We start from the raw sequence: 72,089 nt of genomic DNA, 5'->3' as shown, positions 1-72,089 counted from the left end.
TTGGACTCCGGAACCTATATCCTAACCAGGATGGCCCTGCCCTCAAAACAATTTCACCATAGAGGGGGAATCGATTAGCATCAAACTTAAAATTTTCATACTTAAATGGCTCTCGGAGCTGAATGTTTGGATTAGATACCTGATATCGAAATTTAGCTGCTTCAATGGCAGGGTCTTTAATAGAAGAAAAGAATTCAAGCCCTTGCCGAATGATTGCTTCATGCATGGGTCCTAATGCTTCAATCACGCTTGGAGCCCTCATGAGATTTCTATGACTTCTCCATAACTGTTCCGGGTCTCTAGGCTCAGCTTTTACCCATAGGTCTAATCCATTTTCTTGTCCCTGAAATGTATTGTAGGCTTTGAGCCATTTAATCTGATTAACTGTAAATGAAATGAATGCTTGTAATTGAATATCTCTGACAAAAAGGCCAAGGTTCAGCTCGGTCTCTTGTTCTAGTACAAGGTTATGCAGGTAAAATTCACACAATAACCTTTGTACTTTTACCCCATAATGCTTACAGCAGTTTATAAAATCGTCTATAGTGTTAATTTCTATGGGAGCACCTGCCCTAACGGCTTTAATTTTCAATTGTAAGTATCTTTCCATTAGAAACAGGGCATAATTTTTGGCAGGAGCTCTGCATGCTAGGGCATCATTGTACAGAGCACACAAGGTATCCATTTGTTTAATAACTACATCTAATCTACGGGTTGCCTTGGCAACTTTCTCTTGCTCCTTTCGCCATCCTACGAAGGCTTGGCTTTCTGACAGGTTGACGTTCCTTAACTGCTGCTGTAATTCCTCATATTTTTCACGGGGGACCGTTTGTTCCCTGAGCTTTTTTGCTTCTTGCTGAGCCTGCTTCAAATGATGGTGGAGGGTTCTTGTTTTTGGGTCCTTTTTCCATGCATCTGTGGAGGCTGGGAGCTTTACTTGGAGTTTCTTATTATGCTGCTTTGAATTCATAACCCTTATTACTCTCGAAGGTGGTGCCTCCGTCTGAACCTCCTTCTTATCTTTTTCAATTTTAACACGAACTCCAGCCCACTGCTGTTCCTTTTCAAATGGAACAGTAGTCTGTCCTTTTGTTTCAATTGGAACAACAATTTGTCTTTCTGCTTCATTAGGGACAGCAGTTTGGCTTCTGTCAGGATTTTGAGTAGTGGAACGGCTCCCGGTTCTTCGCCTTTTATTCTTACGGGGTCTTATTGGCATGGCCGAATTTTTTCTTGTTGAGGTCCCTACCCCCCTTTGTCTTGCTTTCAGAAGCCTAATCTGCTGGTGAAGCCTGACTATCCCATTTAACAGTGTCCCTTTTTCCTTTTGCAATTCCCTTATTTTCATCAACTTCTCAGAAAGAATAGCTGACTGTTTGCCGTGGGTTGGAGTGTGACTAATTTCCAGATTTTCTTCTTGAGGTGGCTGATCCGGGGTAAGAACCTCTCTTGGCTCTGTTGTTTCTTGGGCCAATTCTTCCTCTGCCCTTATTTCCTCCAGATTCTCCTCTGGTGCCTTTTGACTAGGAACGGGTCGTTCCTACCTAATATTTTCTATTTCCTTCTCATCATGGACGGGTGAAATTTCTACTTTTGCTTCTTCCGTATGCACTTCCTTGGGTGCATCTTTTTCCTGGGTTTCTTCTTCGGCCTGGAGGTTGGATGGACTTAGGGGCTGGCCATACTCGCCCATATTGGCCAGAATATTGGCCAATTCATCTTCCCCCATCGGGTTTTGTACTGGGCTTCTTCCCTGCTGTTCCATTTCTTCCTCCTGCTCGGGCCGCTCAACTTCTTCTTTCTCGTCTCCTTCTTCTTCTTCATCATGTTCTTCTTCTCCTCCTGTTTCTGTTTCCACTGACTGTTTTTCATCTTCCTCTTCTGTTTCTGCCTCGGCGGACTGCTCTGTTTCTCTGCTATTTTCTTCTTCCACCTCTGTCCCTGTGGACTGTTCTACATCCTCATTACTTTCTTCTTCTGTATCTGTCTCTGCCGATTGCTCATCTATAATTTCTATTGCTTGGCTCGTGCGAGCCCAAAGTTTCTTCAGCTCTGCTTGTAACCTTGCAAGCCGTGCCGACTTTCTACGTTTTGCTGGTTGCTCAGATGTACCAGAGTCGGGTTGTTTCTCAAGTTGCTTTTCTGCTTGTTTCTCGGCTTGTCTTTCAGCTTGCACTTCTGTGCAAGCGTCCTTCTTTCGCTTCTCTGGGCGTTGGGGTGTGCTATCAATTTGTTTTCGTTTTTCTGGGCGTCCAGACGTGGCCATCCCTTTATTAATAATATCAATTAATTCTTTCCAGCTGCTCTGCTGCTGGGTAAGACTATGGTTTACTATCAAACGAATTAATCCGTGGTGGCTAACCACAGATTCTTTGTGCTGTGCTTTTTTCATGCTTCATGCCACATCATGCAATAGCGAATTAAGCAATGCAGGTAAATTCACAGAACATTTTTGTTTTAAGACAGCTAGGAGTTTTAGATGTCATGGTCTTACCATGTCTTTTCTGCCCTCGCAAGTAATGTAGCTCTGGACAATTTTCGCCAATTCCGCCCATGGCTCTCCTAGCGTTGCTGGTAGCACCCCTTTTCCTCGAACTGTTAAGCTCTGGCCCTCGTCCAGAAAGATTTCCACAATCTTCTGCAGCCTTTCCTTCTTTATTGTCCACACAGGCCCTGTGGGCGGTAGTCCTGTGACTTTTGCTATTATATCATCCGTGACCTCTATTCGTTTTCCTCTAATTGTGGAATGTTCTTCCTGCAGGTTTTGTAAAAATTCCTTCGCCACAGTTTCATTAGACTCCTTCAGGCAGTTGAGGTAGGTCAACCATCCTGCTTTCTTCAGAATTCTTCGGGCTGCAGCTGAAGCAGTCAATGTCTGTGGTTCTCTGCGGACTGACCTTCCACCCATGGCTTCACTTGCAAATTCTCAAAGGAACAGTAGCTGTTCGTTAAGACGCAGAGAAGCTGGTGGCGAGTTTCCCGTTCAAATTTAAATACGAAGGCGTATGCAATGGAAATAACTTCGAACAACGATTCATGCAGAAGAAACAAAAATGGCAAATGATCATACCGTTGAGCCATGTTGTGCTCAAGTACAAGATCTTCTCGAATAACGGGCTGAGACGTATTCTGGGGAATAATGAGGTTACACCCCCCCCCACAATATGATAGGTTGTCCCAGCCGTCAAATAAAGAAGCAGCGTCTGCTTCGTCCGCAAGGCCTTTATGGAGCAGCTTATGAAAATATGCCATGTTCGCAAAAACAACGTAGTACTGGGATCAAGGTGAAAAGTTAAATCGATTTTAATACGTAAGCGACTACGGTGAGTTGATGGAAGTTCAGGAATAGACATTTGCCATAATTAGCGAGCCCCATGCGGTCACTGTCACTAGCTCTGTAATGATTGGCGGTAATAAATAGTCATGCGGTATATGGCTGGGTAATTAAATTATCACGTTATAAGATACAAAGGTTATAATTTCCTTACCCATTGGTATAAAGGTTACGACTTCAATACCATTAACAGAGCTCTGCTGCCAACAAGTGTCCATAACCTTGGCAGAGTTGTTTATTTCACCCCGGGAACCATAGTCCTTTGTGTATGCGAGGAAGTGTTATGTGATGTCAAAACTGTAGGCCACTATGCAGGCTTGGTAACCAGTTAGTCATAGTGCCATTCACGAGGAAGGAGCGAATAGTGGGCAGGACGGCTCGTGGTGAGACCTCCTGTTCCAAGGGTTATTTATTTATTTTGATAAACCTTTTGGACCATTTCCCGAGTGTGGTGGCCCTAATGGGAATGCCACTTCGCTTCCATCCTGATGATCATGGTAGGCCAGCTCGTAATGAGAATCCCTATCCTGCAATTTGACAAAACTGCTTTGCTTGCTTCTTTTTTCTTTGGTTTTAATAGAGAACCTTTCCTGTTTATACACAAAGGGTGGTTCCGCAATCCTTAAGAGTAGGAATGGTGGAAGAAGTCTTAAAATCCCAATAGGAAGATATAAACTCTTTGATCTTATTGGCGAATAATAATTAAAATAGATAAAAAATCAGCATGATAGAGATTACCAATCAGAACAGAGTTAGTAGAACAATGGCAAGAAAAGGTGATAAGTAAGCATGTCTTTTCCCTACATCCTTTCATCAATTCAGGGCAGTTGCTTATAAGGATAGCGATTTATGATTTATCGATTTTCGTATAATGTGCTTTTGTTTCCATCACATAAGTAGATAGCTGTATTCTAAAGACCATTAGCACTCTGCATCCTTGAGAAGGAACAAGCTGTAGTGCAGTTTCAAGGAAAGATACAACAACGGTTGTTTGTTTAGAGAAAGGAGCAGTGGAAATCAATGGTGCAGTTCAATAAAATCAAACAAATGCTGTTCCTTTGGAAAAAGACCGGCAGAAATCAAACCGTGCTGTTTCTTTCAGAGACAGCAAAAACACACAAATGTTGTTCTTTTTGAGAAAGGAACAGCAAAAACACTCAAGTGCTGTTCATTTTTAGAAAAGGAACAACAAAAATCAGAAATGCTGTCCCTTTTGAAAAAGGAACAGCAAAAATCACAAGTGTTGTTCCTTTTGAAAAAGGAACAGCAAAAATCGCAAGTGTTGTTCCTTTTGGAAAAGGAACAACAAAAATCACAAGTGCTGTTCCTTTTGGAAAAGGAACGGAAAAAATCACAAGTGTTGTTCCTTTTGAAAAAGGAACAGCAAAAAAAATCACAAGTGCTGTTCCTTTTGAAAAAGGAACAGCAAAAATCACAAATGTTGTTCCTTTTGAAAAAGGAACAGCAAAAATCACAACTGCTGTTCCTTTTGAAAAAGGAACAGCAAAAAAATCATAAGTGTTGTTCCTTTTGAAAAGGAATAACAAAAATCGCAAGTGTTGTTCCTTTTGAAAAAGGAACAGCAAAAATCACAACATGCTGTAAAAAATATGTACAAAAATAATTCAAAGAATTATATACAAATTGTAAAGAAAAATAAACTTCTTAGCGAGTTACAGGTGGAGGAGACTTGTCTTCCTCCCGTAAGATCTCCATATCTGAATCTTGGCGTAATTGCTGGCAAAAGGACTCTCGAGTAAGTGGTTTGCGATAGAGACGGACTCGATGGCTGTTTGCCTTAAAGGTATACCCAGAACCATCAATAGTAATTAGTGTGAGGGTACCATTGTCATGTACTTTCTGAATTTCATATGGTCCCAACCAACGAGTCTGGAGTTTCCCGGGGAAGTCCTGGGCTATATTCCTGATCGATGGTAAAAAATGTAGGACAATTAAAATATGCATTTAGCCCCCAATTCCGAAAATCATGGTCATGTAGCGCCATGCGACCAGATCAGGTGCCGAAAATGAGGGGATAATATCCATTCCTCCACCGAGGCCTTTAATTTTAGCACATGGTCATTTGTGGTTTTCGTGGGACCATTGGCCAGGCTAAGTCCTAGCCCTCGGCCCCCACCTGTGGTTCTATGGCACTAGAGGGCCAGGGGCTAGGGCTTAGCCCAACCCCCTCCACCAAATGGCATGTCTGGTCAATTTAAATATAAGTCGGAATGGTTTAGTTAACAAGAAACATGGTTAGCTGAGTTGGTAAAACGATTTGTTGGTAGGTTGGAGGTCGCGTTTCGATTCCCATGGAGGGTGTTTTGACCCTAATTTTTTTTCCCATTATGAGGAAGGCACGTGGCAACCAATGGTTGGTCCATGTGGAAACTAATGGTTGGTCCACGTGGCAACCAATGGTTGGTCCACATGGCACTCGCTGGTTGGCCCTCCACAACAAACTATTAAAAACAACCATGTGTTAGCCAATCAACGAGTGACGTGTTTCAAATACATATTGGCTGATGAGGACTAGTAAAAATGTGCCAAGTCATGGTCTAGTGAGCATACAGATTGTTGACTGGGCATTCCTGCAAACTCAAAATTATTTTTATCACTCTTTCTTAAAACGAATAGAACACGATTCCGAGAGCATCTGAACTCAGATTTCAGTGTAACAAATTGCGTTGGATTTAGGTTGACAAGATATATGCTTTGGCGTTAGTTTTAAGCTAATCCAATAATTTTGAATTTTGAGCATTTTCTTAATCCATGGGATCATGGACAAGGGTGGAGTGCTAGAGAAAAGGAAGAAACATAGATTTTTTTTTTACAAAAACGGGTAGTGGATATATTAGAAACTTGGCCTTAATGCCAAAGAGCGGATTACAAAAGGTGAGTATAAATCCAAAAGTGCCGAACAGCCTTGCAAGACTATGCCAATTATGTTTAGCTCACATCTCTTCTTAGCTGCTACTATGCGGTCAATTTCAGAGATTTTCCCAAGATTTTGGATACAAACAAACTGATTTAATAGAAGGCAATAAAACATGACAATTTTCTAAGTTAAGGAATTGGTTCCCATATTTCCTATCCGCCTCTAAGCAGGGCACCAACCGTAAGAAGGGCTGCTTTGTTAGCTTCAGTGTCCGCTTCCTTATTATTGGCTCTTAACACATGATAGAAATTCAAATTCTGGAAAGAGTCTCCAAGGTCTGAAATTCTGTGAATCAACCATGCTAGCCTTAGATCCATTGTCTTAGAATGCGTCACCATAGTATTAATAATATCCTGAGAGTCTCCAATAACATTAGCCTCCCTCATGTTCAACACTTTCATAATCTTAAGTCCTTGAAAAAGAGCCAAAGCCTCAGCTTGAATGCTGGAAGCGATGCCCAATCCCTAGGCGAAACTGTGAATCCTAAAACCAACTAGATTCAATATAACTCCTCCAGCACCAGCTCTTCCAGGATTTCCCTTTGTAGCCCCATCAAAAAATAGAGAGTGCCTCTGTTGGTTTGCAATCCATCCTTGGAACTCTTCTATTGTGGCCCTTATTTGCCAGACTTTTGGGAGGGAGATACTCTTTGCCAATTTTTGGAACTGAAGATTGAGAGAAGATCCCCAATTTTTATCTTGCTGGGTGAGATTTAAATCATCTTTGTGGTCTCTCAGGCACTCTTTTAATTGGAATTTAATTTTAACTACCACTAGCTTGACATCCTACTCGCAGTTTCTGAAAATCCTTTTGTTTCGCTCAAGCCAGATCTGCTAGTAGGTAATTTTAGGGAGAATAAACCAAGCAACTCTAATAATTTTGTTTTTTGGAGGAGGACCAGGGTACCTTTGTAGCCATTTGACAAAAAAATCAGCAGTGGAGGAAGGCAACTCAAAGCTGGAACTCAAAGTTTCCAGCAGCACGGTCAAAATCTGCAATGTAAAGGAACATTCAAGCATCAAATGAGAAACAATTTCCTGATTTACCTTGCAAAGTCTACACCTTGAAGGGCCGTGGAAGCCACGCTTCTGAAGATTATCGTCTATCAAGATTTTGGAGTGGCATAACAGCAAATTGAAAAAATAGATTTTTGGCAGTGAGGGATAATGCCATATCCCATTCCATGGCTCTGGATTCATGGCCACATGGGGGCGCTCACATAGCTTGGCATATCCCTAAGCAATGGAATAACCACCAGCCTGCACACCCAAACCTCTTGAATCCCTGCTTCACTTCCGCATTAGAGCCAATCCGTGAAGCTTGGAGAGCAGTTCCTTGTGTTCCATAGACAAATTTTGGGGTGTTTCAAGTTTCTAGCCAACCCAACGTGAATCGAATCCTGCCAGACTGAGATATCCCACAGGGAACGCATTCCAGCATCATTTGTCCAACTGCACAACGCTTGAAGAGAGCGAAAGTCTCCCAGCGGCTCATTGTTCAGGATTCTGTCTGTCCAAAGGTTGATCCTTTTTCCATTGCCGGGGACCCAGTAGGCATGAGTATTTATAAGCGGACAGGCTTTGGAACAGAGCTTCTGGAAGGGCATATTTAGGAGGGGCAGAGGATGGTCTAGACATCAAGAGTGCTTGCCCATAAAATATTTTTTCCAAAGAGCTAGATGAGCTCAGCCAGGGTTAGGAGCAATAATTCTCCAGATGAGCTTAGCTCCCATAGCGATATTTTGATATCCAATATTTTTGAAGTTCAAGCCTCCTTCCAAGAGCGGTTTGGAGATGGAATCCCAGCTGACTAACGAAATATTTTTCTCATTTTTCTTGCCCCCCTTCCAAAAAAATTTCTGAATGATCTCCTCCATTTTTTTGAGAATGCCAGAGGGAGCAAGAAGAACAGAAAACTGAAATAAGGGAAGACTGTTAAGAACTGATTTAATAAGGACAGACTTACCAGCAATGTTGAGCCAGGAAAAGCCCCAGGCAAGCAACTTGTTCTTGAATTTCTCTAGTTGGGGGAGCCAATCTTTGCTGAAGGCTCTTTTAAGAAATACAGGAAGGCCTAGATACTTGAAGGAAGTCCAGTTTGAGGAGGCTACGAAACCAAAGGTTCTGGAAATGGAATTGAGTATGCTGGAAGTGGTGTTCCAGCAATAGATATGGCATTTGCCATTGTTTAGACTGCTTCCCAAAATCATACAAAACCCATCCAGGACTCCTTTAAATATGGAGGATATAAGCATAGAGGCAGCTCCCAATAATAAGGTGTCATCCACAAAGAGGGCATGATTAATGTTTTTAACACCTCTTGCTATACAAAGCCTAGCAATTTCCTGGTCCATCACTTTTTTGTCTAAATAGAAGCTGAGGACAGAAGCTTGAAGAACGAATAGAAGGGGTGAGAGAGGGCACCCCTGCCTGAGCCCTCTCGTGGCTTTGAAAAAGTCGACAGCTCTGCCATTTACTAATGGAGCAATCAAAGGCTCTGAAATGCAGGCTCGAATCCAATTTATAATTTTCTCCCCAAATCCAAATTTGTGTAAGACTTTCAGTAGAAAACTATGCTTGACTCTATCAAAAGCATTTGCTAAATCGAGATTGACAACCATACCTTTTTCCTTGCGACTCAGACTTGAGTGGATTGCCTCTTTGACCAAAATGAAATTGTCGACTATCTATCTCCCTTGAATGAATCCTCCTTGGCTTTCTGGAATGACTTTGGGGAGGATGAACTTAAGTCTATTAGCGATGACTTCAGTAATCAGTTTGTAACCAATATTACATAGTGAAATTGGTCGAAACCTGTTGAAGGTGTTGGCTCCTTTCTCTTTGCGGATGAGAGCAAGAAAAGTAGAGTTCGTGCTGCCTCCAATTTTCTGGTAAGCTTGGGACTTAATATCCATTTTGTATAGATCTTTTTCCACAATTGGCCATCAAGATTGGAGGAATTTGGCTCTAAATCCATTCGGCCCAGGGGCTTTGTCTGGGTCCAGGGCGAAGATGGCATCCTTGAATTCATTCTTGGAGACTTTAGCTTCAAGAAGGTGATTCATTTCAGCATTAATCAAGGAGGGAACCACGTCAATCATATCAGAAATTTGGTCCATATTTATATCTTCACTATATAGGCTTTTAAAGTGTAGGGAGGCAACTTTTTTGATGCTTGCATTGTCGTTGTGAGTAATAGTCCCATCTTTGATTTTGGAAATGGAATTGGTACATTTCCTTACCTAAGCTTGTTTATGGAAGAAGGAAGAGTTCTTGTCGCCTGCTTTAACCCAAAGGCTGCGTGACTTAAGTCTCCAGTACTCTTATTCTACTAGACAAGCCTTGTGGTAGTTTTGCTGGAGCTCAGCTTCTTTGTCTAGAATCTATTTAGTTATATCAGTTGTTTTAGCTTGGAGATGATGATTTTCCAGAATGCGTTGGAGATTTTTTCTTTCATTTGCTAGATTGGGCAGAGTTTTGGCCTAGCTTTTTAAAGCCCTTTTCACTCTTCTGAGCTTCTCCTCCCAAACCAAAAAGGGGGAGCCTTTGACCGGTTGCATCCGATGTCTTTAACTAATTGCATGAAGTCTGATTCCTTAGCCCAGAGTGGGCTAAATATGAAGGGAATTGGACCTAGGTCAAGCTGAAACACCAGTTCAAGCTTAATGGGTTTATGATCTGAAGTGCTGCATGGGAGGATATGAAATCTAGCCTCTAATCCAAGCAGAAGAAAAGAACTTTGAAGTAAGAATCTATCCAATCTGGCAGCAATGTGGCCAGGGACAATTCTTTTATTAGTCCAAGTGTACTTACCAGAGATTGGCTTGATGTCCAACAGGTCCCAGTCCTGCATAAGGGACCCTTGGTCGATCGACATACATAGACGACGAAATCTATAAGAAAGCCAAATCTCAGCCTTCAGTAGGACCCAGGAAAGTTACTTCCAAACAACCTACTAGTTCCCTTCAGGCCTCAAGCTCACCATCTGAAGCCTTTGTTGAGGTGCATAGTCAGACTGACGAACAGGACTTTCAAGAAATTGAAAATTCTATTCTAGAACGACTGCAGGAAGGGAATCTAAGCAATCTTTGTGAAGGAGAAGGAGAAACAGGGGAAATTGGGGAGCCAAGATCTCCTCCTAGGATAATTCAGCCATTGAATAGCCCAGACAAGGGGAGCGCGATAAAAATTATTATTATAGACACCCTATTTCCTCAGACAAAAATTCCAGATAGAGGAAGTGCTATTAAAACTGTTCCTGTTGAAAATATTCCTCCTCAACCTAGGAATACCCTCCTAGATCTTTCGGAAGGTTATTGGCATATATTTGACCCAATGGCTCAAAATCCGCCAAACACCCAAACCTCTACATTACAATACCCCATAGTGGATTCCGCAGCAAATGCTCCTATGAAAGCAATCCCCCTTCAACACATTCCTACATTTCACGGACTTACATCAAAGGACCCCAATGCATTCTATTTGAATTTGATGTGCTATGCAGGAGATATGATTACACCACTGACCCCCAGAAATTAAAATTGTTCCCCTCCACTTTGAAAGGGGCAGCTTTAAGATGGTTTATGGGTTTAGGTGGTGGAGTTATAAATAACTGGGAACAAATGAAAGAATCTTTCCTAAAGAAATATCAAGATTACTGTAGGTCTAGAGAACTGAAAGATGAAATATTTTAGATGATAGCTAGACCAAATGAAACATTAGAAGAATACGTGGAACGTTTCCAGTATAATCTACAAAGATCCCCTTATGCATCGTTGCCCTTGCCTGATAACGTGTTGAAAACATCATTAATAAGGGGCATGAAAGAACAATGGATTGAAACATTAAACATTATGGGGAAAGGGGATATATATCAGGAAAGTTTTGCTGACATAATTGATTTATGTATCAGGAGTTCGAGAGGCGGTACATGAATCAAACCAGCAGAACATGATCGATTTGCACGGGAAAATAAAATTTCATCAGAAGGAGTAACACGTGTGGAAATTGGGAATTTACTTGAAAATTTTAAAACTGATATACTAGGAACACTGACTACACAATTGGACGTTTTGTAGGCTAAGCAGAAACAAATGGAGGCAGAACATAGCAATTTTCTGCCCCAGATGCAGGAAGAAGCATAGCCATAAGGAATGCCCACTAGATACAGTTCAGACATGCGCCATTTGCACAAGGGATCACTCTACAGAAAATTGTCCCTCATTACCTGGACTGAAAGCGGTATATAAGGAAGCGGAAGAAGAACCAGAAGCAGTGTATCTACTTAACCAGCATCGTCAGTGGCAGCCACGACAAACTGGTATGTTTTCAGACCCAGCTTCTTCTTTTCAGTATCCGCAATACAATACTCAACAGTATAATACATGGCAAAGTCAGTTTCAACCCCCATCTCCAAATTGGTCATCACAGTCATACCCTTCTGCAAACCCGTGGCTAAATCAGACAAGCCAATCTGGCTGGTCGAATCCTCCTTATCTCCCACCATACTGGCAAAACAACCCTTATCCACCGCAATGGACTCCCCCCACTTCACAAAGTTCAAGCTGGCAGAATAACTGGCAAAGACCAACACAGCAGCCAGTAGGAAACATTCCTTTCCCTCAACCTACACTACCAGCTTTATAGCAAAACCCCCAATCTAATCTCAGACCCCAACTCCCAGCCTAGCCCAATCCCAATCCAAATAACAGACCAGTCCAAGCACTCCAAATTTTAGAAACACCAGAAGAAGGACCCGATCTGAGGGAGTGCAATGATCTGTAGTTAAGATCTGGGCGTATCATTCAAACAGAGGGAAACAAAACAGTTTAGATTGAAGATCAGTTACCTAGAGAACAGTTGTCACAAGAAGAGGATGAAAACAGGCAACAAACTCAGAATCAAGCAACTACATCCTCTCCCCCGTTCCCAAAACGTTTAGTCATACCTCGACCCATACAGCAACCTAATTTTGACATTCTCGGAGAATTACAAAATTTGTACATAAAAATCCTGTTCCTTCAGGCCATTCAGGACATCCCAATATACGCTAAAACTATTAAGGAACTATGCATAAAAAGACCAAAAAGGAATGTAATAGATAATCCAAGAGTTCAAGTAGTCGGCACTTTATCTGACCTATTATCAGGAAAGGAAACACCTATTAAGTATGAAGACCCAGGAAACCCAATAGTAACTATTCAAATTTATGGCCAAACCTTAACCAATGCCTTAGTTGATCTTGGAGCTGCAATCAATATATTGACCACCTCCACTTGCCAAAAGTTAGGAATTACATCTGCAGAACCTACTTCAACTTTGCTGGAATTGGCTGATCGATCTGTGGTCAGGCCAGAAGGCATATTGCATGATGTTATGGTCTCAATTGATTCCTGGGAATACCCAACTAATTTTCTGATAATAAATCCTAAAACCTGACTAGATGGACATCCATTGATCTTAGGAAGGCCTTGGCTCGCTACCGCTGATGCCTAAATCAGCTGTCGACAAGGAAACATGATCATAACTAAGGGGGCAGATATTAAGAACTTAGTACTATATCCCCCAGCGCAGCCAAGCATCACAATAGTCAAAACTAATAGGCACCCTGTATCATATCTTACTGACAACATTAGATCTCCATTAACTATACAAGAAGCGCTAGAGTTCAAAAATCAAACAGAAGATGATGCCATCAGTAATTTTATTAGTCAAACTGAACTCACATCTCGTACCCAGTGTCATATGATAAAAGCAACATTTGATAACGAAGTAGAGGAGGAACCTCTGAAAGATGTGCATGACCATACAATCCCTGTCACGTCAATTGCACATAGTAAAATAGTGGAAATCGAACCTAGGAAGACCTTAAACATTAACGCCAACCTTACACCGGAACAAGAAACAAAACTCATCCATGTTTTAACAAAATATAAAAATGCATTTGCATGGGATTACCCCGATATGAAAGGAATTGATCCTCAATTGTGTACACACCACATCTACATAGAGAATGATGCAAAACCTGTTAGACAACCTCAGAGAAGATTAAATCCTCATCTAAAAGAAGTAGTAAAAGCTGAGCTTCAAAAACTTTTAGATGTTAACTTTATCTACCCTATCTCTGATAGTAAGTGGGTCTCCCCGCTTGTGGTGGTACCGAAAAAGAATGGGAAGTGGAGAATCTGCGTGGACTATAGAGAACTAAATAAGGCAACGTAGAAAGATCATTTTCCTCTCCCATTCATCGATCAAGTATTGGACACTTTGGCAGGCAAGAAATTCTTTTCTTTTCTTGATGGCTTCAGTGGGTATAACCAAATACAGATTGCCCCTGAAGATCAGGATAAAAGTACTTTTACTTGTCCTTGGGGAACATTTGCCTACCGAGTTTTACCTTTTGGTTTATGTAATGCCCCTGCCACATTCCAAAGGGTTATTCTTAGCATTTTTACAGATCTAATAAATGAAGGATTGGAAGTATATATGGATGATTTCACTCCATACGGAGAAGAGTTTGATCCAGCATTAGAAACACTAGAAAAAGTCCTACAACGTTGTATAGCTACCAGGCTTTGTCTAAGCCATGAAAAGTGCTACATGATGATGACAGAAGGACTTATTCTAGGGCACTATATTTCAGCAGCCAGCATACAGGTAGACCCAGCCAAAATCCAAATACTTTTGCTTATTCCTACTCCTACTACTCAAACAGAGGTACGTAGCTTTCTTGGATTCTCTGGTTATTACAGAAGATTTATAGAACATTATTCACTTATTGCTGCACCATTGTATGCACTAACTGGTAATATTGATTTCCTTTAGACAGAGAAATGTGAACGTGCTTTCAATGACCTGAAAAAGCTTGTATCTACGGCCCCAGTCCTTCGCGGACCAAACTGGGATTTGCCATTTCAGATATCATCCGATGCCTCAGATACAGCCATTGGAGCGGTCCTTGATCAGGAGGAGGATAGAAAACCATACGCCATTTATTACATTAGCAAAAATCTATCCCCTGCTGAATTAAATTATACTGTAACTGTAAAGGAATTTCTAGCTGTTATACATGCTATCAATAAATTCAGACATTACATCACTGGATATCCCGTTATCTTATACACAGATCATTCTGCTATAAAGTATCTAGCAAATAAACCTGTCACAAATGGCAGGATAACCAGATGGCTGATTTTATTGCAGGAATTTGACATTACAATCAAGGATCGACCTGGCAAAGAAAACCCGGTAGCTGATTTCCTCTCAAGAATGCCAAAACCAGTCGATGCAGCAGCAGTTGAAGATCAGTTTCCAGATGAGCATCTCTTTGTTGTTGCTGTTCAAACACCCTGGTATGTTGATGTCGCCAATTACCTAGCAGTAGGTAAGTTACCAAAACATCTAACCCCTAATGAGTGAAAACAGATTGTCCAGCGAAGTACCAGATTTTCCTGGATTGGAGGCTATTTGTTTCACACAGGGGCAGACATGCAAATCAGGAGGTGCGTTCGACAAGATGAAATCTTTGATATATTGAAAGCATGCCATGACCAACCATGTGGTGGACATTTTGCTGATCGCAGGACTGCACATAAAGTATTACATACAGGGTATTATTGGCCCACAATTTTTAAAGATGCAAAGAAATTTGTCCAAGCATGTGATAGTTGCCAGAGGGTGGGACGCCCTAGTCACTCAGATGAGATGCCCTTGAAACCACAGCTAATGCAGGCTGCAATACCTCATCATTACCATGTTGTCCTATTGTTGCACCAATGTCCATCAACACTGATCTACACCATGCTGCACTATCTATGCTGCAGTGTACATAATTCTATGCATTGCTGCTCCTATGTGCACTATGTTTCACTGTAAAACAAGTACTCATTGTTGTCACATGTACCATTGTTGCACCAAGTATCATTGTTGATATGAATTTGTTCTGGTTAGGGCATCACTGTGGCCCACGTCAGCCCTAAAACATACCCAATCAAACCTCCAACTTGGCTCCCACGGGTTTCTCAACGAACTGATCCAACTTTGGTCACAACATTGACTCAACACACCATACAAATAGTTACTCCAAGTCTACTTTGTTGTTGTTGTGATAGTGACTGGTTAGGGCACCTCAAACTGTTGCAACAACCCTCAAACAGTCACCTAAACAACCCTTAATATCTACAGCCTACCCTAGTGTGAACCCTCTACCTCCACGTTGAAGATTAGGGCACAACATGACCCCAAAACAGTGCACGCTATCCCTTTTTGTGGTGGTATGGCCTGCGGCCTACAACACAGTCTTGTTGTAGCTTACGACCTCCTCTAAAATGTGCCCATACAGTCACCCAATTACCATCATTTCGCTCCTCCTCTACTAGGCCTAGCATCCTGCCCACTCAGCCCTAGAAACAACCTCTCGGATCTATCTCAACCTTAAGACAATCACCAAATGCACCTCAGCCTCCTGTAGCAACAATCTAGTCACTTGAAATGGCCTACAGCTAGGGCAGGATAGCCCTGTGTATAGAGAAACGTGTATAGGCCTCCTTCACCATGTTATATCTCCATGCTTGGACTATGGCTAGGCATCCTTTAGGCAGTGTGTAGGAGTAGGGATCTCCTCTCTTGGACTGCGGCCAGAATGAGGCTAGGGCTCCTTGTTTAGCCTCCTTTCCTCCAACGTCTAGGGCTTCATCCTTCTAGATTTATCTTCCACTAAAACCCTAAAACAAGTGGAGATAAATCAAGAGTGAAGTGTGTCCAAATGACTTGCAAAGCACTTGTATTGATACCAAAACGTGGAGCATAAGAGGGGGCAGTTTAGTTGTTGGTCAACCTTGATGAATTACCCCATAACACAAATAAATTCATATCTTCATGAATACTTATCGGAATCGTATGATGTTTAGATCAATCCTACACCTCTCGATGAGAGGAGTCCATGAAAAATATCAGCTACCATAAATAAGATGACCCACATGGAGTTTCGCCCTAGTTGCCAATTTTAACAGGAGCAGACCTCAAACAACAAATAGAGGTAAGTAATTTGGTGAATGTTTGTAGGTGTTGGATCCAATTTTTGGATCGATTGTTTTAGAAGTGTGTGGGTGCCATTTGGAGGGCTTGTTGTGGAGGTCAAAATTCCATCCTAGGAGCATAAATTTTAGTGGAGGATTGGGAGCCATTTATCTGGTGGAGGGCAATGTGTTGGCTACCCAAAGTAGCCCTAGACAAGCTATATTGAAGTGACGAAGAGTGCTGAAGGTTGGGTGAAGTTTGGGGCCTTATGAGTAGCTCCTTGATGGATGAAAGAGGCTACTAGAAGGCAGATTGGAGCTCAGGAATTGGCCAGCCTAAAGAGAATATTAGATTAGCCTATGTACATGCAGCAAAAGTGACTTGCAACAGTGTTAGGTGGTAGCCCTCCTGAAGTCTTGATGTTTTGTCCTTTGAAGGACGAAGGAGCAGCTAGTGAGCAGTACGAGAACAAAAGACTGGTAGAAAAAGATACAACATAGAAGCTACAGCGAATTTTGTCATTGTATCGTGTATACCATAGCTTGTTGTACTATTCAAATTTGGTTTAATATAATGAAGATTGGGTTGTACATTATTGTACAATTTTGTTAAAAATTAAAAGTCAATACCCCCAAGTGCGTATATGATTTACCGTTTTATATTTTCCTATGTGCAAAGTAGTTCTTGTTGAGATTATTGGTTCGGTAGTGTCAAAGATTTTAATATTCTAACCTAGACCCAAGATCGTGGGAATTCGACATACATCACACTTCAAAGATCATGAACACAATATCACTTAAATAGCTTAATCTGCTAAATCAAATCATCCAAATTTACCATAGGGAATAATTAATAACTCACCAAGGTCAACAAGAAATTATGAATATCAAAATTATTGTTAGAATTCTATCATCATGGTTATGACGTTTATCATTATCAATAAAATCAAGTTATGTCATTCAATTTTACCATATGATAATCCTATTGTTATGCTTCTATCATCAAGTCGGGGTATTCAACAAAATGTTACCAAAAAAACAAGAGTATCAACCCTTTTTCCACACTTTCATAACACTCATCACAAGCATTATCAATAGTGTCATGGATAAGAATCAATGAGTTAACCTTCTATGTGAAATCCATCATGTCGTATAATGAAAGATGCATGCCAAGTATTAAGTTACCATTAGAATCAACGTGCTAACCTTCTTTATGGGATCAAGATATCCAAAATAATATATGTTAGCTAAACATAAAGTATACCACTAAATCAAGGATTAACATTAAGTAGCCTCATAGAATATGAGTCAATAAGTTCATCATGTTCAAGAAGCAAGATACTTGTTCAATACCAAGTGCACCATTTCATCATAAGAATCATGAATACAAATTACGTTGATATGCATGCATGAATCATTTGAGAAGGAGATATTCTTAGCATACCTTAGGGCTTACTTTTCCATTCAATATTACAGTTGGAACATAACATTGAAATAATATACCATGCATACCATGTGGTATTCAAATACCTGTGCATCTTTTCATTTGGCATAGGCAGCTTGTAGCACTTATTCATCTTTTCATCAGGTGCCTCTTTACCTTTTCCAGCTCTATCTTTTCTTTTTCACATCTCAAATGATCCTCTTATTACATTTCATCAGGGAGGTTAGAAACATCAAAATACTCAAATATACATGTAGGTAGTATAAGTAATGATCAAAACAATAATCAAATCTATAAATCTAGACAAAAATAAGGACATTAAGGAGCATCATAAGTCAAGAAATATTCATCCTCAATGAGAGGTGATCCTCTCCCTCTTGGACCAAACTTCAAGGGCCATCACTGTCCATTGTCCATATAACAATGTTATCTTCAATATTTCAATCATCTTTATCAACAACTAAACCTACTAGAGACTATTGTTGGAAAAAGTAACTATGTTCGATCTTCAATAATGTACTTGAGTCATCATGTAATGTACTTGTCAAAAGAATAAATAAAAGAATATTTATTTTTATCATTGTGAAATTAAAGCATGGGTTTCATGCTTGGGTCACCATGTTTTAGGTCAAAGCCCCCATTGAGGACTTCTAGGATTTATTATGAGTTTATAGAATTATTATAGATTTAAAAAGACCCTTCTTGGGCTTTTGAATCACATGAAAAGGTTATGTATTGAGTCAAATATGAATTATGTAACCTTCACACCATGTCGGCCTAAGGGAAGATCAAGTAAGCCTAGGACCCTATTTGACCCCACAAGAAGCCTATAAAAGGAAGCACATTGAATTCATTTGGAGCATCACTTCTCATCAAGTTTCAATTCTCTCTATTGGAAAAAAGTGAGAAACTATTGTTGGTGGGCAAAAGTGCGAAGTGGGTAGCTAGGAAAGTCTGTTTCCGGGAAGACGAAGTGAATGCGAGTTTGGGTGAGTCTAAGGAGTCAAGGAAAATCGAAATTTTCGTGGTGGTCTCTCCCTGTTTCGTCCTCTCGATTGGGAGGTCGAAGTCTTCCAAGTTGGATTGCTGCCGGAAGCTATTAGCTATTGCAAGTTGCTACATAGTCGAAGTTGATGGGAAGAGGTCAATCTTCTGGAGGCTGACTTGGTGCAGAGGGAAGGTCTAATCAAGGTCTAGGGTGAAGAGTCTCAAAGAATACTATTGAAAGGAAGAATTACTTTGACTGGGTTTTCCCCTCAAGGGGGGTTTTTCTCTGGCATGTTTCTACATCTTGTATTCATTATTTTATGTGTTGTTTTTGGTAATTGCTTGATGAACTAAAGAAAGAAGATATAAAGAATCGTAATAATAATAAACATCTCAAGTAATTATCAAGATCAAGAAAATATTTATTTCCTTTTTGATTTTCCAACAGGGTATCAGAGCTTTGGTAAAGAAAGAAGAAAAAGGCAGATCCATTCATAGGCACTATCTCAGGAAAGGAGTCTATCATATTCAAGGAAGATGTCTAACTCTATCAAAGGTGAGAATAGACTTGAAGGAGCATCTAACTTCAGATCCTGGAAGAAGAGGATTGACCTAATTCTTAAGAAGAACAAGGTGTTGGATTTGGTAAAAGGAAATATAAAGAAGCCAATGATGCCGACAAAGAGAAATTTAGGGATCTAGAATTGGTGGCTATGACTCTAATGGTAGAAGGGATAAAAGACAATATTTTCCCATTCATAGCTAACATCAATCATGCTCAGGAGATGTATGAAGCCTTTTCAAATATGTTCACTATTAAGAACATTGGTCAAGTAGCTAGTTTGAAGAATGAGTTGAGGAATACAAAAATGACTAAAGAAGATATTGCAGAAACCTTCTTTGTAATGATAGCTAGACTTAGGGATGAGATTTTGGCCATTGATGAGATTGTTCCGGACAAAGTATTGGCGATCACTGATATATTAGGATTACCACCTTCTTCGAGTTCATTTGCTTCAGGTCTCAACAGTTGGAAGGTATCTCCCACCTTTGAAGAATTATGGACCTCATGTAGTCAAGAAGAATTAAGAATCTCAATGGTTGCCAATCCTGAAGAAGTATCAAATGATTATGTTGCTCATCATAAAGGAAATAGATCAAAGGGACCAAGGAAGAAAGTTGGCATGTCTAAGATAGAGTGCTATCAATGTCATAAGAAAGGTCACTACAAGAGTGACTATCCCGAGAATCCAAGGAATAAGAAGAGAGGAAGAGATCAAGCCAACTTTGTTGAAGAAGGAGACTCAAAGAAAGTAAAGCCTGAAGAACCTGACATTAGGGACTTACACTATTAAGTCCTTTGCTTATAACTTTACATATCTTGTTTTATATGTTTTAGATTTTGTAGGGTTTTAACATATTTTGGAAAAGACATTTTGTATTTCTTTTGAGTTTGTAGGTTTCCCTCAAGCTTTGAAGGGAGCTCCAAACAACTCTCAAAGATAATTATCTCATGTTTGTTCAGTTTTGGGTTTATGTACTCATTTATTTTTTATTATATTAAATACTAATCACATTTCTCCCTTTGCTGTCTTGGTTAGGGAAACATCAACAAGAAGGAGGATCTGTCAAGAAAAGGTTAGTTAAGAAACAAAGGTATGCTTTGAATACATTGGTTGAAAGGATTATTCATTTCATGATCTATTACTAACTTTGTTATGACTAGTTGTATTGAACCTTAGTGATGCTTGTTTGGGTAATTCATCTCTTAATAAATCTACCCACCCCACTCATATTCTTGATTGACTATGTAGAACCCTAGACAGGTTCTGGAAAACCCTAACCGAAGGGTATGCTAATGTGAATTTCCAAAAACCATAATCTAATTAGGGATATTGTGAAATGCTAGTTGAAGTCTTATTGATGAAGTCATGTTTGGGATTTTGGGGTCTAAAATCCTGAACCCTTGAAGTTGGGTTTGCTATGTTTCTACTTTTGAACCCTAGCTCATTGGGGTTTGGTGGAATGTGTGAGAAAGACCCTTACATTGTCTTAGAAATGTTTTTGGTATTTGCTTGATTAACTAAAGAAATAATATATAAAGAATCACAATAATAAGAAACATCACAAGTAATTATCAAGATCAAGAAAATCTTTACTGCCTTTCTAATTTTCCAAAAAATATCACATCTAGGGCTTCATCAAATCTGTCACAAGTGCTTGAACATATTTACTTTGACCATGCTAGGGTTTCTAGATTTCATATCTCAACTCTTTGTCATAAACCAGAGTTTCTCTCAACCCTAACCTCATAATATCCATCAAACCCTAATACACAAATTGCCTAAGGTTTTCTTCAAACCCTAGAATTATTTTATGTCTGCTCGATCTTCTCTTGCTTCTATCAAAAGGTGTCTCCATGGGGTGATCTCCATAACTTTTCTTTAGCCCAACTATGATACCATGTTAATTTTTCATAGGGCTATATTTTTCTTTGCTTTGATAATTGCATTTCTTCATTAATACATTAAATTCACCCCATAACATCATAACATTATTCAGATATACATCATTATTAAGCAGCATATGCAACTATGTAGAAAGAAAAATATCATCATCATCAATGCAGCAGAACATAAAGGAACAATAGAATAAAAGCATGCACACATAGAGACGCCAAGATTGGTCGGAGACCATGGAAAAACCAACTGTGGGGAAACCCTTGTAATATTCTTCTTAGATTGTTATCAAATGATTCAACAAAAGAAAGCACAATGATCCATGTCTTCATCTATGAAACTAACTAGAAAAAGCAACTACAAAATCCATGAAATGAACCCAACAATGTTTCTACTCAAAATTTGATTTTGAAGTATATAAAGAACTGTCACTGTCTACAGTCAACTGTCGAACCCTGTGGTCACTAAGCGAAACCTTCAGAAAATTAAGATTCCATCATTTCAGTCTCGGTCGCATGGAGTAGGAGTCATCCGAGTGACCGTGGCTTCCTAGTCACTCTTTGAAGCACTGTAAGCTAGTGACTATGGTCAGATCTTCCCAGATCTATCTTAGAGCCTCGGTCACACCTTTAAGATGTCATGAGAGCGGCTATAATAGCCCAGTCACTCCCTTAATCCTGACATGTGAGCGACTGGGGTCGGATCTGGTCTGAGGTGAGTGTGTGACTGTGATTATGAAACCCTCACCCTTGGTCACATGCATAGTGAGATGTCTGTGCAACTGCAACTCTGAAACCCTAACCCTTAGTCGCATGCATAGTGATATGTCTATGCGAATGGAAGGATTCAGTCACACTCATGAACCTTTGTGGGAGTGATTATAGTTGAAACCTTCATGTGTTATGCCTGCAACTATGGCCTAAAACCCTAGATTTGAAATGCGAGCTTTGGACCCTACAACTTCACCTCAGAGCAAACATATTCTTTGCGGACTAGCCTTAGATATGTGCGAGCCAAAAACCAAGATAGAAGAGTGTCTCATGATTGTGTCCAAATGAGGTAGAGGTCACTTGTATTTATATCCTTCCAAGAAGGTCCACTTGCTTTAGGGCCGAACTTATCAAATATGCACATGTGGATTTTTATTTATAAATACACCTTTCCTTATCCGATTTGAGTACTGATCTTTAGGTCGATTTTGGTCCTCTCGAAAAGAGGAATTTAATGCAATCATTATCTCCATCAAGTGAGTTTTCCAAAGTGGAATTTGACCATAGTTTCATATTTTTAACAGGGGGGACATTCATCAGCCAAATTCACACGCAAGGGAAGGATAGCTAAGTCCAAAACCCCCTTGAGAGTTGCCTCCCAAGTGGCCCCCAAGTGCTACAACAAAATGCTAATAACACCATTTGTAATATATGAAAATTTCGCAATCTGCGTCACCTGAAACTAAGAAAAATGGGGCATGTCACCTCGCCCAACCCAAGTGTGAGCTCGTGATTGACCCTTATGTTAGAAGGGTTTCCCAAACTGCACTACTGCAAATGGATTTAATTCCCAACCACAAGCTACTAAGTTGGTTTTGTATTTTTTGAGCAATTGACTCACACACCTATCTCTAAGACTCTAGCCTAAGCTAATGTTTTTGTACTACTAGTGAAAAAAAAAATATGAGTCTAGCTGATTTTATTATTGCATTGATTTTAAATGATCGTTGTTTACAAAGTTGGGATGTGGCGTGAAACTTAGATGGTGTGATAGAGTATTGTTAGTAACCCTAATGCAGTTATATGCAAGTTTCACTTTTCAATTCAATGAATACTAACTATAGGAGGGTAAGATTATTTTCACTTCAAAACACACAATGCCTACCCAAATGCACCTCTCACTAGTTACTAAATGAAAAATCCCAAATTTATAAGAATTGTGACCCAAAAACAAACCAAGATAAAAAAATCGAAAAGAGGCCAAAAAAGTCCCCAAGCTAGAATGCAAAACACTTCAAAAATGTCAAAGCTAGGAATCCAAAGCCAAACAAACACTCTCAAGCAATCAACAAGAAAGCCAAAAGAAAAAAGAGGAAGGCAATGTCAACAAGCTAGGGTTGTAGCACAATGTCTCAACAAGAGCCAATGTTCTACAAAGGTCAAAAACAAACCCTAGTGGCAGGAAGACCTAAATAAGATTAAGAGGGAGTGATAACAAACAGACAAAACACACCCAAATAAAAAAATTTAGATAACAAGTGCACAACCAAAGAAAAAACACCACCACTCGTAAACAAGCAAGAAAACAAAAGAGAAATCAATCAAGTAAAAGTGATGAAATCCAAACAAAGGAAAAATGTCGCAAAATTGCAATGCAAAGAAGATCTAGACTGTCTCTAAATCAACCACACATCTGAAAGATCTGATCCCAAAATGAAGACAATAGCTTCAACCAAGGCACAAAATACCTTCAAAGAAAACTTTGAAAAATGATTGATAATGAAGGACCTCGAACAAGACAAACTCGGTGGATTCAGATCAGAGGTACAAAGTGGTTGAAAGTAATAGTAATGACAGATCCAAAAGATAGCAGAGAAAATCAGAGAGAAAGTGATAGAACATAAGCCAGAAATGCAACTAGAAACACTTCCACAAATAAACACTCATATCCAAACAAAACAGCAAACAAGAACCAAACTTAGGACAAAACCAGACTCCAGAAAGAAGGATAAAACAGATCATATTTGAGGTAGAAAGTTAGAAAAGGAGATTATGAGTTTTTAGTGTTACAGGCTCAATGCATGGATGAGTCAAGCTCAATGTGGTTATAACCGCACAGATGACACAACGAACAAGCGGTTGGAAGTTTCAACCACACTGTAACACGTTTTGTGCATGTGGTTGGGGGGGGGGGACTAATTTCTTCTAAAATACGTGTGTACAAGACAAAATAAAAGGCTAATTGAGAAAAATAAACCCCAAAAAGAGTTGCAAACGGTTAGAAAAATTCGGGAGAGGAACAATAACCAGAATAAGAGAAAAAATCAAAAGATTCCAAAGCAAAGCGGACAGAAAAAATCAATGCTCTCATTGAAAGCACCGGTTTTGTTGAAGTAAATCCATGCCCGAGTTACCATCAGTTCTATATGGTCCAATCCTTCATGTATGCAAGATGGTCATTCTCAACTTCCTTAATGACATTTAAGGAACTGTTATGAGGTTAGGTTTTTTTTTTTTTTTTACTTTAGTTACTTTTTGTAAATAAGGTTTATTAGATAGTTATTGATAGGTATTTTACGTAAAAAAATCTATTTCATAAGGTTTACTAAATAGTAGTTGGTATTTATTAATAATGGGACCATAAGTAGTTAAAGATTTGTTATTTAGAATTTATTTAAAGAGAGAAAATTATGAATGTTTTCTCATAAACAAGTGTATTTGGAGCTTTGCTAAGTACAAGGTCATCTCACTTTAAGATGGAAGTAAACACTACTTTTCTTCTTATTATTATCATTATATAATGTTAATTTTAGTTAACAATGATATGTTCTATGCTTTTCACAATTACTTCAATGTTCTTTTAGTAGCCCAATGATAATTTCCAATCTAGTTTTCCAATAGCAATCACATTGACAATAACTCTAGATAGAACATGAATAATAAAATGCAGAAGACAAGTTAAGACAAGAGGACACCGGATTTGGCCAATGAAAACCCCCAGGATTGGGAAAAATCTTTGATCAATTCTTCTTATTATTATATCAAATGTTCAATAGAAAGAGGGAGTTCAATAAAGTCAAAATTGACTTGCCAAATGATGATCAAAGCAACCCTGTCAAATATGAAATTTTCCTGCAATAGTCAACAACCCCAACCAAAAGGTCAACCTTGGTTAAAGCAACAACAAATCACCCACAATGCAGCTCGGTCATACCCAGTCAAACTCGACCTTCTAATGAGGTCAAAGTAACCCAAAACAGTCATAAAAACAATGGTCAAAGTCTATACTTCAAGCCTGTGGTCAACTCTGCGGTCAGCCTAGTCAATATGCCTAGAAAATCTTGGTTTGTGTGCCAAACAATGCAACCTGCCCAAACAAAAAGGTTCCCACAAAAATTTCATTCAAACTTGGTCAAATACCCCTTGGTCAACGTTGGTGAAACCTTGAAATAGTCTTGTAATTCAGCCTCTAGAATTCGTCCTTCTTTGCTGCCACACATGTGAGGAAAAGAGATGCCCAATGAGTTTTACGAACCAACCAGAAGAGGAGAGAGAATAATGTGAGATGAGATGATGCCAAATGAGGTTTGAGGTCTCTCATATTTATACAAGTTGATGGAGCTCAAGAGACATGTCCATTGGGCTTCATGAGCCTACATGATCATGTGGCCAACCTTGAAAATTTTCACATGCGTGTGCTTGACCTCAAAAACATATTTCCACGTGTCCAAATTTGATGATATTTAGGTCAATTTTGGCCCTCTCGAAAAAATAAATTCAATGCAATAATCATCTCCATCAAATGAGTTGTTCAAACTGGAATTCGGCCCTAGTTGCCAATTTTAACATATAAGGGTATCTTTTGCATATTTAATCTTATTGTCTCTTTATTTAGTTTTTTGCAATTATATTTGTTATATGCTTGATTGTATTTCAAGTTTAAAGATTAAAGAAAATTTCAAGTAATACTAGAGCTCTTTCCTAAATTAGATTGCTTCCATGTTTTAACAATTTTTGTCCTTCTAGGCTAGAGACATGTTTTGACATCATTAAATAATATAGAATTTGTCATTTGATGAGTGAAACTATGTTCAGGGAGGACACAGACAAAAAATATAAGTTGTGTCATTTGGTTGGACACCTTTGTAATATTTGTTGGTACCCCTTCAAGTAATACCACAATAGACAACACATGTATGTGAAATTGTCTTCTGGTACCATTTGAGTATATCATAATTCCTCTAGGCACACTTGAAACTAGCCTTACATGAACTTGCAATTGTCTTGTTGCTATAATACATCAAGAAGAACACTTAGAGAAATCACTCTCATGTACTGAGGTATAAGATAGTACAACTAAGAGTATGTTCTATCCTTCTTAGTTGGTGCCATGAAAGGTTTGGTCAAATAATATTGTTAGAATCTTTTTGATATATTATATAGTTATAGCACTTGACACTCTTTTGTCATTAGAAGTCAAAAAACCCTAGCATTTGTTGTTGGTATGTAAAATTCCTACATCTTTATATTTAGAAAAAATTTGGAAATCCTATTAGTGTAGTAATATTCAATAGGGAGTAAGTCCTACTAGCATTAAAAGAAAAACACTGGGTTTTGCCAACACCATTATGAGAGACCTATCTCAAAAGATTCCTTGTGTTGTGCTAATAATAGTACCTTGGAGCTTTTAGTCGTCAGTGGTAAGTTTTCTTATGACTGACAATGGGTTTACCTCATGGAATCATGATAGATCAAGTCTATGAGTTTTTGACATTAAATACTCTATTCACACTCACTAGATTGTACTAGGTACCTTGGGGTCCATTTTCCACATTGATGGGTCCTCTCACATTAATAACAATATATCTCAATGAATGGTAATCAATTGACTTCTACCATGCTTGACATCAATTCAACTTTTCACATGATGTAGATTTGTACCATTGGGGTTGGGATGGAGACCTTGGGTTTCACTACATATCAGTGATTCATGTTATCCCTCCCAAGTTGCAGTAGAGTATTTCACTATGATATGTACTTTTAAGACTACTTAGAGCACTCTCATTTTTGTCCAATGTTTTCCTAATGTATCTCTGACATAGAACCACATTATATTTTTGTTATCCACCTATTTTTCTGCCTAGGGCTAGTCCTCTTGAGTCATTATGTTGTTGACTTTTTTCTTTGGCCTTCACCACTCTTTTTCTCAGCTTTTCTCCCCAACTGCACACAGCCCGACTTGTGAGTGCAGTTGGAACCTTCCAACTGCATGAATGACACTTTGTCCATGCGGTTATGACTAATATTTCATAATGTATAAAGAGTTTTTTCAGAAGAAGTCACATTGAAGATTTGGGTTGACGCATTTCGAACTAGCAAGTGTGGTTCATCTTCCAAAAAAACTCTTTATACATTATGATATGGATCACAGAAGCTTGAATTCGAATAATATTTCATAGTTTTGTCCATGAGGTTGGGGGACTTGTTCTAGAGACTTATGGTTCCTACGAGACAAGTTCAACTCATGATCTTATCTCATTTATTTGAGTTGGCTAGAACACATTATTGAAAAGTTTTCTTAACTTCTCTTCATCCTAGGTGTCTACATTCATCCTCCTGGAAGTCTCCTTCTTCCTATTTATATAGGGCCATCCTAGAGGGTTAAGCTAGTCACAATCTGCGAGTTCGAATCAGTGAGCCAAAATCAAAGTCATATGTTGCTATTGTGATTTAGTTTTGAGAGCTCCATTCTTCTTTGAGTTCTTGTTCATTATAGTGGGGAGACTCAGTCGGAATGAGGATAGGAGCGCCAAAGTTGAAGGTATATTGATGTATTCTTGATTATATGGTTAATGAAGATTCATGTTCCCTTCCTTTATATCAACATTTGCAGTGATTTATGTTCATGTATTTCTTGATGTTTTGAGCTAATAGTCTTCTACGAAAGACTACTTGTCGTCTTTGTTTGTTTGTGCTTGTGTGTAGGCTTGGGATCGATAACAGAAGAGAGAGATCGCTTGATTGGAGCGAGAGGATTCTGCATCAGTCCCAAAACCCTTCACCAACCTACGAGGAGGCAAGGTACTTGCTCAAACCCTATAGCATTAGAAATTGCATGGAGATTGCTTGCATGATCATTTGACTTGAGATTTTTGTTGCCTTGGGTTAGCCATATCTTTTTTTGTCTAGTTATCCTACTAGGGCATAGGATCGCGGAGCAATGACTCCTTGCGTGTAAAATTTACTTCTAATTTTGTTTTTTTTCCTTTTCCATTTAAGCCATCGGTCTCATAGCACATAAAAGAATTTGCTCAAGGATGAACTCATGCCATAGGTCCATGACGTTGGTTGCCAAGAGTTTGTGGGAGATTTTAAGAGACTCAAATCAGGTTATTATTTATTTATTTATTGAATATTCTAACTCTTTTATGCCTTGACTCCCCGAAGTGAAATCAATTTCAGGTGACTAGTAAAGTTGCACAGCGCTGAAAATCAATCTTGAACCACTTGTGTAATATTTTCACAAATCTGTTATTTATTCACAATAAATATGTGGCTTAATGAGTAGGGCTGTATTTTTTTTTTTTTTTGATAATTGACTTGTTATTTTTGGATAACTAGCTTGCCATAGTTGGATAATTAACATGCCAAAATCTAATGATAAACATATACAACCTTACTCATTTAATGCCCATTAACAAATTACTTATTTTCAGCGATCTACATGAACATATACAACCCCACTCGTTTAATACCTATTAGCAAACTACACATTTTCAGTGATCAACATACCAACATATTTACCAACATATTTTTCAATACTATTAATCAGCCCAACCTAACCAATAAGTTTGTCACTAATTGTTAATAGTACGCTATGGCAACTGTTTTCTCGGAGACTCAAATGTTACTTGTTAAAGGGTCTAAGGATCTCCTAATCTCTAATGAAAAAACAATCATTCTACTCTCGGAGAAATGGTATGCTTGCACGATCAAATGTTGTTTGTTTAACGATCTAATATTTAATGAGTAACAATGATTTTAAACTCGTTTTATCTGTAACTAAATGATGAAACTCACTTTGTTATATGTTTCGGAAATTCTCTCACATTTCTAATGTAATGTTGCTGCTCTATAACAAAGACATGCATCTATCTTTGGGCGATCAATAAATCTAATGCTATAGTCTTATTAATGCTAAGAGATAGGATATGCCACTGATTAGATTAATGCTAAGAGACAATATATTCTACTACTTAAGTTTTTCCAAAGTATCTTATTTTCCTTTTTTTTAACAAAGTCAGTTGCTATATTAGTCGCTGAAAAAGGAGTCGGATCTCTTGAAGTACAATATAAACCGCTGGTAACTTGGATTAGAGGAGTTACAAAATGGGAATCTCTCTTTGGTCCTATATACCGCTGGTAACTTGGATCAGAGGAGTTACAAAATGGGAATCTCTCCTTGGTCCTTTTTCTGCTTGTTCTACTTCTAAAGTTCCTTGGACTACTGTAGATTCTTACATATTGGGACAACCAAAACTTACATTTGCAACACATCTTTAATCTATTTCTATATAGTTTATATGCCTTGCTGTGGATTCCTCCGATCTAAAGTGCATTATAGCATTGAATTTATTGATATTCCTATCTTTATGTTATCAAAGAGCATTAAAAAACCCTCCTATCATATATTCTGAATAATATCCCACATTTATAGCGACAATGTCATTGATCTATCAAAGAGGAGCATTTATGGTGACAATGTCACTGATCAATAACAAAGAGGAGCACCGCGCCTCAGCAGCCATCAGTATCTACTGTTTTGCCGTGAAACTACATGGTGAAACTCCCATAACCTAATGGCTGAGAGTCCAGCCTTCCACGGGAGTTCCTGCCATGTTTGGTTAGTAATGTTTTTAATTAGATCCTAAGCTCTGCCATGTTTGGTTAGTGAAATTTTTAATTAGATCCTAAGCTGGATGAGAAACCAGGTGAGTACACCATATTTTAAACTGTTTTTGCTATTTCATGAAAAACAATCATAAGGTTCTTACTTTTGGACCATTGTCATTGATTCCAGAACAGTTGGAAAACAGTTTACTGTTTGAACACCATTTGGATCTTTTTTGGTTCCAATCTGGTAAATAACTTTTTGTCTGGTTATTCAACGCTTTGATTTTAAATGAATTCAACGCTGTGATTTTAAATGGATTCAACGCGGTTTAAAATGTGATTTTGAATAGATTTGAAGTTTAGAAAACTTTCTGAAGCATTTCAATTATGCAGAGTTTATATAATTCAAACTAATGATTCTAACACATCTCTACCAAAAATTTCAATAAAAACCTATACATTTAAGTACATCTACCGTCCTAACAGATGCTGATGACATGCATAGAGACCAGGTGGGCAATCTAATTCTAACACATCTCTACCAAAAATTTCAATAAAAACCTATACATTTAAGTACATCTACCGTCCTAACAGATGCTGATGACATGCATAGAGACCAGGTGGGCAATCTATTTTTTCCTGATTAAATGTCGACTGCCCCATTGACAATCTATTTTTTCCTGATTAAATGTCGACTGCATCTATTGACAGAAATTCAGAAAGCATTCTAGAACATACGGTGAAAACTTTATCATATACTAAGTTCCAGCTTTCCAGAACAGGGCTCGATCGATCCCACCACCTGGTAAAAAAATCCGAAAATGAAGTGCAGGGTTTATAGTTACAATGTCAGATTGAGGGCGGTGGTGATGGCAAAGAATGGTTACTAAGCCTCTCGATGGCAGTGATTAAGGCATGACAACCAAGAAGCCCATCTCCATTGGCCTTCATAGACATATAAAGCTGGTGATGCAGTGCAGTCCCAGGCAGAGAAACCCCCATGTCCTCGGAACCCTGCAAAGTCATTCCCAAATCTTTAAGCATATAATTTGCAAAACCCCCGGGCGCAAAATCACGCCCGATAACCCTCCCTCCGAATAGGTCCATGACCTTTGACCCGGCTGCTCCCCTGGAAATAGCCGACAAGTACTTGGACACATCCAGCCCAGCTTTGTCAGCAAATACCAACCCCTCGCTCAGACCTCCCAGGCTCGCCGCAGCATCAATCTGATTCGCTATCTTGGAGCTCTGGCCTGAGCCCGGAAGCCCCAGATAAGTCGCTGATCCCATAACCCTAAACAGGGGATCCAGCTTCGCCACAGTCTCAGCACGTCCCCCCGCCATGATAGCCAGAGTACCGTCCTTAGCCCCCTTGTCTGCGCCCGACACCGGTGCATCCACGGATTCGCAGCCTTTAGCTCTGGCTTCTTCGTAGATTTCTCTAGCAAGCGAGGGCTGGCTGCTGGTCATATCAACCAGAACGGTTCCACTTCCGGAGACCACGCCAGAGAGGATACCCTTAGTTCCTAGGACAAACTCGCGAACATCAGAAGGGTCGCTGACCATAGTAAAGATAACGTCGCTGCGTTCCCCAACTGCCATGGGCGAATCCACCAAAACTGCTCCCTTTTCACAGAGCCCTCTGATCTTGCTGGGCGTCCGGGCATATACAGTTATCTGGTATCCGGCAGCCTGCACCCTCTCACACATTGCAAACCCCATCACGCCAGTTCCTACCCATCCCACTCTCGTACGCCCTGGCGTAAACTGTTCTTCTGCCATTCCTGCAGATCCACGCTTCGAATCTCAGCAACAAACAAACAAAATATCTGAAGTACAAACAGAAACGCTTCTGAAATCCAAACCAACTGGCAGGGCTGGCTACAGATTACAGCCACAGCAAACGAAGAAAAAAGTAGAGCAGCCAGACTCAAAAACATACAAAAGCTTCTGCACCATGAATGTCGTCAATGCAAAGCAACCAGATTTGAAACTAAACTGTATTCATTTTCCTTCATCAAAATATGTTAAATATTGAACATTAATGGATTCCACTCTTACCATATTACATAGTTTAATGTTCAAATTTCATCAAAATATGTTAAATATTGAGCATTAAGGGATTCCATTCTTATTATATTGTTTGATGTTCAGAATTTGAACAGAGCATCAGCAGTGAGATACTAAAATATAACATATAAAGTAGATGATCTTGCAGTATCTATATGCATCTGTATTCCTTTTTCCTTCATCAAACTATGTTAAATATGAAGCATTTAGGAAAGGAAAGAACTGCATTTTTATTGTATTGTTTAATGTTGAGTATCAGGAGTGGGATAGTAAAGTTCTTATGATTTTGAAGTATATATTGTGTACATTGGCCCCCAAAACTCCATATTCAGTGTATTATTTTCTTTATAGTTGTATTTTTTATTGTTTCAAAATATTTTGTGCTTATTGCGTAGATGGTAGATTATTTCCTTAATTTTTTATTTTTTTTTAATTTTGCTTATTTTAATAAGTTTATGAATTAAACTTGTAATATTTACCAGCGTTTTTTGTGGGCTTGATGATTGCTTATTATATCTCAAAAAAATAAAATTGAAATAGCCATGTTGGCAAGCATTTTCATAAAAATAATAGATATTCTTATAAATATTTTAGCAATCCACGTGACCATGAGAGATGCATGCATGCTCATGTTAGAGATTATATTTAATTTCAGGAAAACCATGTCATAAGCAGATGTGATTTTTAAAGAGGTGGTCACTCCTCTTAATAATTCAAGATTGACCCACCTTGCCATAAATCATGGTTTTAAGATAATATATAGGAAAATCCACTATGCACTATTTGAGGAGATTTTGAATAAAGTAAGTTGGTAATTTGAAAGTGTGAGGAGATTTTGAATCAAGTAAGTTGATAATTTGAAAGTGAGTGCCACTCTTTTTAATAATTCAAGATTGATACTTGTGGCCCAAATTATGGTTTTAAGATAATATATAAGAAAATCCACTATGCTCTCTATTAGGAAATTTTGAATCAGGTAAGTTGGTAATTTGAAAGTGAGTATTTTTTCTTTGTAAGTAAGTTGGTAATTTGAAAGTGAGTACTTCTTCTTTTTCAGATAAAGCATCTGCAACAAAATTCTTCTTTCCCTTTTTAAAACAAAATTCTTTTTACCTTTCTTAAAAATGATATCAAAGTCATAAAATTGGATGTATGAATTTCTCTTATATTTATCCTTTATAAAAGTATCATAAAAAAAATGTAAGTTTTTTACATTAATTTGATCAATTTAAATAAAATGTTTCATACAATAATGAAGTTTTATTGTATTGGTGGAGTGTGTTGGCTCAACATACAAATATAACTATTAAATATGGCTAAATATGGCTAGAAATATAACCACTTTCTACCAAGTATGTGGAGATATAGAATGTATGCCAGTCATAACTAAATGAAACAAATCAATCAAACTATATATAGTAATGAAAGACACAAGCTTAAAAAAAACGTCACATAGTTGATAAACAATTCACATTATATAAGTTTGAACAAGCTACCCAATTACGTTTTTGAGAAGTATGATGGAAATATAATTGAGATTTGTGTAACTAAAACAAATAGTTATTGGGGAGGACTTCTTAAAAAGTGACAATATGAATAGAATTAAGGAAATGTGGAAATTATATTTTGCAATTTATAGATGTTTTGTAGCATGGCTATTTCCACAGTCAATAAATTGTTGTTAATGAGGACTTTAAATTGTTGTTAATGAGGACTTTCGTAGAACTGTGTCTTGTGATCATTGTTTTTCATAAGCTTTAGGGTGAAACCCTTCACCCATCTTCAGGACTTGAAGCTTGATGATGATGTGAAGAGTGTTGGACCTCTATAAATAGAGGATGGTGTTGGAATATAGCCGTTATATGATAAATTAATAACAAATAGGAAAATAAAAGTTAGATTAAAATTAAATTAAATAAAATTGAATTAGTTAAAAAGGTTAATTCAAGGGGAACTCATATATATATATATATATATATATATATTAAAAAGAATTTTTTATTAATAATATTAAGAAGAAGAAAAATTAGTAAAAAGAAATTAATAAAGCTTTGAAAAATATTTAGGAATAATGGATAATAGTAATCATTAAAATATAAGATTAATAAAGGAATTAGAAGAATTGATTTCAAGTAAAAAAATATTATAATTTTACGTTTATAAAGAATAATTACGAAAGGAAATTAAAAGAGAACTAAATTAAGTTAATTATAATGACTAATCATAATTAAAGGATAACAACTTTTTAATTAAAGAATAATTAAAAAAGGAAATTATGATCCAAAGGAATTAATGAACCTTTGAGATGATTAGGAATAATGGATTATAATAATCATAGAGAATATAATAATTAGAATATTAAGATTGGTAATGTTGCAATGTTTCTCAAAGGCAGTTCTTGGCTACGAAATTGTTCCAAGAAACCAACTCGACCAAAAGAGGGGGCTCCCTCAAGTGTTACGAGGCTTTTTAATGTTGTTCACTGTCACTAGACAACAACTTATGAAGCACAACGATCAAATCTAGGATTTGTTATATAGGTGGTTGTTGATGAGTCACAAATCCCTACTCACAAACAAAACCCTCTCTTGCAGAGACTTTATTAAAGTTTCAACGTTCAACGATGGCAGAAACACATAGCTTGAAAGGTTGATGATGGAGGAATAGAGGAGAGATTACATAATTAGATATGGAGGAGCGATTAGAGAATTAGATATCCTCCTTGAACACCTAATTATATAATCACGAGTAAAAGCGTGTAGAAGGATATCTACAACAAACAACAATACATATAAGAATTTGTATAGAAGCAACAATCTATTGATTTAGAGGGATCAATAGTGACATATTTTCACCATGATCTACTAAGTAAAGAACATAACACTGCGGTAGGCTGTCAGGGAGATTGTTACTCAACCTAACCTTGTCTAGTGTCCTATACAACCTTAAACATATACAAAAACAAGATATGTAATATTGGAAGCACAAACATGTGAACAATTTATGTCATAAAACTAAAGCCATAAACTTTGATTCAAAATTCTGCGATACAGTCTTTACAAAAATGGCAAGGTTTTAGCATCAAAAGCCAACCCTTTTACAATTAAAATGAAAACATAAATAGAGAATTACAGTCTTGAAACTATTGCAAGCTTTTTAGGAATAAAATCCTAATAATAAACTTTAAAATAACATCTAATTTGTTACAAATTTTCTGGAAATAAAATCAATTGATATAAACCAAAAATAAATAAAATATTCACTTTGTTGCAGGAAATATGGAATTAGCCATTTGATTTGTTGATCATCTCCTTGGATATACTTAACCAATCCTAGTTAATTTTGTGCCTGGAAAATTCTGCCTCCAAATGTATAATTTCTCGGAAATGCTAGATTGGCCACAATAATAAATAAATAAAAATATTTATCCTTTGACAAATGCCCTGCCATTTACTCTTAATGAGTGATGTTTTACTACCTTGAAATATTTTTCAAGAAATTTGATCGAATGTCTTCAAATTTGGAAAAATCAAAATTTGTTGGACACTTTTCCAACAAATTTGGAATTGATATCTTCATTTGCCAGGTGTTTTGGAGTGTCTTCCTAAAAAAATGGGATTGGTTACTCGAATCTTGCCTCAAAGTTGCCTTAATCTTCTGCTTGTTGATCTTTTGCCTTAGAATCTAGAGGTTGTTGAAGCTGCTCCTGGAAACCTGCTCATCTCCTTTAAGCAGGGTCAACACTACCACCTGTATTCTTCACTTATCCTTTATTGTCCATGGTCAAAATATTGCTCAATTTTTACTATATTTAATGATTTTCAAAGCGATGTTTGCTATGGAATCTAACTCACTTCTCCCATCTACAATTTTCTGTTTATTCCATTTGTAATAAATCGATCCTCTGACCTCATTTTAAGACCTTCGAGCCATTTCAATACTGTTAATTCTGGTGCTTGCTCCATTCAGTTATGCTTATTGGCCATTAAAGAAACACATATAGTTAACAGGTCTCACAATTGCAACGAATAGAAAATTATCTTCTTCAAGGCGATAATTAAGAGTCATCTCATCTCTAAAATGTATTAATCATGTTCCTTTGTTTTAAATGACCTGGTATCCTTCATGGCATGAAATTAATTCAATATAAAATCAAACTGCTCTGCAAACATTGAAGTTCACTTCCAGTAGTAACTTGAAACATTTCTTTAAATCTTCAACAATTCCCATATAATCGCGAAAATATTTCTTTTTATCCTTTATATTTCCATAAGCCTATAAAATATTTGAATCTACATAAAGGTTTTGTTGGCTTTCATGTTGGATTAAACTTGGAGCCAATCATTCTTTCCACAATGGTTCTCTTCAATAATTTTATGCAATCGTTCTTCCTTCGGTAAGCCAAAAAATATTGGAGGGAATTTGACAAGTAGTGTATCTTGAATAGCGCTACTTATATCTACTGCTTGCAACATGCTTCCAATTCATCAAAACACTCAAAGCCTTATACAAGTATTCGAAAAAAATTCCCTACTTCCAAATGCTGTGTCATCTAATCTTGTGTTCACTAATCTTATGCCTAAAAATTTCATCAACCTATGGTTACAACCAAGCTTGCAGAAGGATATATCTTACTTCACAAGGACGAATTCTATGGCATTTTTCTTAGGCCATGACCAACTTTGCAGTAGCACAACTAACGTCGTATCACATCAAAGTTTGCTTGTATAGCTCTAATAGTTCTAAGTATCCAATTTAGATTGTCAATTTGTCGAGAAATTTGTGTAATCAACAATCCTCTATCTTCAAAAACTTCATTACCAAGAATTGTTTTAGGGCCTTGCACGAAAAAATTCACAAGAGAGAAAAGATAACCATAACAAAGACTCTACAAATCATTCTTAGACTCAAAAATCCATTATCCTGGATTGAAATATCCCAAAGCATTCTCAATATCAAGCATTTAATTTTTCTCCTCTATTGTAATGACCACTAGTCTTATATGTAGCAGAAATATTAAAATACTTCGTAAACAAAAACATCCATCGTAGGATAGTAATTGTAAATGTATATTGTATTAAAGAATTGATGTAGGGTGATACAAATGAGAATGAGGATCATGCATATATAGCTAGGTAAATACCCTTTAGGGACATACCTTTTCATTAATTGCTAACTAATTAATCATTAACCTTATTTGTTGTTTTTTACATTATTTGTGTTTATTTTTATATAAATTTGGTTCGTTACATTGCCTTCCCCTTCAAAAAGCTTTGTCCTCAAAGCTTACTGATGAAGGATTGGTTCTCTTTTGTTGATCGGAATATCTTCTTATTTCTGAGCTTTCATCTTAGTTGATACAAGATGATATGATGTTATGAGCGATAGACATAATTGTCATACTGAAAACAGATTAGACCATCCTAGATTAATCTTCTGGGGAATCTTCTGATCCTTGGAGATGTGTGGTGAATAGTTATCGTATGACCGAATTGAGCTCACTTCAATATTTTTCAGAACATAACTTTGTTTATGTTTTATGTGATATGGAGTTGTAGATTGATTAAGGTGTCTACTCTTGTGATTTAGATGTAGATAAAGAATTTTTCTTGTTTGAACGTTCTTAAACATTTTTATGGCAATTTCCTAATTTCATTCAGGCATTGTTGTTGCTGACTTGACCACTAAATCCTCATTTGGGGTGTCCATCATTTGAACTGCAACCTCTGAGTACATCTTTACTTCAGTAGGATTGGATTTTGTCTAAACTGCGAGATTAGTGGTCTTGATATTTGTTTCTTCAGTTTGGACTGCTACATCTGGAGATTTTTTCCCAGGGGGGAAGGGCATCCCCACTGAAGAGGGAACATGTTACATTATATACAATATCTATACATCTGAATCGGTACATCTGTTGCGTCACACTTGACAACAACTTATCATTGAAACAAACATCTGTTGCGCACAGGCAACTCAAAAAATTCGACGGAGCGGCGAGACGAAATGGTACAATATGGTGCATAGCAGCGCTGCATGCAATGTGAGTCGAACCCGGGTGGGGAGGCCCTAAGCTGGTCGTCCCAACCATGCAGGATACACAACCACGTGCAAACTACATCTAGAGATTATGATGCTTCCTTTGCGACAAGTTATTTGAACCTATTCGTTAATGATTTATTTTCGTCCTTAAGTTTTTTTATTTGTTTGAGCATATTTTGATTGTGATTTTTGAGACGTAAGCATTCATCATTCTCTGAGTCAACTTTAATTTGGCCTTCACGCTTCTTGTCTTTTAAAAACTATATTTGTTCTACTAATGTTTGGTTGAGGCTCTTTAAATGTAATTTTTCTTCTTCTCGTTCTAATAAATGCTTCTTGAGTTCCTTCTTTGATGCTTTAGCTTTCTTGACTTGTTCGAGTAGTTTTTCTTGGTGATATTTGAGGCGTGATATTTCTTTGTCTTTGCTACAGATGACTTCTTCAAAAAAAAATTGCTTCTTTGATATAATTTCGTTATCTTGACACATCAAGTTTGAGATATCCTAAAAGTATTCTAATGAAAATTTTATCGATTTTGATTTACTTGTTATGTCTCGAAACGTGACCATCTTCCCTTTATAAGGAAATGTGAAAACTTGTTTCTCTATGTTTAACATGAATGTACCCAAATCCTTAAACCAGGGTTCACTGAGTACGATGTCAGTGTTTTTATATGTCCTTACAACATCAAATTGAGAGGTGTACTCATAATGACCTATTGTCACTTGTAGATCACTAATTTTATACTCTTTTTGGTCAAAAATATTTTTCCTTACACCAATGCTTAGCTCTGGAATTAATAGCTGATTTGCCAAGTTGATGTTGATATAATTTTTATCATTGCTTGGGTTGATGGCGACATGAATTTCTCTCCTTTGGATACTTCCTTTTAATGTAATTACTCCGTGATCTGTAACTGAAAGACCATTATAGGAAAAATTTTCTTCCTTCGTCATTTTAGAGTTAGCTCCATCATTTTTTTTCAATGATTGATCCCATTTGTTTTGTCGAGATGACATAAGATATTATGTAATCGCCCCTTTTTTAAATAATTTTTTTTTAATATGTAACTATATTAAAAATGATAATATAGTTTATATATAACTATATTAGAAATTATATAGTACAGTTTTTTTTAAATAAATAATTTAATTATGCCGTAAGGCGTTCCCTCTGAAATAAACTATGCTCTCTACCTACATGTCATTACTTTGCACCATTAGATGATATGTTAGATGATTGAGCAATGTTGAGTCGTTCGATTATGCTGAGGTAGTAACTCCCTAACTGCCTGACCAGCGCAAATTTTGGCAGTTGCGCTTCTTGGGACCGAGATCAGACTGTGAATGCCTGCATTTGATACCGATTGAGATTGAGCTGAAGGTAGTGAGCAAGATCATAGCCCCGGAGTCATTCGCCGTGTATGTGCTGACTCCAATGTGGCCGGAGGGAATACCGAAGGGGAATACTATGCAGGCAATCCTGCACTGGTTCAGGAACACCACACGCATGATGTATAAGATGATCGGCGAAGCACTCAGCGAGGAGGGCCGACATAACACCTCAACACATCCAACGCAACCTCTGTGCTAGGGAGCCTTTGGACAAAACGCTCGGCGGATCAGTAAGAAAACAGAGTGTAAAACTGTGGAATAAGGTTTCAAGCTTTATAGGTTGTGATGCCTGTCTTTGCAGGTGATAATATCGTGAGACGAGCTTCCATGTCTTGCACCTAAAAAATTAACGGCACACACTTTCTTTGCAAGCTCTTGGTTGTCCTGCTATTTTTTTTTCTGTTACCAAGCGTTTCCCCTGTTTTCGTCATTTGGTTTGAGTACCGCCCGATTGATTATTTGAATTTCTTCTATGTGGGGAACAGGGAGGTGAAGCTCCCGGGCGAATATGAACCTCCAGAAAGACCAAAAGAAGGGACCGACTACTGGAATGCGCAGATTCACAGGACAACCATGATCTATGTCCATGCCAAGCTCATGATAGGTAGGAACTCTATTTCATTTTCTTGGTTTAGGGTTTCTTAGGGTTTTTCATTTTCTTGGTTTAGGTATGGAACTCGAAAAGTTTCAGGGCTTTTCTAGTTTATGATCTCGAAAAAAATCAATTTAAGTCAGTTTATTTAAGTCGTATAGAGAGTTGGGGATAGTATGCTTGTAGTTGCCTTTCGCAACAGCTTTAAAAAAATCCTCCTTCACGGAGGTTGACTGCTCCAGCTGTTTTTTTCTTTGCTGGTTTTGGATGATGCGAATTTTGTGGCATTTCCTTGTGTTGAGGCAGTTAGGATTTTTCTTGAAAATAAATTGGTGAATATTGTTATTTTCATTCTCGATGACGTTTTGTATAGAGACTCGGGGATAATATGCTTCTAGGCTTCTGCACATTTTAAAAACATCGGTTGATCTTGTCATCCTTGGAATTCTTTCTCATCTCGTTTTCTGAATGGGCTATAATTCTACTTCACCCATTTTACTTCTCTTTGGACGCAAATATATAAGCTTTCATTGAGTCGGAGAGAATTAATCAGATTTTCTTGCTCAAAATACCTTAACAAATCCCATATGTTAGTGCGTGTTTGATAGGGTATCGACATAACACCTCAACACATCCAACGCAACCTCTGTGCCAGGGAACCTTTCGACAAAATCCTCGGCAGACCAATAAGAAAACAGAGTGTAAAACTGTGGAATAAGGTTTCGAGCTTTATAGGTTGTGTTGCCTGTCTTTGCGGGTGATAATATCGTGGGACGAGCTTCCATGTCTTGCACCTAAAAAATTAACGGCACACACTTTCTTTGCAAGCTCTTGGTTGTCTTGCTATTTTGTTTCTGTTACCAAGCGTTTCCCCTGTTTTCGTCATTTGGTTTGTGAACTGCTTCAGCAATGAGTCGCCCACATGATGGCCATTCTCTGTTCCTAAACTTTGGAAATCCTTTCAGAATGGTTGCTTCTAATCGATCGTCTGATCAGTCTACAAAGTTTAATGAGATATTGAATGCCTTTGAGATTTCCTTAACAAGAAGATTAAAGCAACTCGAGCCAAAGATTCTAAAGAACACAATAAATTTGTCGTGGATGCAGCAAGCCATGGCGGTTTTATCTGCTACACATGCAGATCTCAAGTCCCTTATTACAGATCTCCAATTTCCTATAGCAGAATGGGGTGAGAAATGGATGGACGAATACCTGGATGACACTGTAAAGCTTTTAGACATTTTGCCTTGCATTAAATGTCGAAATTTCAAAGCTTGAATATTTCCAGCTTCTTGTTCATTATGCTTTGCATTTGCTGGACTTTTCAGATGGCAGTTGGTCTAACGACAAGCTCTTCTGTGTCAAAGGTTCTCTCCAAGAGTTGAAGGAAAAAATGGATTCGAAGGGGAAAAATGGTGCAAACACCTAAACGAATAGTAGGATTGAAAATTGCATTGTGATATTACAGCGTGTGAGCAAAAGCCTTCAGTTTGGGAAGGTAAAGTCATCGTCAAAGGGTAGTGTTTTCTTGAGAGATAGAGAGTCGGGGATAGTATGCTTGTAGTTTCCTTTCGCAATAGCTTTAAAAAAATCCTCCTTCACGGAGGTTCACTGCTCCAGCTGTGTTTTTTTTGTTGGTTTTAGATGATGCGAATTTGTGGCATTTCCTTGTGTTGAGGCAGTTAGGATTTTTCTTGAAAACGAATTGGTGAATATTGTCATTTTCATTCCTCGATGACGTTTTGTATAGATACTCGGGGATAATATGCTTGTAGGCTTCTGCATCTTTTAAAAACATCGGTTGATCTTGTCATCCCTGGAATTCTTTCTCATCTCGTTTTCTGAATGGGCTATAATTCTACTTCACCCATTTTACTTGTCTTTGGACGCAGGTATATAAGCTTTCATTGAGTCAGAGAGAATTAATCAGATTTTCTTGCTCAGAAATACCTTAACAGATCCCATACATCAGTGCGTGTTTGATAGGGTATCGACATAACACCTCAACACATCCAATGCAACCTCTATGCCAGGGAGCCTTTGGACAAAACCCTCGGTGGACCAATAAGAAAACAGAGTGTAAAATTGTGGAATAATGTTTCGAGCTTTATAGGTTGTGATGCCTGTCTTTGCGGGTGATAATATCGTGGGATGAGCTTCTGTGTCTTGCACATAAAAAATTAACGGCACACACTTTCTTTGCAAGCTCTTGGTTGTCTCGCTATTTTGTTTCTGTTACCAAGCGTTCCCCCTATTTTCGTCATTTGGTTTGTGAACTGCTTCAGCAATGAGTCGCCCACATGATGGCCATTCTCTGTTCCTAAACTTTGGAAATCCTTTCAGAATGGTTGCTTCTAATCGATCGTGTGATCAATCTACAAAGTTTAATGAGATATTGAACACCTTTGAGATTTCCTTAACAAGAAGATTAAAGCAACTCGAGCCAAATATTTTGAAGAACACGATAAATCTGTTGTGGATGCAGCAATCCATGGCAGTTTAATCTGCTACACACGCGGATCTCAAGTCCCTTATTATAGATCTCCAATTTCCTACAACATAATGGGATGAGAAATGGATGGATGAATACCTAGATGACATTGTAAAGCTTTTAAACATTTGCCTTGCATTAAATGTCGAAATTTCAAAGCTTGAATATTTCCAGCTTCTTGTTCATTATGCTTTGCATTTACTGGACTTTTCAGATGGCGTTTGGTCTAACGACAAGCTCTTCTGTGTCAAAGGTTCTCTCCAAGAGTTGAAGGAAAAAATGGATTCGAAGGGGAAAAATGGTGCAAACACCCAAAGGAATAGTAGGATTGAAAATTGCATTGTGATATTACAACATATGAGCAAAAGCCTTCAGTTTGGGAAGGTAAAGTCATCGTCAAAGGGTAGTGTTTTCTTGAGAGCGATGTATGGAGTGAAGGCAACAACTATATTTCTCTGCAGTGTGGTAGCTTCTACTCTCGCTGGGCACTCTGGCCCATTGATTGAATTGCATATTCCTGATCAATTTTTGTGGTCCACAACATTCATGAGTTTGCAACGAGGGATTAATGACGAAATCAAGAGATGTTTTGCCAACGACCGAGATCGAGTTTTGAAAGAGCTAGAATTGTTGGATGTAGCGATTGAAAATGTTCACCCTATAGTTGAGAAATTATCTTCTGCTGACATTGTCGATGGAACAGAGAAAGTGGAACATATCAGAATTGCTATACAGGAATTACAACAAAGTGCACAATTGCTTGCCCAAGGGTTAGATCCTCTCTCTAAACAGGTTAATGACTTCTTTCATGTTATTCTGAGTGGAAGGAATGCATTGCTTGATAGTCTCAGGTTATCCGTAGAGGGCACACCCATCAGAGATGATCAGTCATGAATATATCAGTAAAGCTGACCAGCATGAAATGTCTCTTGGTTTAGGAGATACTAGCACCCTAAAGATGATCAGTCATGAATATATCAGTAAAGCTGACCAGCATGAAATGTTTCTTGGTTTAGGAGATACTGGCACCCTAAATCAATGGCATAGGAACTAGTATTATAGAAGATGCAACGAGAGTACTCTCTAGAGAGATGGGAGATACGGACACCCTACCTACCTAAGTAAATGTCTAAACAAAATGTGGCCTAAGTAAATGTCTAAACAAAATGTGGTGTCATTGTCTACAATGGTGGCCAATTACGCTGGGAATTTATGAGGAGGCACTCACTTTTTACTGTTGCAGAATATGACTATAGGCAAACAAGAATGACGAGTGCAGAGGCTGGCAAGACTGAATCTCGAAGTATTTGTGAATCTCGAAGTATGTGTGGAGCTATGACTAGAAGAAGGCGACTATTACTCAGCGAGGTATGCTGCATTTACTTTTGCATGAATGTGTAGTACAATTTTTGTGCGGCTATGATAAAAAATAAAATAAAATAAAAACAAACAGGATTATATATTGAAAGTATATGAAGAGCATATAAAACAGTGCCCATAACCATTAAATTTCTTCAATGATATTAACCCGAAAGTTATTTCTACCATCTTTACTTTCCATATTCACCTTGAGCTTTGAGAGCTTCTCCATATTAAAGGCAGGCGCAAACATTCGGTGTTGGTAAGACCATTGTTCACCATTAACAACAAACGCAATTCTCCCAACCACAACAAACAACATTTTCTGGTCCAGAGGAGACTTTCCACAGTAATTCACATGCTTGGAAGATAGAAATTGCCGGATCAATTCTGCATCAGGTCAGAACAATTCTCAGTTCGTAACCAAATCAGATCACAAACTTCTCACCTACAAAAATTAATTGAATTTCAAATCTATAATTGCAACAAATAAATAAACCAATAATCCATAAGCAGCGTATGCCATAACAATTACTTGTGACAGTATCATATTTCCTGGACCACTCAACCATATAAGGGAAAGCACTCTTTCTGAAATCGTGATGTACAAAGGCCATGTCTATGCACAACTCCTCCTGTATCTTTCTCGCAATATCCAATAGATTGCCGATCATAAATCGTGGGGTAAGGCCCTTAAATCCGTGTTTTTTCTACGACTAGAATCACTGAATCTGTATCTCCACTGCATACCAACAAAACAATATCAAATTTTTTGTAGTAGACTTTATGATGGAAGATAAAAGCAAAAGTCCAACCAGAAACATTCTCATTGTTCTAAGTTCCATGTTCTGATTAAAAGAAATGATATGCATAGTGAGTTGTGACCTGAACACCCAAATGCATAGTCCAACGTTTATGAGATCTAGGTAAATTGGCAACATAGATCTAGGGGAGTCTCCCCAGTGAGCGGAAACTTCATCACTATACATAATAAAGCAAACAGACCAGATTGATGAATGAAGGTCCTTTATAAATGCAAAAGAAGCAGCACCAGATAAAAAAAAAGTTACCATTTTAATAATAAAACCACAGACCTGCAAGTAGTCCAGTTATAAGGAATCCCTGTAACATTGGCATGAAGAGCCTTTTGTACTTCAGGTAGATTGAAATAAATTTCGGAATGCTTTTCAGTGCAAGGATCATACTCCACAAACAAATGCCTCCATGGCTGCAACAAAATGCCTCTGTGAGAAAGAGAATGCGGTAGTGCTCTTATAGCTGATCTGATTATCCCCATCTAGAGGTGATGGATACCAGTCATTTAAATTCACCATGCAACAAATTGTGGACCTCAACGGCACGCAAGGATGTGTTTAATTTGAGAAAAAATGACCTCAATCATCTAGTCTGGTCTTTATTTTATAGTTTACCATGTCAATGGGAAAGAGACTACCAAATGCAAAAGATATAGCATTGGACTTTAAGCATACCTTCAAACTGATAAGCTGGCATATAGAATGCTTAATTTATCTAATATTCTTACATATATTTTTCTCTGGTTTTTATTTTACAGTTTACCATGTCAATGGGAAAGAGACTACCAAATGCAAAAGATATGAAATTGGACTTTAAGTATACCTTCAAACTGATCTGTTGGCATATACAATGTTTATTGTATATAATATACTTACATATCTTTTTCTCTGTTGTTTTCTATATGTTCCAGTACTGTTCAAAAAAGGACGAGTGTAGATACTGTATGGATCATTATTCCCCATTTCCACATCGGCACGATCTAATACCATATTACATAGAGCTGATGGATGCACAAGAGATGAAAAGTCACAGTGAATATTGAGCAACCGGTAGGTGTTGTCATATATCAAACCATGAGACCACATAAATTCAAAAATCCCTACAAGATCATGGAAATCGTCTGTAATTGCATTGCCCACCTGTAAGAACCATGATTTTCCGGATGTTAAAACACAATATAGAAATATAATCACCCCTTTTCATTCTATATGATCCTATTTAGAACAAATGATTTATTTCCATCTGTCGTCCATTTCAAGTGTTGCTCGTTATATTTTAATACCCATACATTCATAATGACAATATAGGGTCTTACCATATATCCTTTCATATTAATGGTTGGATTTTCTAGGTCCTTGTTGTGTCTGTAGATAACTTGAGCTAACTAAGGAACGTAATGCCCTGGAAAAAAATATTGGAGAAAAATCCATTCAGGTTAGTTTAGCTATGTTATGGGATGGATCCAAACTTGTTACGCCGTAAGGCGTTCCCTCTTAAATAAACTATGCTCTCTGCCTACGTGTCATTACTTTGCACCATTAAACGATATGTTAGATGATTGAGCGATGTTGAATCATTCGATTATGCTGAGGTAGTAACTCCCTAACCGCCTGACCAGCGCAAATTTCGGTAGTTGCGCTTCTTGGGACCGAGATCGGACTGTGAATGCCTGCATCTGATACCGATTGAGATTGTGCTAAAGGTAGTGAGCAATATCAGAGCCCCGGAGCCATTCGCCGTGTATGTGTTGACCCCGATGTGGCCGGAGGGAATACCAGAGAGGGATACTGTGCAGGCAATCCCCCACTGGTTCAGGAACACCATGCGCATGATGTATAAGATGATCAGCGAAGCACTTAGGGAGGAGGGCTGACATAACACCTCAACACATCCAACGCAACCTCTCTGCCAGGGAGCCTTTGGAAAAAACCCTCGGCGGACCAATAAGAAAACAAAGTGTAAAACTGTGGAATAAGGTTTCGAGCTTTATAGGTTGTGCTACCTGTCTTTGCGGGTGATAATATCGTGGGACAAGCTTCCGTGTCTTGCACCTAAAAAATTAACGGCACACACTTTCTTTGCAAGCTCTTGGTTGTCTCGCTATTTTGTTTATGTTACCAAGTGTTTCCCCTGTTTTCGTCATTTGGTTTGAGTACCACCCGACTGATTATTTGAATTTCTTTTGCGTGGGGAATAGGGAGGTGAAGCTCCCGGGCGAATATGAACCTCCAGAAAGACCAGAAGAAGGGGCTGACTACTGGAATGTGCAGATTCACAGGAGAACCATGATCTATGTCCATGCCAAGCTCATGATAGGTAGGCACTCTATTTCATTTTCTTGGTTTAGGGTTTCTTAGGGTTTTTCATTTTCTTGGTTTAGGTATGGAACTCGAAAAGTTTCAGGGCTTTTCTAGTTTATGAACTTGAAAAAAATCAGTTTAAGTCAGTTTATTTAAGTCGTATAGAGAGTCGGGGATAGTATGCTTGTAGTTTCCTTTCGCAACAGCTTAAAAAAAATCCTCCTTCATGGAGGTTGACTACTCCAGCTGTTTTTTTCTTTGCTGGTTTTGGATGATGCAAATTTTGTGGCATTTCCTTGTGTTGAGGCAGTTAAGATTTTTCTTGAAAATAAATTGGTGAATATTGTCATTTTCAGTCCTCGATGACATTTTGTATACAGACTCGGGGATAATAATATGCTTGTAGGCTTCTGCATCTTTTAAAAACATCGGTTAATCTTGTCATCCCTGGAATTCTTTCTCATCTCGTTTTCTGAATGGGTTGTAATTCTACTTCACCCATTTTACTTGTCTTTAGACGCAGGTATATAAGCTTTCAGTGAGTCGGAGAGAATTAATCAGATTTTCTTGCTCAGAAATACCTTAAGAGATCCCATACGTCAGTGCGTGTTTGATAGGGTATCGACATAACACCTCAACACATCCAACGCAACCTCTGTGCCAGGGAGCCTTTGGACAAAACCCTCGTGGACCAATAAGAAAACAGAGTGTAAAACTGTGGAATAAGGTTTCGAGCTTTATAGGTTGTGTTGCCTGTCTTTGCGGGTGATAATATCGTGGGACGAGCTTCCGTGTCTTGCACCTAAAAAATTAACAGCACACACTTTATTTGCAAGCTCTTGGTTGTCTTGCTATTTTGTTTCTATTACCAAGCGTTTCCCCTGTTTTCGTCATTTGGTTTGTGAATTTCTTCAGCAATGAGTCGCCCACATGATGGCCATTCTCTGTTCCTAAACTTTGGAAATCCTTTCAGAATGATTGCTTCTAATCGATCGTCTGATCAGTCTGCAAAGTTTAATGAGATATTGAACGCCTTTGAGATTTCCTTAACAAGAAGATTAAAGCAACTCGAGCCAAAGATTCTGAAGAACACGATAAATCTGTCGTGGATGCAGCAAGCCATGGCGGTTTTATCTGCTACACACGCGGACCTCAAGTCCCTTATTACAGATCTCCAATTTCCTACAGCAGAATGGGATGAGAAATGGATGGACAAATACCTGGATGACACTGTAAAGCTTTTAGACATTTGCCTTGCATTAAATGTCGAAATTTCAAAGCTTGAATATTTCCAGCTTCTTGTTCATTATGCTTTGCATTTGCTGGACTTTTCAGATGGCGTTTGGTCTAACAACAAGCTCTTCCGTGTCAAAGGTTCTCTTGAAGAGTTGAAGGAAAAAATGGATTCGAAGGGGAAAAATGGTGCAAACACACAAAGGAATAGTAGGATTGAAAATTGCAATGTGATATTACAGCATATGAACAAAAGCCTTCCGTTTTGGAAGGTAAAGTCATCGTCAAAGGGTAGTGTTTTCTTGAGAGATAGAGAGTCGGGGATAGTTTGCTTGTAGTTTCCTTTCGCAACAGCTTTAAAAAAATCCTCCTTCACGGAGGTTGACTGCTCCAACTATTTTTTTCTTTGCTGGTTTTGGATGATGCAAATTTTGTGGCATTTCCTTGTGTTGAGGCAGTTAGGATTTTTCTTGAAAATGAATTGGTGAATATTGTTATTTTCATTCCTCGATGACGTTTTGTATAGAGACTCAGGGATAATATGGTTGTAGGCTTCTGCATCTTTTAAAAGCATCAGTTGATCTTGTCATCCCTGGAATTATTTCTCATCTCGTTTTCTGAATGGGCTGTAATTCTACTTCACCCATTTTACTTCTCTTTGGATGAAGGTATATAAGCTTTCATTGAGTCGGAGAGAATCAATCAAATTTTCTTGCTCAGAAATACCTTAACAGATCCTATACATCAGTGCGTGTTTGATAGGGTATCGACATAACACCTCAACACATCCAACGCAACCTCTGTGCTAGGGAGCCTTTAGACAAAACCCTCGGCGGACCAATAAGAAAACAAAGTGTAAAACTGTGGAATAAGGTTTCGAGCTTTATAGGTTGTGCGACCTGTCTTTGCGGGTGATAATATCGTGGGACGAGCTTCCGTGTCTTGCACCTAAAAAATTAACGACACACACTTTCTTTTCAAACTCTTGGTTGTCTCGTTATTTTGTTTCTGTTACCAAGTGTTTCCCCTGTTTTCGTCATTTGGTTTGTGAATTGCTTCAGCAATGAGACGCCCACATGATGGCCATTCTCTGTTCCTAAACTTTGGAAATCCTTTCAGAATGGTTGCTTCTAATCGATCGTTTGATCAGTCTACAAAGTTTAATGAGATATTGAACGCCTTTGAGATTTCGTTAACAAGAAGATTAAGGCAACTCGAGCCAAAGATTCTGAAGAACACGATAAATCTATCGTGGATGCAGCAAGCCATGGCGGTTTTATCTGCTACACACGCGGACCTCAAGTCCCTTATTACAGATCTCCAATTTCCTACAGCAGAATGGGATGAGAAATGGATGGACGAATACCTGGATGACACTGTAAAGCTTTTAGACATTTGCCTTGCATTAAATGTCGAAATTTCAAAGCTTGAATATTTCCAGCTTCTTGTTCATTATGCTTTGCATTTGCTGGACTTTTCAGATGGCGTTTGGTCTAACGACAAGCTCTTCCGTGTCAAAGGTTCTCTCCAAGAGTTGAAGGAAAAAATGGATTCGAAGGGGAAAAATGGTGCAAACACCCAAAGGAATAGTAGGATTGAAAATTGCATTGTGATATTACAGCATATGAGCAAAAGCCTTCAGTTTGGGAAGGTAAAGTCATCGTCAAAGGGTAGTGTTTTCTTGAGAGCGATGTATGGAGTGAAGGCAACAACTATATTTCTCTGCAGTGTGGTGGCTTCTGCTCTCGCTGGGCACTCTGGCCCATTGATTGAATTGCATATTCCTGATCAATTTTTTTGGTCCACAGCATTCATGAGTTTGCAGCAAGGGATTAATGACGAAATCAAGAGATTTTTTGCCAACGGCTGAGATCGAGTTTTGAAAGAGCTAGAATTTTTGGATGCAGCGATTGAAAATGTTCACCCTATAGTTGAGAAATTATCTTTTGCTCACATTGTCGATGGAACAGAGAAAGTGGAACATATTAGAATTGTTATACGAGAATTGCAATAAAGTGCACAATTGCTTGCCCAGGGGTTAGATCCTCTCTCTAAACAGGTTAATGACTTCTTTCATGTTATTCTGAGTGGAAGGAATGCATTGCTTGATAGTCTCAGGTTATCCGCAGAAGGCACACCCATCAGAGATGATTAGTCATGAATATATTAGTAAAGCTGACCAGCATGAAATGTTTCTTGGTTTAGGAGATACTGGCACCCTAAAGATGATCAGTCATGAATATATCAGTAAAACTGATTTGCATGAAATGTTTCTTGGTTTAGGAGATACTGGCACCCTAAAGCAATGGCATAGGAACTAGTATTATAGAAGATGCAACGAGAGTACTCTCTAGAGAGATGGGAGATACGGACACCCTACCTACCTAAGTAAATGTCTAAATAAAATGTGGCCTAAGTAAATGTCTAAACAAAATGTGGTGTCATCGTCTACAATGGTGGCCAATTATGCTGGGAATTTATGAGGAGGCACTCACTTTTTACTGTTGCAGAATATGACTATAGGCAAACAAGAATGACGAGTGCAGAGGCTGGCAAGACTGAATCTCGAAGTATTTGTGAATCTCGAAGTATGTGTGGAGCTATGACTGGAAGAAGGCGACTGTTACTCAACGAGGTATGCTGCATTTACTTTTGCATGAATATGTAGTACTATTTTCGTGTGGCTATGATAAAAAATAAAATAAAATAAAAACAAACAGGATTATATATTGAAAGTATATGAAGAGCATATAAAACAATGCCCATAACCATTAAATTTATTCAATAAGATTAACCCGAAAGTTATTTCTACCATCTTTACTTTCCATATTCACCTTGAGCTTTGAGAGCTTATCCATATTAAAGGTAGGCGCAAACATTCGGTGTTGGTAAGACCATTGTTCACCATTAACAACAAACGCACTTCTCCCAACCACAACAAACAACATTTTATGTCCAGAGGAGACTTTCCACAGTAATTCACGTGCTTGGAAGATAGAAATTACCGGATCAATTCTGCATCAGGTCAGAACAATTCTCAGTTCGTAACCAAATCAGATCACAAACTTCTCACCTACAAAAAGTAATTGAATTTCAAATCTATAATTGCAACAAATAAATAAACCAATAATCCATAAGCAGCATATGGCATAAAAATTACTTGTGACAGTATCATATTTCCTGGACCACTCAACTATATAAGGGAAAGCACTCTTTCTGAAATCATGATGTACAAAGGCCATGTCTATGCACAACTCCGTCTGTATCTTTCTCGCAATATCCAATAGATTGCCGATCATAAATCGTGGGGTAAGGCCCTTGAATCCCTGTTTTTTCTACGACTGGAATCACTGAATCTGTATCTCCACTGCATACCAACAAAACAATATCAAATTTTCTGTAGTAGACTTTATGATGGAAGATAAAAGCAAAAGTCCAACCAGAAACATTCTCATTGTTCTAAGTGCCATGTTCTGATTAAAAGAAATGATATGCACGGTGAGTTGTGACCTGAACATCCAAATGCGTAGTCCAACGTTTATGAGCTCTAGGTAAATTGGCAACATAGATCTAGGGGAGTCTCCCCAGTGAGCGGAAACTTCATCACTATACATAATAAAGCAAACAGACCAGATTGATGAATGAAGGTCCTTTATAAATGCAAAAGAAGCAGCACCGGGTAAAAAAAAATGTTACCATTTTAATAATAAAACCACAGACCTGCAAGTAGTCCAGTTATATGGAATTCCTGTAACATTGGCATGAAGAGCCTTTTGTACTTCAGGTAGATTGAAATAAATTTCGGATTGCTTTTCAGTGCAAGGATCATACTCCACAAACAGATGCCTCCATGGCTACAACAAAATGCCTCTGTGAGAAAGAGAATGCAGTAGTGCTCTTATAGCTGATCTGATTATCCCCATCTAGAGGTGATGGATACCAGTCATTTAAATTCACCATGCAACAAATTGTGGACCTCAATGGCACGCAAGAATGTGTTTAATTTGAGAAAAAATGACCTCAATCATCTAGTCTGGTCTTTATTTTACAGTTTACCATGTCAATGGGAAAGAGACAACCAAATGCAAAAGATATAGCATTAGACTTTAAGCATACCTTCAAACTGATAAGCTGGCATATAGAATGCTTAATGTATCTAATATTCTTACACATCTTTTTCTCTGGTCTTTATTTTACAGTTTACCATGTCAATGGGAAAGAGACTACCAAATGCAAAAGATACGAAATTGGACTTTAAGCATACCTTCAAACCGGTTTGCTGGCATATACAATGCTTAATGTATATAATATACTTACATATCTTTTTCTCTGTTGTTTTCTATATGTTCCAGTACTGTTCAAACAAGGACGGGTGTAGATACTATATGGATCAATATTCCCCATTTCCACATCGGCACGATCTAATACCATATTACATAGAGCTGATGGATGCACAAGAGATGAAAAGTCACATTGAATATTGAGCAACCGGTAGGTGTTGTCCGATACCATGGACCGAAAACCATCGCATCCAATACCATGGACCGAAAACCATCGCGTCCAAAAAACATGTGCGAAAATCATGCACAAAACCATAGGTGGGTCCGCCCAACCTAACATATCGTCCAAAACCAAAATTTTCTGGGGCGTTGCCCCGGACCCCATAAAGTGGGGTTACGGGTGCCCTTCAAACCCCCTATTAACTACGTGGAAAGAATATAACACAACCCAACAATCTCCCACTTGTTGTTTTCTTTCCACAGGGGACCATAGGAGAGCTTAGTCATTTTTTCAGCCCTGAGATTCCCATTGCTTCTCTACACCAAGAGAACTTCTCAGAGCTCACAGATTTTGTCAATGCATCTGCAATATTCTTCAAAGTGTCCACCTTTACCAGCAACACCTTTCTGTCTTCTATCATATCCCTCACAAAGTGATATTGAACATCAATGTGCTTTGTCTTTGAATGATAAGCAGGGTTCTTTGCCAAGAAAATTGCACTTTGGCTGTCACAGTCTATTCTTATAGCTCCCTGTACTAACCCCATACTTGAACACAATCTCTGCAACCAAACTGCTTCCTTGCTTGCATGAGTGGCTGCCATGTATTCTGCCTCTGTAGTTGATAGTGCCACTACAGATTGTTTCTTACTCATCCAACTGACTACACCTCCAAATAGGTTAAACACATACCCACTTGTAGATCTTCTCTGATCCAGATCTCCAGCCCAGTTTACATCAACAAAGCCATGAATATCCAACACTCTATCCAATCCTGGTCTTCCTTGGTAGCACAAACCATAATCACTAGTGCCACGCAAGTACCTGAAAACCCGCTTCACTGCTGTCCAGTGCTCCTTCCCAGGTTTTGACATAAACCTGCTCAATACTCCCACTGCATGTGCAATGTCTGGTCTAGTATAGACCATTGCATACATCAGGCTAACCACTGCACTTGCATATGGAACACGGGACATGTCCTCTTCCTCTTCTTGTGTCTTGGGACACTGTTCAGCAGATAACCTCACACCTACAGGAATAGGAACCTTCACCAGTTTACTATCCTGCATATTAATCCTCTGGAGTATTGTCTCGACATACTTCCTCTGGTTTAACCAAAGCTTCCTCTTTGACCGATCTCTTTTAATTTCCATGCCCAAAATATAGTTTGCAGCACCAAGATCTTTCATGACGAATTTGGAGGACACTTGGGTCTTCAAATCCTGGATAATTTCTTTGTCATTTCCAACCAGCAACATATCATCCACATACAAGACCAGATAAATAATACGGTCACCAATTAATTTAAAATACACACAATGATCTGCTTTGCTTCTTGTGAAGCCAAGTCCCCGTATAAATGTATCAAATTTCTGATACCACATCCTTGGTGACTGTTTTAACCCATACAGAGACTTCTTTAATTTGCATGCCAGTTCTTTCTTACCCTTCACCGCAAAGCCTTCAGGTTGATTCATGTAGATTTCCTCTTCCAAATCCCCATGAAGAAATGCTGTCTTCACATCCATCTGTTCTACCTCAAAATCAAAAGCAGCAGCAACAGATAAAAGTAATCTAATAGAAGTTACCTTGGCAACAGGAGAAAAAATATCACCAAAATCAATTCCCGGCACCTGGGAATAACCTTTTTCTACCAACCGAGCTTTTTATTTCTCCACCTTTCCTTCTGCATTTGTCTTCTTCTTGAACACCCATTTGCTGCCAATGGGTTTCCTTCCAGCCGGCAACTCCACCAGATCCCAAGCCTCATTTTTGTGCAAAGATGCCATTTCATCGACCATGGCCTCTTTCCAGAGTTTTCCATCCTCTGAATCCACTGCTTCCTTCACAGTTCTGAGATCATTATCAATAACAGACAAAGCAAAATTTGAACTGAAATCAGATGGACTATACCTTTCTGGCTGCCTTCTTTCTCGAACTGATCTTCTCATAGCCGGAGTTTGTGGCTCTTCATCTTCTGATTCCTCCTTTGCTGCAGAGTCTGATTCTTCCTCCTTTGGCTCAAACTCTATCTTCTCAGGTTCCTTTGGTTGGACTTCATGTTGAATAACATCTTTTACCTCTCTGAACAACACATCTCGGCTGTACACAACCTTCCGTGTGACTAAGTTCCAAAGCTTATAACCCTTTAAACCATCCTTATACCCAATAAAGATGCACTTTTCAGATTTACTATCCAACTTGGTTCGTTTCTCCTTTGGAACATGTACATATGCATCACATCCAAATACCCTTAGATGTGAAAGAGAGGGTGTCTTACGAGTCCATACTTCTTGTGGAGTCTTATCCTCCAACGCTGATGAAGGTGATCTGTTGATCAGGTAACATGCAGTATCCACCGCCTCTGCCCAGAATTCCTGTCCTAACCCGGCACCACTGAGCATGCTTCTTGCCCTTTCCATCAACGTCTTGTTCATTCTTTCTGCGACTCCATTTTGCTGAGGTGTATATGGAGTAGTCTTCTGCCGTGCTATACCACACTTCTTACAAAATTCTTCAAATTCCTTGTTGCAAAATTCTCCACCATTATCTGTCCTCAGCACCTTTATCTTCTTCTCTGTCTGATTTTCCACCAGAGCCTTAAATTCTTTAAACCTGTCAAAGACTTCAGATTTCTTCTTAAGAAAATATATCCATGTATTCCTTGAGAAGTCATCTATGAATGATACATAGTACACATACTTACCCAGTGATGGAACCTTCACAGGTCCAAACACATCACTGTGCACAAGCTCTAATATCTGTTTCGTCCTCTTACCACCAGAGGGGAAACTCACCCGATTCTGCTTCCCATATACACAATTTTCACAGAAATCAAAATCCAGAGAGCTATTATTCATACCTTCTACCATACCTTTACCATGAAGTATTCGAAGGCCCTTCTCTCTAATATGTCCAAGCCTTTGATGCCAAAACATGGTCTTCTCTCCAGAGACCACTAGATTCTCTACTCCATTTTCAGGAACCATAGAACTATTGCACCCATCAACAACAGTGCTACCTTGCAGCTTGTACAGAGTTCCAATCCGAACTCCCCGCATTAATATCAGTGCTCCTCGAACCATCTTGCAGGTATCTTTCTCGAACACCGTCTTTACACCTGCATCATCCAACTTGCTTATAGAAATCAGATTTCTGGCCAATGCAGGAATATGTAGAACACCCGGAAGTGTTCTAACCCTTCCACCTTGCAACTTCAACTTTACTTTTCCCCGACCAATGATTTTAGCCTTCCTATCATCTCCTAAGAAGACATCACCACCATCGTATTTCTAATACTCGCAGAACCACTCTCTATGGGGAGTGAAGTGAAAGGATGCACCTGAGTCAATCAACTATGCCTCATGATCTACATGTGTACTTGAAGAAGCCAAGTACACATCCCCACCTTCATCTGAGGTGGTTTTCGCCTCTGCAGAAGGAGCATCATCAGATCCCTTTCCTTTATCAGGAGCTTTAGATTTACAATCCCTTCTGAAGTGCCCTTCCTTTCCGCATTTCTAGCACACACCTTTGTAGGTTTTCCTGGAGATTTAGATCTCCCTATAGATTTAGATCTCCCACTCGATGACTTTTTTTTGTTTCTGTTCTGGGACCGTCCTCGTACAGACAAGGCATCACCACTCTGGTTGTCCATATTTTTTCGTCTCATCTCCTCCGTCAGCAAGGCTGAGACTATTTCATCAAACTGCAAAGCAGTTGCATTGCTACCTATTGCAATAACCAGACTATCCCACGAATCTGGTAGAGAACACAACAGACTAATGCACTTATCTTCATCTGAAATTTTAATATCAACAGATAATAACTGACTTACCACAGTATTAAACGCATTCAGATTCTCTGTCACCGAGTCTCCATCTTTCATCCTCATGTTATACAGCTTTTTCCGCAGGAACAGTTTATTCACCAAAGACTTAGATTGGTACAAAGTCCCTAACTTGACCCACAAAGCCTTTGTCGTAGCTTCCCTTGATACATTCAGCAATACTGAATCTGAGACACACAATCGTATTGTGCTCTTTGCCTTCTGATACAACTTCTTCCATTCTTCATCAGTCACTCCCGATGGTTTAGTACCTGGATCTACCGCGATCCACTGATCTTTATCCACCAACAGATCCTCCATCTTGAGTTTCCACAACTCAAAATTCTGACCATTGAACTTCTCAATCTCTATCTTTCCACTGCTCGCCATCTTCTTTCACCACCAAAATCGATCTCACAGATCTCCCACTGAACAGGGTCTACCACAGGCCCGAGCGAAACCCCTCAGCAACAAAGGCGTCCCCTTGAAGCCAAAACAGCTCTGATACCAAATGTAGGTTTTAACCCTGTACAGAAATTACCTACATACGAATTCTTAAACAAAGAAAATAAACAATGCGAGAGCATAACCCATAAAACACATATGCACAGAGATTTTTCCCTGGATCCCAAAACCGGGACTACCAGCTTGATTTTTCATTATGTTCCTTTCAATGTTACAATACATATTTATACATGCCGAAGCATCCAATACCATGGACCGAAAACCATCGCGTCCAATACCATGGACCAAAAACCATCGCGTCCAAAAAACATGTGCGAAAATCATGCACAAAACCATAGGTGGGTCCGCCCAACCTAACTTATGGTCCAAAACCAAAATTTTCCGGGGCGCTGCCCCGGACCCCATAAAGTGGGGTTACAGGTGCCCTTCAAACCCCCTATTAACTATGTGGAAAGAATATAACACAACCCAACAACAAGGACGGGTGTAGATACTGTATGGATCAATATTCCCCATTTCCACATCGGCACGATCTAATACCATATTACATAGAGCTTATGGATGCACAAGAGATGAAAAGTCACAATGAATATTGAGCAACCAGTAGGTGTTGTCTGATATCAAACCATGAGACCACATAAATTCAAAAATCCCTACAAGATCATGGAAATCGTCTGTAAGTGCATTGCCGACCTGCAAGAACCATGATTTTCCGGATGTTAAAACACAATATAGAAATATAATCACCCCTTTTCATTCTATATGATCCTATTTAGAACAAATGATTTATTGCCATCTGTCGTCCATTTCAAGTGTTGCTCGTTATATTTTAATGCCCATACATTCATAATGACAGTATAGGGTCTTACCATATATCCTTTAAGATTAATGGCTGGATTTTCTAGGTCCTTGTTGTGTCTCTAGATGACTTGAGCTAACTAAGGAACGTAATGCGCTAATAAGGAACGTAATGCCCTGGAAAAAGCAATATTGGAGAAAAATCCATTCAGGTTAATTTGGCTATGTTATGGGATGGATCCAAACTTGTATTGGTAATGAAGGAAACATTCTCTAAACTCTACTCAAAATGAAAAAAAAGCTTGAAATCTTAATTCAAAAGTGTCTTTATAAAAAACTCAAGAAACCAGAACTTGCATCATTCAAGGTCAAATTAGGTCGTATTAGTAGACATCTAGAACCAAAAAATATAGTCAAACTCCTTCCATCCATGTCTAACTTTCATACAAAAGCATACCTTTGATTCTTAGTGATGGCATAAAAATAAGTGTGCTTTTTGTGATAACTTAAAAATCATTACTAAATAGTCTTTATCAATTACATATTTATGGACAATTATTTTTTTAGTTTCCTCAGAAAACAAAAATATTTGCCTCGGTGCACCCGTAGACAGGAAAAAGAGCAGAGTTATCTACTTAGTGGCTTGGATATTGTTTACTTTAATGCAAAATGTAAAAAATTGGAAGAAAGCAACTTATTGTTTGTGCGTTCAATGTACAATGTGTTTTTTGTGATGTGGTTTTGCTCCAAGTGGTATCCAAGCTCATGTCTTGCGTTTGAGAGAATTTTATATTGCTTTAGAGAACATATATTGGAATTTATGTAATGATTTTCTAGCAAGATACCACTAAAGACAATGAAAGAAGCAACAAAAAAAGCAAGTGCATTAAGGACTAAGGTTGCTTCCACGCATGGAAAATCCTATAAACATAAGGATGGTTTTGTACTAGTTTACTAAGCCCTAAGAGTTAATGACAGTATACTTGTTGATCTTAAATGTCCATCTAACAATGCATTTCATAGCAAAATGGAGTTGTATTTCATATTGAAAAACTCTTCTTAAAGTAGCTTATATGTAATGCCTTGCTCTATCACCTCTAAAACATCTACCAAACAGTGATTTTCTCTATCAACTCTAAAACATATACCCCTTGATCTATCACCTTTAGAACATATACCAAACAATGCCTTACTCTATCACCTATAAAACATCTAGCAAATATTGAGCCACTTTTGGCAATGTTGTGATACACATTTCCAATTCAACATTGCTTATCATCGTCAAAGGCCAGGTAAAAAGAATAAATGAATAAGGGTGTAGTCTAACGCGAATATTTTTTGGTCCTTTTCACCAGAATCTAGTAATACAATTCTTGGTGAGATCACAATATTCTGTCATTTAAATTGTAATTTTAAATGCAAAAATGGATTTAGCACTATAGAAAGTCTTTAGAAAACATATGTTGTGTAGACTCAACAACTTAAAACTACATTTTTTCAGATTTCTGATAGGACTTTAAGAAAAATCAACTAGAATATCTACACGAAAAAAAGACTAAAAAGTCACCTTGTTAGCCTACAACCTGTATAACAATTTCTAATCAAACATCAACCAAAGAAATGGGACTCGATGCTTCCTCATGCCTCTATTCACCAAAGTTTCAAGGGAAAAAATGCACGGGATGACTGAGGGGGCAATTATAAGCCACTCCATTAAATGTTATGACTTTTGTTTCTATGCTTTAAGGGATTTGGGAGAGTGAGGTCTTTTAATGGGAAAAGGTGGCTTCAAGTAAAATATAAGTTAAAATAATAAGCATTTTAATGATGGCTTCCTTCCACCAAAGTTTAAGCTTCTCAAATAACATATCCATATTGATATGTGTGCTTTTGCTTACAAAAAATAGTAAGACCTGCAAATCCTTCAAAACTCTGGCATAATAAATACACCACTAATAACCTCACAATCAAGAAAATCTTGCTCATGTTAACCGGTGGTTGATTAAAAAACATTTTTTTAACAGAATCCCATTATAGCCATTTGGCAAGGGCAAACCCCTGACATTTGGGACATCCCATAGACAGTCTTCCATCATAGGAGGCATATCCAAGGAATCCATTGACAACAAACGACACTAAAAATGACCCCACCCTGTTTCCCTGTCTGTAGTACACAAGAAAAGCATCCCCATGGCACCCTACAGACTCGAGTAGGGTTTTGTCAGCTCTAAACTGGACTCTAGTTAATGGGCTTGATTGTTTTCATGGGGCAGATAGAGAGAAAGCGACAGAAAACAATTTGATCAAAAAATCCTTGATCATTGAGAAGTCTGTAACCATCTTTGTTTGACTGCAATTATGTGTTTTGTTTTACCATAAAATGCTTAGGGTGCTAGTATGTTATTGAAGAACACGATAAATCTGTTGTGGATGTAGCAAGCCATGGCGGTTTTATCTGCTACACACGCGGACCTCAAGTCCCTTATTACAGATCTCCAATTTCCTACAGCAGAATGGGATGAGAAATGGATGCACGAATACCTAGATGACACTGTAAAGCTTTTAGGCATTTGCCTTGCATTAAATGTCGAAATTTCAAAGTTTGAATATTTCCATCTTCTTGTTCATTATGCTTTGCATTTGCTGGACTTTTCAAATGGCGTTTGGTCTAACGACAAGCTCTTCTGTGTCAAAGGTTCTCTCCAAGAGTTGAAGGAAAAAATGGATTCGAAGGGGAAACATGGTGCAAACACCTAAAGGAATAGTAGGATTGAAAATTGCATTGTGATATTACAGCATATGAGCAAAAGCCTTCAGTTTGGGAAGGTAAAGTCATCGTCAAAGGGTAGTGTTTTCTTGAGAGCGATGTATGGAGTGAAGGCAACAACTATATTTCTCTGCAGTGTGGTGGCTTCTGCTCTCGCTGGGCACTCTGGCCCATTGATTGAATTGCATATTCCTGATCAGTTTTTGTGGTCCACAACATTCATGAGTTTTCAGCGAGGGATTAATGACGAAATCAAGAGATGTTTTTCCAACGGCCAAGATCGAGTTTTGAAAGAGCTAGAATTGTTGGATGCAGTGATTGAAAATGTTCACCCTATAGTTGAGAAATTATCTTCTGCTGACATTGTCGATGGAACAGAGAAAGTGGAACATATCAGAATTGCTATACAGGAATTACAACAAAGTGCACAATTGCTTGCCCAGGGGTTAGATCCTCTCTCTAAACAGGTTAATGACTTCTTTCATGTTATTCTGAGTGGAAGGAATGCATTGCTTGATAGTCTCAGGTTATCTGCAGAAGGCACACCCATCAGAGATGATCAGTCATGAATATATCAGTAACACTGACCAGCATGAAATGTTTCTTGGTTTAGGGTTTCTTAGGGTTTTTCATTTTCTTGGTTTAGGGTTTCTTAGGGTTGTTCATTTTCTTGGTTTAGGTATGGAACTCGAAAAGTTTCAGGGCTTTTCCAGTTTATGATCTCGAAAAAAATTCAGTTAATCTGTTACTTGTGCATTTTGATGGAAGTTTTGTAATGCATGACTGAAGAATACACAGTGAGAGAAAAATACATATTATGCTAATTGAGGAATGTTTTTCGCTTGTCGAACTTATGGTATTGAATTTATCACACTAACACTTTACAACAATGAACTAACAATATTCATGATGAAAATAGCAATATGGAAGATTTTTCTGCATAATGAAAAAGGAAATATGGGAGATTCAAATCACGTTCCAAGGCATTTTTTAAAATGTGGATGTGACAAAAGGTTGTTGTGGAAGGTGTTGTTTGTATATTTTAACACACTAACACTTTACAACAATGAACTAACAATATTCATGATGAAAATAGCAATAGGGAAGATTTATCTGCATAATGAAAAAGACAATATGGGAGATTCCAATCACGTTCCAAGGCATTTTTTAAAATGTGGACGTGACAAAAGGTTGTTGTGGAAGGCACTGTTTGTATATGGGAAATTTCTTGATCATTGTGTATAATCTTAATGTTGATAGATATGTCTACTAAGTGGTTCCAGTTAATGGTGCATTGATTTGAGTTAATGGTGCATTGATTTGAGCGTTCAATATATTTTTATTCTTTATCAAAGTATTCTTGTGTTGTATTTTTGTTCTTCAATTTATGCATTGCGGCGTTTCCTTTTCAACATCTGGTGCAAGTGCTAGTTAACTAAATGCTAATTTAATTTATGGTATGCTTATACAATGAACCAAAATCAACCTCACTATAATGTAATTGACCAACACTATAACGTATGTGATATGTTTGACCCGTCGCGATGAGACGTAACGCTTGGGCATGGACATGTTAAATGACTGTTGGACAGGAAGCGGTGAGTGTCGAACGACGGTCAGAGCGGGCAGGGTTTCCTGTCAATAGCGGTGATGGAATACAACAACAGATGGAGGGGTTTGGATGCAGCGGGTCGAGGATGCGGTGGAAGTGACTGTGCAGTAGTGTGAGCGGCCTTATGATTGTACGTATATGCTGGAAGCACGTGCTAGGGTGCAGTGGAACGACGACAGATGTAGTCGAGCAGCGCTGGCTTGGCGGACGTCTTGGATGGTGGTTGCTCGCTTGATGGTGGCTACTTGTCAATGGTGGTTATGACCACGGTTGGCAGTTGCAGGACGGTCGCACTCGAATGTCTGTTTTGTTTAGTACTGGTGGCTACAAACGACAAGTAATTCATTTCGACTAACTCACTTCTTTTTCTATTTTTTTCCCTGACTTTATTATATATGTTTTTGTTTTTAATTTTATTTTTTATATATAAATTTTTTTATTTTTTAAAATATTTTTATATAAATTATATATAATTTTTTTTTTTAAATATTTATATTTTTTTCAATACTTTATTTTTTTATATATTTTTTCCAATTTCTTTATTTATTTATTTTTTATCGCCAAAGGCCTGACGTCGAACTCGTAGAGAGGAGAAAATCCTACTTTGTAGCAAGACGTTTGAATATTGACGGCAACAATGTTGACGGAGTTTGATGACTAAAAGTTGAGATCAAACATAGCTATGATACCATTGTACGACCACTAGTCGTATACCCAGTGGAAATATTAAAATATTTCGTAAACAAAGACATCCATTGTAGGATAGTAATTGTAAATGTATATTTTATTGAAGAATTGATGTAGGATTATATAAATGAGAATGAGGGTCTTGTATATGTATATATAGCCAGGTAAGTACCCTTTCACGAATAGTTATGTCATTTAGGGACATATATTTTCATTAATTGCTAACTAATTAATCATCAATCTTATTTGTGGTTTTTTACATTATTTGTGTATTTTTTTATATACATTTAGTTCGTTACATCTATCTAGGGCATAGCTTCAAGGTTTTTCAGACATGCTTGAACACCAAAATCAAACAAGATCTTCGCTAATACCTTGAGAATTCTAATGGCAATGTGTGCGGGAGTGTTCCCTTACATAAGCCTGCATTTTGCATTCCCACAGTACATGAGTTCAATTGTTTCTTGTAGTTATCCAAATTGGAACAATAACAAAACTTGATAGAAAGAAGCCATTTTCTTTTCATTTTAGTATAATGACCTCAGCCAACTCAGCGATGTTTAAAAATCATTCCTAAAAATAGTAAGTTCAAGTCACCAATACTTAAAGGCAACAAGATCATAAAATTTTGTTGTGGCTTCCTCCTTATCATGAGCTCGCAGGTACAAATGCTGGCCCTTTTTATTTTCTTTCTAGCAAGCGCTTGTAAAACTATTGAACTTTACTATAGGACTTTGTAGGTTCTATCCACAAACATCCAATATTGTTCTGAGGCATTCTTCAAACAACTGGCTAGAATTGACAAAAGAACTAGCAATTGTTTTTGCACGTTGAAAGTTATCTTTGCAGGATGAAAAATATCAACAAGTGATTTAAACTTCAAAAATGAAGATAATTAATGAAATATAAGTTTGTAATAGTCCTTAACCATGTTGCAATAGTGGCATGAATTCCATATTTCAAGTTTACTGTTGTATGAACACCTTAGTTCACTTGTAGGCATTGACAAGCGTGCAAGCATGACTAGGAAAATGTGAAGATGTATCTGGAGGAAGAAGAGTGTGGAGACTTGGTAGAACATGTGTTGTCTGATGAGCATAGCATGACCAAATACCTTGACTCATCACAACCTGCTTCAGATTTGGAAATCACTTCCATAGGAAAGGAATGGACAAAATTTGTATTGCAAAACTCATTTGCATATTGTGAACAGTTAGATGACACCTCCCACTCTTCCAACATTTCCTAGGAATGGAGAATCGATTGTTGCATAACCATCCCTAGGTTGTTGGTTCAAATGCTTCTAGTAGGATTTATTTCTAACTGTCGAGAAGCATGTGCTCCAGAAATATCAGTTTGAGATGGTGAGATTAATGATACAACTAGTTTCTTTGTGATTCTTTCGATTCACTTTCTCCAATAAAAACTCTCGTGTTTCACCCCATTTCTAGAAATAGCCCTAATTTTATCAAACTCTAAACTTGCCTTCTTTGTTGATATATCCAGGCCCATAACAGTGCAATGACCACTTAGCAATTTTGTTGCCACATTTAGCAATTTTGTTGCCACATTTATCCCTGTCCTCTCACTTAAATCAGAGATGGATTGTGGGGGGGTTGCGCATGGTAAGTGGTTTTTCCACAGGGGGGTCTCATAATTCACCACAGAGTGCCACGTTAACAAGGTGGTTCGGTAAAGACAGTAATTGTGGACCCCGCCTCCTTTTTAAAACTCGATCATACCTAGGGTCATGCAAATTAACTGGAGTTGTCGATCGAAATTGGCCAAATCTCCACAATGCAGAGTTCTCAACGCTTTATTCTTTGGATTTTATTTGTCTCGGTGTATGACTTGGTTGTTGTGGCTTAGTCTTTGAATTTTGTTGACAAATATCTGGCATTAAGGGAATAATCCCACATTCACAAGGCAACATGACAAGTTTCCTTATAATGTCCCTTGTGCACAATACCTCTTCATGCGAGGAGCATATAATGCCCTTTGTGGCTCCTCTACTCGTTTGCTTGTGTTGGTACTTGAGATGTTGAGTGTTGCCTTGGTTTGAGACTTAGTTCCTTGGAGTGTTCGATGGTTGATGGAATTTTTGAATAATTTTAATATTAAATAAATAATCTTATAACAAATATATAATTATATTTTATAAAATTAAATTTATTTACAATTAGAATTATTATAAAAATAACCCAATAATCATTTTTCATATGTCTAATACTTTAGTCGGGAGGCAGACTAGTAAAATTCATTTTTTTTGTAACCTTTTAAAGTTGTAGAAAAAAGTTACAACATCGGTTCCAATTGGGGATTGCTTCCCCTTGTGGGAAGCAGAGAACTAAGAGACCAACTACCTTGAATCTGTTGGGAATGGATTCATACCAGAATAAAATTAACCATCTGCAACCTGTAACTTGTGAATGCTGTCAAACTACAATTAAATCCAATTCCCTGCTGAAAACTGTTGCAAACAAAAGCCAAAAACATGGATGTTGAGAACCAACAGACATTACATAAACATATTGCAATATGAAAGATGAAACCAAATTGTATACCAATGCTTCTCCATTGGGATATGGATTCATTATTAAATTGATCTAATGATTACAATGTAATCTAAAATCGGTGAAATTTAATCAATCCACATGATGCACACTGGATTTTGAAAATTATTGTTGTTACAAATTGAAATATGCACACTAAATCTAAAAACCAATTTGAAACAACTGCAAATGCGGAACGATCCTCAAATGACACACAAGACCCGACTGATCTATTGCACATACTCCTACTATGGTGAAGTGAAATTTTGCACAATTAAGTGTAATCATGCTTCCAATGCAACCATGTGAGCATTGGATTAATTGATAGACCACCTTGGCAGCAGCTAAAGGCATAAAAAATATTTACAATAAGAACATTAAATTTCGTAAGCAATTGATACTTACAACTGAATTCTGAAGAATGTATCCTCAATAAACCTTTGAATTTTCTGATCACTGTCAAGAGGAAGAAATATATGCTGCTCAATGCAACCATCAATGAGCCTTGAACGAACATAGCAATAAAGGCATCTCACATCTGGAACCAATGAAATTGATAACTCAGTGGAACCACCATATAGAGAAAGTGGAGACGCCAGGTGAAGGAAATGCAACCAATATTAATTGTCTAGTCTATGTTTGCCAGCGAAGAATAGATCTAATCAATTATCATTCTCTGAGGATAGATATATTCGTTACTTCAATCTCCGACAATGGCGCCAAATGTTGTAATGTTTCTCGAAGGAAATTCTTGGTTGCGAAACTACGTCGAGAAACCAACTCGACCAAATTTTAGGTTCAAGCTAGCCCCCGAACCAAAGGGGACTCCCTCAAGTGTTAAGGGGGCTCCTTCAGAGGATAACAACATATGAAGCACAATGGCCAGATCTAGGATTTGTTGTATAAGTGGCTGCTAATGAGTCAAAAATCCTTGCTCACAAACAAAACCCTCTCTTGTAGAGGCCTTATTAAAGTGCCAATGTTCAATTATGGTAGAAACACATAGCTTGAAAGGTTGATGGTGGAGGAAAGGAGGTGAGATTAGAGAATTAGATATCCTCTTTGAATACCTAATTATCTAATCAAGAGCAGAAGTGTGTAGAAGGATTTTTACAGAAAACAATAATACATCTAAGAATTTGTATTGAAGCAAAAATCTATTGATTTAGAAGGATCAACAGTGACATATTGTCACCATGATTTACTCAGTAAAGAACATAACACTACAGTAGGTTGTCAGGAAGGTTGATACTCAACCTAGTCTTGCCCAATGTCCTATACAACCTCAAATATATGCAGAAACAAGATATGTATTATTGGAAGCACAAACATGTGAACAATTTCTATCATAAAAATAAAGCCATAAACTTCTATTCAAAATTCTGCAATAGAAATATTTACAAAAATGGCAGGGTTTTGGCATCAAAAGTCAACCCTTTTACAATTAAAATGAAAACATATATAGATAATTACAGCCCTGAAGCTTTTGCAAGCTTTTCAGGAATAAAATCCTAATAATAAACTTAAAAATAACATCTAATTTATTCCAAATTTTCTGGAAATAAAATCAATCTATATAAACCAAAAATAAATAAAATATTCACTTTATTGCAGGAAATCTGGAATTAGCCATTTGATTTGTTGATTCTCTGCCTGGATATACTTAACCGATCCTACTTGTTGATTTTGTGCCTGGAAAATTTTGCCACCAAATGTATAATTTCCCGAAAATTTTGCCACCAAATGTATAATTTCCTGGAAATATAGGATTGGTCACAATAATAAATAAATATAAATACCTAAGTTGCAGGAAACGTGGCCCTAGGGGTCGTTTCCCCAGGGGAAACGAAACGAAACGCGTTTCCCCGTACCGTACGGCCTGGAAACGCGTTTCCGGCCGTACGGAAACGTGGCCGTATGGCCAGAAACGCGTTTCCAGGCCGTACGGGCCACGTTTCCCCAAAAAAACAGTTGTTTTTTATTTTTTATTTTTTTTAATTTGTTTTTAAATTTTTTTAGGGTTTCCAGGATGTTCTAGAATTTAGGGATATGCAATTCATGGTAATGTTAAATTCTTAAAGTAAAAGTGATATTCTTCTTTATTTTTCATTTTCATCCTTTTACTTAAATTTTTAACATTACCATGAAATGACTTAGGATGTTTGAGAGTGGTTTCGCCCTCATTGGATTTCATATGGAGAAAGTAGAATTTTAGATCTCACTCAAAATCCAGCAGACTTGTTTGTTTTTTAGGATTTCAGGATTGGAGGGATTGCAATGTTTCCATTGGATTTTATCATGTACTAGGGTATGGAACTTGTATTTAATCAAGAGAACCAAGCCCTCTATGCAGGGGAAACTCCCAATAATCAAGATCATGTAGGGTACTAGGGTATGAAACGTGTATTTAATCAAGTCAGCACTAAGGTCGTTCGACTATGTAGGAGGAGACTCCCAATACAATAGTGGTCCTTCTAAAGAATGGGATGTGGATGCAAAAAATCTTGATTTGGATCTCTCTCTTGTAGCCTTATAGTCTTTATTGTACTTGCAGCCTCATATATTAATATAAATAAAGGCTGATTTTGAGATTTGGATATATAATAAAGGTTGCTTTTGGATATTCCGATATTTTTATTTTCATTATGTGATCATTCATGAGTAAATGTGATGTAAATTAAATCGTAATGTTTAAGTGTAATAAATTATAATGTATCATTTATGCTTTATGATTGCACATATATATATATATATATATATATATTCGTGTTTCCCCGTTTCCAAAATTTGGGGAGGTCGCGTTTCGTATCGCTTCCCGTTTCGGAAACTCGTACCCGTTTCCCCGTTTCGTGCAACTTAGATAAATACTTATCCTTTGTTGACAAATGCCCCGCCATCTACTCTTAGAATGTTTTACTGCCTTGAAATATTTTTCAAGAAATTTGATTGAATGTCTCCAAATTCGGAAAAATTAACACTTGTTGGACACTTTGCTACCAAATTTGGAATTGCTATCTTCATTTTCCACCTCTTTTGGACTTTTTTCCTAAATAAATGGGATTTTTTACTCGAATCTTGCCTCAAAACTTCCTTAATCTTCTGCGTGTTGATCTTTTACCTTAGAATCTATAGGTTGTGGAAGCTTCTCCTGGAAACCTGCTAATATCCTTTAAGCAGGGTCAACACTACCACTTGTATTCTTCACTTTCACTTATCCTTTATTGTCCATGGTCTAAATATTGCTCAATTTTTACCAGAGCTAATGATTTTCAAAGCGGTGTTTGCTATGGAATCTAACTCACTTCTCCCATATACAATTTTCTGCCTACTCCATTTGTAATAAATCAACCCTCTGACCTCATTTCAAGACCTTCGAGCCATTTCAAGATTGTTACTTCGGGTGCTTTCTCCATTCAATTATGCTTATTAGCCTTTAAAGCAACACACATAGCTAATAGGTCTCACAATTGGAACGAACAGCAATTTATCTTCTTCAAGGAAATAATTCAGTCATCTCATCTCTACAATGTATTAATCATGTTCCTCTATTTTAAATGACTTGGTATTCTTCATGGCATGAAAGTAATTCAATATAAAATCAAACTGCTCTGCAAACATTGAAGTTCACTTCCTGTAGTAACTTGAAACATTTCTTCAAATCTTCAACAATTCCCGTATAATCATAAAAATGCTTCTTTTTATCCTTTATATTTCCATCATCCTGTAAAAGATTTGAATTTGCAGAAATATTTTGTTGGTTTTAATTTTGGATTAAACTTGGAGTCAATCATTCCTTCCACAATGGTTCTCTTTAGTAATTTTATTCAATGGTTCTCTTACAAGTAGTGTATCTTGAATAACGCTACTTCTATTTACTACTTGCAACATGATTTCAATCCATCAAAACACTCAAAGCCTTATACAAGTATTCGATGAAAAACCTCGATTTTCGTTGCGTCCAAATGCTCTGTCACCTAATATTTTGTTCACTGGTCTTATGCTAAAAGGTTCATCAACCTATGCTTACAACCAAGCTTGCAAAAGGTTATATCTTCCTTCACAAGGATGAAGTATCTTGCATTTTCTTAATGTCATGACCAACTTTGCAGTAGCACGACTAACTTCATATCGCATCAAAGTTTGATTGTATAGCCCTAATAGTTCTAACTATTTAGTCCATATTCTAACAAAGGCATGCTACTATTTGTCCTTCAACAAAAAATTTAAGTATCCAATTTAGATTGTCCATTTATTAGTGGCTTGCATGAAAAATTTCATAAGAGAGAAAAGACAACCATAACAGAGACTCTACAAATCATTCTTAGACTCACAAATCCATTATCCTCGATTGAACTCTCCCAAAGCATTCTCGATGTCTAGCATTTCATTTCCCTCCTTCTCTATCCAGGGCATAGCTTCAAGGTTTTCCAGGCATGCCTGAACACCAGAATCAAACAAGATCTTCGTTAATACCTTGAGAATTCCAATGGCAGTGACTGCGGGAGTGTTCCCTTGCATAAGCCTGCGTTTTGCATTCCCACGCTACATGAGTTCAATTGCTTCTTGTATTTCCCCAAATTGGAACAATCCCAAAACTCGAATGAAAGAAACCCTTTTCTTTTCATTTTAGTATAATGACCTGAGCCAACTCAATCATGTTTAATAATCATTCCTAAAAATAGTAAGTTCAAGTCACCATTACTTAAAGGTAGCAAGATCATAAACTATTGTTGCGGCTTCCTCCTCATCATAATCTCACTCGTACAAATGCTTGCCCTTTTTACTTTGGTTATGGTTCCAAGTGCTTGTAAAATTGTTGAAATTTACTATAGGACTTTGTAGGTTCTGTCCACAAACGTCCAATATTGTTCTGAGGCATCCTTCAAACAACTGGCTAGAATAGGCAAAAGCACTAGCAATGGTTTTTGCATGTTGAGAGTTATCTTTGCAAGATGCAGACTATAATGAAATATAAGTTTGTAATAGTCCTTGGCCATGTTGCAATAGTGGAATGAATTCCATATTTCGATTTTACTGCGGTATGAACACCTCAGTTCACTTGTAGACATTATCAAGCGTGCAAGCATGACTAGGAAACTGTGAAGATGTATCTGGAGGAAGAAGATTGTGGAGACTTGATAGAACATTTGTCATCTATTGAGCGTAGCGTGGGCAGAAACCTTGACTCATCACAACCTACTTCAGATTTGGAAATCGCTTCCATAGGAAAGGAATGGACACAAATTGTATTGGAAAACTCATCTGCATATTGTGAGCAGTTAGATGACACATCCCACTCTTCCAACATTTCCCAGGAATGGAGAATCGATTATTGCATAGTCATTCCCAGGTTGCTGGTTCAAATGCTTCTAGTAGGATTTATTTCTAGCTGTCCAGGAGCATGTGTTCGAGTAAATTTTACTTGATATGATGAGATTAATGATACAACTAGTTTCCTTGTGATTCTTTGGTTTCACTTTCTCCAATAAACACTCTCGTGTTGCAACTCATTTCCAGAAATAGCCCTAATTTGATCAGACTCTAAACCTGCCTTCTCTTTCGATGTATACAGGCCTGTAATAGTGGGATCGCCACTTAGCAATTTTGCTGCCACGTTTATCCCCGTCTTGTCACTTAAATCAGAGATGGATTGCGGGGGGAGCGGGGGGCTGCTGATGGTAAGTGGTTTTGCCACAGGGGGGTGCCGCAATTCACCATAGAGTGCCATGTTGACAAGGTGGTTTGGTAAAAACAACAATTACGGAGCCCCTCTCCTTGTTAAAACTCAATCATACCTGGGGTCGCACAAATTAACTAGAGTTGTCGATCGAAATTGGCCAAATATCCACCATGCAGAGTTGTCAATGCTTTATGCTTTGGATTTTATTATTCTCGGTGTATGACTTGGCTATTGTGGCTTAGTCTTTGAATTTTGTTGACAAATATCTGGTGTTATGGGAATAATCCCACATTCACGAAGCAACATGACTATGTTTTCCCTTGTGCTTACCATTTTTTGAGGTGTTGAGCGTATAATGCAATATGTTGAGTGCTCCCTTGGTTTAAGACTTAGTTGTTTTTCGATGGTTGATGGACTTCATATTGAAATAAACTCAGAGACTTGGCATTAACCCAATAAAAATAACACTAGTTTTTGAATAATATTTTATTATAACACTAGTTTTTGAGTAATAAAAATAACACTAGTTTTTGAATAATATTTTATTATAACACTAGTTTTTGAGTAATAAAATTAGTATAAAAATAACACTAGTTAGATTTGGCATTAACCCAATAAAAATAACACTAGTTTTTGAATAATAAAATTATTATAAAAATAACACTAGTTGTTTGGATTGTTTGGAGACTTGGCATTAACCCAATGTTTCTTTGATTATTATAAAAATTTGATTATAAAAATAACACTAGGTTAATGCTTCTTTGATTATTATAAAAAATTGATTATAAAAATAACATTAGTTGTTTGGATTGTTCGATGGTTGATGGACTTCATGTTGAAATAAACTCAGAGACTTTGGCATTAAACCAATAAAAATAACACTAGTTTTTGAATAATAAAATTATTATAACACTAGTTTTTGAGTAATAAAATTATTATAAAAATAACACTAGTTAGACTTTGCATTAACCTAATAAAAATAACACTAGTTTTTGAATAATAAAACTACTATAAAAATAACACTAGTTGTTTGGATTGTTTGGAGACTTGGCATTAACCCAATGCTTCTTTAATTATTATAAAAATTTGATTATAAAAATAACACTGGGTTAATGCTTCTTTGATT

At 37.8% G+C, this 72,089-nt stretch overlaps 2 protein-coding genes and 3 pseudogenes across 2 annotated transcripts; 4 read left to right on the top strand and 1 right to left on the bottom strand.

The window, feature by feature from the left end:
- Positions 1-30,321: 30,321 nt before the first annotated feature.
- Positions 30,322-31,875, bottom strand: LOC149169878 (putative 3-hydroxyisobutyrate dehydrogenase-like 1, mitochondrial pseudogene; annotated as a pseudogene).
- Positions 31,876-42,162: 10,287 nt separating this feature from the next.
- Positions 42,163-43,272, top strand: LOC149169877 (protein BPS1, chloroplastic pseudogene; annotated as a pseudogene).
- Positions 43,273-47,758: 4,486 nt separating this feature from the next.
- Positions 47,759-48,412, top strand: LOC149169876 (protein BPS1, chloroplastic-like). Its single transcript, XM_089425367.1, has one exon. The coding sequence runs from the start codon at positions 47,759-47,761 to the stop codon at positions 48,410-48,412; it is 654 nt and encodes a 217-aa protein (XP_089281493.1).
- Positions 48,413-49,137: 725 nt separating this feature from the next.
- On the top strand, positions 49,138-50,244 carry LOC149169875 (protein BPS1, chloroplastic pseudogene; annotated as a pseudogene).
- A 10,286-nt stretch (positions 50,245-60,530) lies between these two features.
- LOC149169874 (protein BPS1, chloroplastic-like) lies at positions 60,531-61,001 on the top strand. Its single transcript, XM_089425365.1, has one exon. It carries the CDS (start codon positions 60,531-60,533, stop codon positions 60,999-61,001), a length of 471 nt encoding a protein of 156 aa, XP_089281491.1.
- The last annotated feature ends 11,088 nt before the right edge of the window (positions 61,002-72,089 follow it).

This window comes from Pinus tabuliformis, chromosome 4_2, assembly GCF_031772625.1.
Source record: "Pinus tabuliformis cultivar Carrire ecotype Pingquan chromosome 4_2, CPIR1, whole genome shotgun sequence".
In the NCBI taxonomy this organism is placed as follows: Eukaryota; Viridiplantae; Streptophyta; class Pinopsida; order Pinales; family Pinaceae; genus Pinus; species Pinus tabuliformis.
The sequence above is the reverse complement of the archived record's forward strand: the minus strand, read 5'-3'. Positions and strand labels throughout refer to the sequence as shown.

Bases quoted from the DNA above. Each gene is read 5' to 3' on its own strand.
- LOC149169876 (XM_089425367.1), top strand. From the start codon at position 47,759: ATGAGTCGCCCACATGATGGCCATTCTCTGTTCCTAAACTTTGGAAAT.
- LOC149169874 (XM_089425365.1), top strand. From the start codon at position 60,531: ATGTATGGAGTGAAGGCAACAACTATATTTCTCTGCAGTGTGGTGGCT.